Raw genomic sequence first — 62,915 nt, 5'->3', positions numbered from 1 at the left:
TAGTTGGCTTTCGTCCTCTCAATTTCGTAAGCAACACCTCCGCCACGAGAATGCAGTGAGTAGGACTGTCATAGGAGTGGTTGTATTTCGAGAGGGAAAGTGGACCCTCTCCACCCTCGGCCATACCAGGGCACTTAGGGTATTTTGATTCAAATGAGTTGGGCTAGTTGAATTATTACTATTATTGTGCTGAGAATTCTATATTGTACCAAAATATAATATTGAATAAAGCCATTAATAATAAAAAAAACATTAATTTGTTTCGTCTTAGTTTACTTACTAGCCATCGATATCAGTGAAGTAACATAAATTAAAAATAAGATTATAGAGATTGCTGAATTTCAAAATTGACATCATAAATTAATCTCATTTAGACAACTATTGGAAATAAGAGAGCACTGGACAGCTGTTCTACAGAAGTAAATATCGAAAGATAGTTGTACACTATTTCAAACTGATCCTAATTGTACACACAAACTACTAAATCTCAGTTCAGTGGTTGAAAAATTAGGCACTTGTGTCGAAACTTAAATATCCTGAGTTCAAACTTTGGTGAATTTGTAGATGCACACATGTGAGGATTCCTATACTAAGACGAAATGATCTTTCAATGCTTCCTAGTTTTCAGTGATTGCCTAATTAAGGTCATTTCGGGATATAAAGAATAACACAAAACTTCCCATAAAACTTAAATAATACTAGTTTTCACATTAAGAACAAGTGAAGCTATCTTTAACGGGTATATTGTGAATTGATTAAAACTAGAAATATAAACCACTCGATTTGAAATCAGTGTCTAAAAGTTTTAATTAGATTTTCAGTTGAATGTTGTTAGTACACAAATGATAAATAACGAACTAGGATAGAACGGGTGTTTAGTTATTTTTAAGTTGAGTTCACTCGTTGATTTAGGCCAGACCACTTTTGAAAACCTGGACCTTCGGCCTTTCGCATGAATGCTTAACCTCTAGAGCACTGAGCCGGCCGGCATATAACGGTATTAATTTCTAATACAGTGCGTGTGCGCGTGAGACCGACGGTCCTGGGTTCAAGTCATGCGAATGGAATCATGGATGATCACTGCTGAGTAGTCCCATACTAAAACGAAATGGCTGTTCAGCGCTTCCAGGTTTCCTATATTGGTCTAGCTTAAATTGACTCTTGAATTCATTTTGAAAATACTATTATCTCCACAAATCTCCATACTGTTTATTTAATTAATAATTAAATTCATGAGTCAATTGAAGCTCGATCACCATGGAAAACCTGAAAGCACTGGACGGCCAACTCATTCTAGTATAGGACTCGTCAGCAGTGCGCATCCCCGACCCCGACCCGTATGGTTCGAACCCAGGACCTACTAGTGGAGTTCAACCGGGTCTGTTGTGAGATAGCAACTCACTTAAGACAATAGTGGACGGTGGAGCAATTTCGTGGATTGGTTGAAGTTAGATATTAACACCGATGGATGCCGGGCTAGTTCAGTGGTCTAGAGGTAAGGCGTTCACGCACGAGATCGATTAGTGCTGGGTTCCAATCCCACGGAGCGGGATCGTGCACACGCCCTGCTGAAGAGTCCCATACTAGGACGAATTGTCCGTCCAGTGCTTCCAGGTTTTCTATGTTGATCTAGATTCAATTGGCTTATGAACTCAATTAGTAAATTACTACAATCTCCACTAAACCCCTCTCTGTTTATTTATTGTTGATTTTCAATGAAAATTTAGTAATAAATAACTGATACTTGGAAAATTAAATTAAATTAAATTTTGATCTGATCTAGAAAATAATTAGATTTTAATTATCAGATCTAAATATTCATTTTCATTTATGATTACAATCATTTTATTAATGGAAATTGTTTCCTTTCTTTTTTCATATCACTGATTACATGAGATCTATTATCTAAATCCTTTTTCTTTTCAAAATTGACGCGTAAATTAAAACAGAACAATTAAAGGTCATGACCAATTCAAAAATTAATTATCATATTGACTAAGGATAAATATTCACTATCGATCTTGATTTGTTTTTGTTTCAACTTCCTGTTTATTTTCTCTATAAATTATGAACTATTCAGAACTCTTGATAAGCATGGAAGCGTAACGATTGATAAGAATATCTTGTTTGCTTGCTTGCTTCCTTCCCTCCTTCCTTCCGTCTTTTCTTCTTTCCTTCCTTGCTAGCATACTTACTTACTCGCCTGCTTGCTTGCTTACATACATACATACATACATACATACATACATACATACATACATACATACTTACTTACTTACTTACTTACTTACTTACTTACTTACGCCTGTTACCCCTCATGGAGGAGCATAGGCCATTCACCAGCATTTTCTATCAAACTCTGTCCTGGGCAACCCTTTACAGTTCTTTCCAGTTGCTATTCATCCTTTTCATTTCTGGTTCCAGTTCCCGACGCAGTATGTTCTTTGATCTTCCTCTTTTCTATTTCTCTTCAGGATTCGAAGTTGGGATTTGTCTCGTGATACAGTTCGATGATTTCTGTAATGTATATCCTGTCCATTTCCAACATCTTTTACTAATTTCTTCTTCAGTTTGAGGTGGATTTGTCGCAGAGTAGGTTGTTTCTGATAGTATCCAGTCAACGGACACTGATCATCTCTCTTAAACAAATGTTTATAAATACTTGTTTTTTTTATGATGGTTGTAATAGTTGTCCAATTTTCAGCTCCGTACAGCAGAACTGTCTTGACGTATTCATATTGAACATTCTGGTTTTGATTATATATATATATATATATATATACTGTCTAGCTAATTTAGAATAGATAAGTTGTGGTTGGCGATGGTATACAGGAAGTACCTTTCATTCTATTTATGATTCATCGTTTGAACCTATCTACATTTCGATGTTAATATTAAGGTTGAAAGTCAAATCCATCCCCGAAAACTTTAAACAACCTACAGGTTATCCACTGATCCATTGAATCTAAGCTGCCACTAATTTATTTAATGTTTATAATGTTTATACTACCATCTGTAACGAATTGAATTAACCTATTTTCTAATGCAAAGTTGAGTTTCACAATTGATTGATCAGTGGGTAGTGATTTGGTCGACAAAATTTGATTTACACGAAGAAGGACTTGACGGACATAACATTGCTTGTTAACTAGTGATCAATCAATTGTAAATACGTATTAGACCCATAGAAGGTCAGTCACTGCTCGGATGGCTCATTGGAAACGTCTTTGACTGTGAAACTGAACTCGTCGAATAGCGTCAGTTCCCTCAAGATTACAGGTACACCTTGTTGACGAGTGCTAAATAGCACGCAACCTAGTCTTACGGTTTCCAGTCAACTACCGCCAACTTACAAAGTTGAATCCTACAGTGGAAGGTATTGAATTTGAGAAACAATATGAAAATCAACATTAAAATGCAACTGTATCCAGATGAAGGGTTTTAAATTGAATGAAGTATGCATCCTTGATTCCATTGCCATTCACGGTCTTTCTATTCGAAATAATTTGTGATTACATTGAAGCAATCTGCTCAAAATGCACACGTGACTACCAAAGACTTATTAAATATCTGTCACGAATATCAACAGTGAAATAGTTCAATTCTCTACCATTAATGTCTAGCCCATGATGTATATATTTACTTTTATGAATTATGTTAAGTTTTAAGTTCATTTGAAAACAGTAAAAAGTCGTCAGTCGGAGAGATGTAACTCACATTTCACATATCCAGTTTACCATAAGTGATTTACTTTCATTGTGTTTAAACGAATGAATGCCTTGTGCCTATTTTATTCATCAATAAATCCAAAAAAAGGCTATTAACTCAATCTGACGTCAATGAACAATAATTCATATTATAACATCTAACTTGCCATACAAGTACTTTACATCATGTCAGATTTTTATTGTCTGACTCAATGTTTATTATAGGTGGACCACATATAACGTAATTTATGTAATTCTTCCAATATTAGCATTGATCAATGTTTGTACTTCAGTACAGAAATGTTATGGAGTAGGTAATTATTAATGACGTTATATTCTCTAAGTTAAATGGTTCTATTCTGAACAACAGCATCTACTTCAAATAAAAGTCAGTCTTTCAGTCAATTTATGAGTGTTACACTAATTCGTCTATGACTGGTTGGTTATCTGTGAATATTTTATTTGTTCGTGCATTCATGATGCAACTCCGCCTGGAGTCCCTCCAGGGGCTACTGCCGGTCCAAAGCCCGGATAAAGGAGGAGGGTTGGGCATGGAGTTAGCGACCCTATCCCGTAGGAAACTAACTAGCTAAAAAAACGCTAACCAGAAAAAATTATTCAAACCTTTTAAACTCTGCCTTGGGAGTCAGAAGGTCTTCATTTAGAAAAACTATGACGCCTCATTATGAAAGCCGAGTTCCTTCAGAAGTCACGAGGCCGATGCCACTTCTGACAACCAGAGCAACCATTTATTTAGGTATATGGAATACTCTTACAATGTGAGAGACCAGGAGAGTCTTCCGAATTGCTGCAGAAATGAGGAGATACAACCTAGAGGTCCTTGGGATCAGTGAAACACATTGGACGAAAATTGGACAACAACGACTAGCTTCAGGGGAGCTTCGGCTATACTCCGGCCATGAAGAAGAAAATGCCCAACACACACAAGGAGTTGCATTGATGCTGTCCAAACAAGCGCAAAATGAACTTATAGGATGGGAATCTCATGGACCAAGGATCATCAAAGCCTCATTCAAAACAAAGAAAGAGGGCATTTCAATGAAAATCATCCAATGTTATGCGCCTACCAACGACTACAATGAAGACGCTAAAGATCAATTCTACAATAGGCTGCAGTCTATCGTCGAGAAGTGCCCAACAAAGGACCTGACTATTCTGATGGGAGATTTCAATGCCAAGGTTGGAGTGGACAACACTGGATATGAAGATATCATGGGACGACACGGACTGGGAGAAAGAAACGAAAATGGTGAGAGATTTGCAAACCTATGTGCCTTCAATAAACTCGTCATAGGCGGCACCATATTCCCACATTAACGCATACACAAAACCACATGGACTTCACCGGATCACACTACGCAGAACCAAATCGACCATATCTGCATCAACAAAAAGTTCAGGAGGACGATGGAGGGCGTGAGAACCAAGAGAGGAACTGATATAGCATCAGATCATCACTTGCTGGTCGCCAAGATGAAACCGAAACTCAAGAAGCACTGGACAACGGGGCGGACAACATCACAAATGTTCAATACGGCCTTTCTTCAGGACACTGACAAACTCAACAAATTCAAGATAGTCCTCAGCAACAAGTTCCAGGCCTTTCATGATCTAATCAATGAAGAAGGAACTACTATGGGGAGCAACTGGAAGGGGATCAAAGAGGCAATCACTTCAACATGTCATGAGGTCCTGGGTCACAAGAAGCACCATCATAAGGAATGGATCACTGTTGATATACTGGATAAGATTCAAGAAAGGAGGAACAAGAAGGCAGCAACCAATACCAGTCGAACAAGAGCAGAAAAAGGCAAGGCACAAGCTGAATACACAGAACTAAGCAAACAAGTGAAGAGGAGCATCAGAACTGACAACCTAAATATGTGGAAGGTTTAGCAAGGACGGCGGAAAAGGCTGCAAGAGAAGGAAACATGAGACAACTGTATGACATAACAAAGAAACTCTCTAGAAATTGCCGCAAACCAGAACGACCAGTGAAAAGCAAGGAAGGCGAGGTAATCACCAACATTGAAAAACAACGAAACAGGTGTGTAGAGCACTTCAAAGAACTGTTGAATCGACCAGCCCCACTGAACCCACCCAACATCAAAGCAGCACCCACGGACCTCCCAATCGATGTTGGCCCACCAACAATTGAAGAAATCAGTATGGCCATCAGGCAAATCAAGAATGGCAAAACAGCAGGACCGGACAACATTCCAGCAGAGGTACTAAAAGCAGACGTATCGGCAACTCCACATACTCCACATTCTCTTCAATAAGATTTGGGATGAGGAACAAGTACCAACAGACTGGAAAGAAGGACTTCTGATCAAAATACCGAAGAAAGGCGATCTCAGCAAGTGTGATAACTACAGGGGCATCACTCTTCTCTCAATACCGGGAAAAGTCTTCAACAGGGTATTGTTAAACAGGATGAAGGACTGCGTAGACGCCCAACTTCGTGACCAACAGGCAGGATTCCGTAAGGATAGATCGTGTACAGACCAAATCGCAACTCTACGGATCATTGTGGAACAATCAATTGAATGGAATTCATCACTTCACATCAACTTCATTGACTACGAAAAAGCATTTGACAGCGTGGACAGAACAGCACTATAGAAGCTTCTTCGACACTACGGAGTGCCTCAGAAGATAGTCAGTATCATACAGAATTCCTATGATGGATTAGACTGCAAAACTGTACATGGAGGACAATTGACAGACTCGTCCGAAGTAAAGACCGGTGTCAGGCAAGGTTGCTTATTCTCACCTATTCTCTTTCTCCTGGTGATCGACTGGACCATGAAGACGTCAACATCTGAAGCGAAACGCGGGATACAGTGGACATCTAGGATGCAGATGGACGATCTAGACTTCGCAGATGATCTGACACTCCTATCGCAATCGCAACAACAAATGTAGGAGAAGACGACCAGTGTAGCAACAGCCTCAGCAGCAGTAGGTATCAATATACACAAAGGGAAAAGCAAGATTCTCCGATACAACACAGCATGCACCAATCCAGTCACAATTGACGGACATTTGGAAGATGTGAAAAGCTTTACATATTTGGGCAGCATCATCGATGAACAGGGTGGATCTGATGCAGATGTGAAGGCGCGGATCGGCAAAGCAAGAGCAGTATATTTAAAATGAAGAACATCTGGAACTCAAAGCAACTGTCAACCAACACCAAGGTCAAAATTTTCAATACAAATGTCAAGACAGTTTTACTGTATGGGGCAGAAACCTGGAGAACTACGAAAGCCATCATCCAGAAGATACAGGTGTTTATTAACAGTTGTCTACGCAAAATACTTCAGATCCGTCGGCCAGACACTATAAGCAACAACCAACTGTGGGAAAGAACAAACCAGATCCCAGCGGAGGAAGAAATTAGGAAGAAGCGCTGGAAGTGGATAGGACACACATTGAGGAAAGCACCCAATTGCGTCACGTGACAAGCCCTCAATTGGAATCCTGAAGTCCAAAGAACACATTACGCCGGGAAATGGAGATAGACATGAGAAAAATGAACAAGAATTGGATGGAACTAGAAAAGAAGGCCCAGGACAAAGTGGGTTGGAGAATGCTGGTCGGCGGCCTATACTCCATTAGGAGTAACAGGCGTAAGTAAGTAAGCATTCATGATGCACTATCTTTTTCAACTGACTCCTGGCTTAATAACTGATTAACCTGTTTTGTATAAGCCAATGGTGCACATGGGCTCCAGTATCCTAAAGGAACAAATGGTGTATGAACCAATCTTTGGTCACCGGCTACCATGGGATTGCATCTCCTTACGATGCTCCACTGCCTTGTGGGTTAGACCTTTAGGTCAAAGGCTCGGGGAGTGGCCCCCTAAGAAAACCACCTGCTTCGGTTTGGGCACCCGGGCAGTATCACAGCCCACACACAAACGATGAACTCTATGTCTTTGGCAACTACTTTTATCGCTCCGAAAAACAATCAGTCGATTCAAATAATTATCATTACTATTATTGTCATTATTAATACTATTATTATTACTATTATTGTCGTTATTATTATTATTATTTCCCACCTCCCTCTTTTATACTTATACAGCGGCTCGTCTTTGGTGGAAATCCGACTGTATCTAAACGTTCTCGAGTCACTGTCCGGTTGAAAATTGTATGTTACCATCGAATATGAGTACTGAAGCAGTTTTTCTGAAACCACGTGCGCCATTCAAACTGGCTGCCTTCAACGTTCACACACTTATGCAGGTTGGTCAACAGATAGGGCTGGCTATGTCTTTGGAAAGTCTTAATATTGATGTTTGCTGTCTATCCGAGACCCGTATTCAAGACTCTAGCGAAGTATTACAAATTCGCTCTACATCTGTCACTTCAAAAAGCTTGTTTTACGTGCGCTTATCCGGGGACCCTGTGGCATCTTCGTCTGGTCTTGCAGGCGTTGGTGTCGCACTAAGCGCTAGAGCTGAGGCAGCACTAGTCGATTGGATCTCTATCAACAGTCGGTTATGTGCTGTTAGATTAGAAAGTTCAATCAAAGTGAGAAGAAATCGGAGTGAGAAACGATGTCTTTTCGTCATCTCCACCTATGCCCCGACAGATTGCAGCCCGGATACAATCAAGGATGAGTTTTACCACCAGTTATCTGTTCTTCTCCAGAAAGTACGTTCGACAGATATTGTAGTACTAGCCGGAGACTTGAAAGTTCAGTTCGGGCGTCTAGGCACAGAAGAGAGTCGTTTAGGTGCCCGATGAGGACTCGTTGGTCGCAGGTCAGATAACCGGGACCGTCTACTGCAACTGTGCACAGACCACAATCTGTTTCTGGTTAACACTAACTTTCGGCACAGTCATCGCCGATGTGCCACCTGGCGTCCTCCCTCTGCATCCCAAACCTGGACTCAGATTGATCACATCGCGATCAGCTACCGCTAGCGTGGTTGTGTACAAGACTACCGCTCCTTTTGGAGTACCCTATCTGGACTCTGACCATACCTTGGTCTGCGCCAATCTTGCCTTACTTTCCAGTGGCCAACGAAGTGACCGCCACCAACGGATTGATGTTAGCAAGCTGGTTGCAACTTTTGTTGCTAGTAAGTATCGAACCGAGCTAGTTTCTAGGCTAGCTACCAATCCACCGAAAAGAATAGATGAGCATTGGTTGCAACTGCATGACGCCATGAAAATGGCGAGTACAGCCAGTTGTGGGTTCGCGAAACGTCCCGCTTATATGCACTGGGTTTCTTCAGGCTCCTTACAACTCATTGAAGCCAGTCGGTCTACTCCGCGTGACCGTGAGTTTGAACACAAACGAAGGATGTTACGTAAGGAAATTGGGCAAAGCTTGCGTAAGGACCGAGAAGCCTGGTGGTCGGAGCGTGCTAATGAGTTGGAAGCAGCAACTGCATCTGGTAATTACCGGAAGCTCTTCCAACTCATCCAAGCCACTGGCAGCAAGAAGTCCGGTGTGAGCGAAACAATCTGCGAGGATGATGGGATGCCAATCACTAACATCCCTCAACGTCTTGGACGATGGGCAGAATTTTTCGAAGGGCAGTTCAACTGGGCTGCTGCTCCGGCAACATCGGTCAGACTGTCCTGCCCCCCATGGCCGGTGACGACTGATCCACCAAATGAGGCGGAAGTCCGCAAGGAACTCCAACTCTTGAAGCGTTACAAATCACCTGGCCCAGATGACTTACCTCCGGCTCGTTCTAAAGATGGTGGTGACTTTCTGACTAAGGAATTGACGACGTTGTTTACAAAGGTTTGGGAACTAGAGAGTGTAGGAACATCATGGAATGAGTCGATAGTTGTTTCTATCTTTAAAAAGGGTCCACGTCGTTCCTGTAACAACTATCGGGGGACAAGTCTACTTCCGATTGCGTCCAAGCTATTGGCTTTCGTCATACTTCGTAGGTTGTTCAAAACCCGAGAAAGATTGACTCGCGAGGAGCAGGTTGGGTTTAGTTCTGGTCGAGGATGTATTGATCATATCTTCACCCTCCGCCAAATGTTAGAACACCGCCATACTTATCAAAGGCTAACAATCGTAGTGTTTCTTGACACCAGGGCTGCCTTCGATTCGTTGGATAGGACTGTTCTCTGGGATTGTCTATTGAAGAAGGGTGTGTCTGAGAAGTTTATTAACATCCTAAAAGCCTTATATACAAACACCTCAGGCAGAGTGAGGGCATACAACCACCTCTCTCCATTGTTCCATTCGAGTAGTGTAGTTAGGCAGGGTTTCCCAATCTCACCATTCCTCTTCAACTTTGCCACCGATGACATTCTGGAAACAGCTCTGATGGATGTAAGTAATGGTGGTGTGGATCTGTTGCCCGGAGAAAGACTTCTCGACCTTGAGTATGCGGATGACATTGTCCTACTGTGCGATAATGCCCAAGGCATGCAATCCGCACTTAATCAGTTGGCAATCAGTGTCCGTAGGTATGGTATGTGCTTTGCACCTTCGAAGTGCAAAGTACTTCTACAAGACTGGCAGGATTCTAATCCTGTACTCACCCTGGATGGTGAGCAGATAGAAGTAGTCGAGAAGTTCGTGTATCTAGGTAGCTGCATAAGTGCTGGTGGGGGTGTGAGTGATGAGATCAATGCACGTGTAGTGAAAGCCAGAGCGGCTTATGCCAATCTGGGCCATCTATGGCGCCTTCGTTATGTTAGTCTGGCCGTAAAAGGCCGGATCTACAACGCGTCGGTGAGAGCAGTTTTGCTCTATGCTTGTGAAACCTGGCCTCTCCGAGTTGAGGACGTTAGACGACTCTCTGTGTTCGATCATCGTTGTCTCTGAAGGATTGCTGACATTCAGTGGCAACACCATGTCAGTAAACCAGAGGTTCGGCATCGTGTGTTCGGGCACAGAGATGATAATGCAATCGATGTCACCATCTTGAAACACCGACTTCGGTGGCTTGGACATGTTCTCCGAATGTCGTTCCAGAGGATTCCACGTCGTGCATTATTTGCCGACCCTGGGACTGGTTGGAAGAAGCGGTCAGTGCATGACGTGGTGTCGTGGCATGAAAGAAAGCTGCAAAGGACTGGCTTCTGTTGGTCCTTCACGACTCCCTGGTTGGGGTCCGAGAGATGCTGCTACACAGTGGCTAGAGACGTTATCAGATATGGCTCAGAATAGAAGCCAGTGGCGATCCTGCTGTAACCTTCTTTTACTTTCTTCATAAAATGTGGTTCTGTCTCCCTTACCTGAAAGATTTCTTCCGATTGTACCTTTGCGTTCCCTGATTACTAGCACATTACCTTACACCAATCTCTTCGTTATTGTTCTCTCTTTTTTTGTTGCGCTCCTTAGCTTTTTTTTCTTTGTATTCCTCTCGAATTTTCATTGTTTTATGTGGCGCATATATATTGGCGCTCTCTTGTACCAATATTCATGTGTCCAAATAAATAAATAAAAATTTGTATAAGCTGATAGATTGGATCAGTGTCGTTATGTATGTTGATTGTTAATTGATCTAAACCCCATATTTCTAGAAATTCTTAGAGTTCCTATGATCTGAAATCTTAACGTTCCGCCAAACGTATTCAAACTTATGATTATTTGTATATATACATATCACCCCATTATTAATCTATGTTCATATATGCGTAGGTGAACGGTATCAATTTTTCTAGTGTTAGAATACTTGTAGTTGTACCATTATCATCAAACTGACCAAACAATATAACTTAATCATTTGTGAAAGAGGACTGGTAGCTTACACCGCTTTAATTGCATGATTTTAATTATTACCCCTAAATATTGAAGGATAAAGTGTTTGAATAATTAAATTTTAAGCGTAAAAATTGTAAGGAATAAAATTATCACAACTTACTTTCAAATATAAAGATAGGAGTTGTTGGCTTGAATTCTTGTAGTCTAAAAGAGTTGTGTGAGGATTGTTTGGAAATGGTGGTAAAAGATGAATTATTTTATCAGCCCCACGGTTAACATGAACCAAAAACAATGGAACATAACTGCACATAGACTTTATTCTATTCTTACTGAAGTCCAAAGAGAGATTTTTACTAGCTTATTGTCTAACGTCAGAAGATGCAGTCCCATGGTAGCCGGTGTTCAACGATTGATTCATACGCCATTTATTCCCTCAAGATCCTGGAGACCATGTACACTATTGGTGTGGAATCAGGGTTTTCCGACTCCCTTAGGTGGATCCTCCATATCCACTAACTTGGTTACAGAGCCGGACATTCGCTCTTCGTCCTCTCAATTTCGTAAAAGACACCCCTGCCGCGAGAATGCAGTGAGTAGTAGTTTCTTGGCAGTGACTGTATGCGCGTGGCGATGTGAGAGCATTTCTCGAGGGAGAACGGACTCTCTCCACCCTCAGTCATACCAGGGCATTTAGGGGCTATTTTGCACGAGAAAATTATCTTATGGCTCATTGGCTAACATTCACTTTAAAATAAATGATAATCCTGGATTTTAGGATACATTGCTCTAGTGTATTGTAGTTAAGATTCAAATACATGATTGTCTACCATTTACCATGTTGTCCTTTACAGTTGCATAGTACAACGTGTCATTATATGAATTTCGATAGTAAGGTCCCTCAAAAACTTTATTTTACTAAATGATAATGTAATTTGTTCACTGGACCCTAATATCATATGTTCACTATCCTTTAATCGACTTCAATTTGGATAAATCAATTGAATAGAAATCACAGAACAATTAAGGCTTAATACAAAGCTATTCACCACTGTTTAATAAGGGTGAATTTCATCTTCTTTATGTTGTAAATTTAATTTTTCAACATTTTATCAAATGTATAAACAAACTATATTGTAGTGAACGAGAAATCAGGCAGGTAGAACTAATTTATCATAAGCAGAGATGGATGGTGGTTAGCAGTGGAATCCAGAACGCGCGTTTCGTCATATTTGGAACTCGACTGCTAGATATACCTACATGTGAGTTGATGTTCACTCCGGTACTCGAACCCTGTACCGTTCGCCTCAAACGCCATCACGTTATCCATTTAGCGATTGGGTCCAGATAGCCACTAGCTTATGTAATGGGGCGAAGTTTTAATTCCTTTTTTATTGTTTGCTTGAATCTGCTCATTGACGTTTAGGAATGCAGTTGGTCAGTCTCTTATTAGCATATGTGCATCCTGTGCGGATTGCCTCGACATTGCCATAAATCATAAGCGTTATAAGCAGAGACGCACAGCTGTTACATTAACATTATGAGAACAAAACTAGGATTCTATTTGATTAAAAATTTTATGAATGCACACTGCTGAGGAGTCTCATACTAGGATGAAACGGTCGTGCAGCACTTACAGGTTTCCAGTGATAGTGTCGCTTAGATCGACTCATGATTTCAACTGTGAAAATACTACAATTTCCATAAATCCCCGTACTGATAAAAGTTTTATATCAAATTATTTTTCATTCAGTCAATCAGATATATTCACACATTTTGAATTCCGTCATCCTAAAAAAATATTAACAGAATTCGATCAACATTAAAAAGATTAGACAAAGATGTAGTTGGTCACTACTCATTGATCGATCAGTTGCAAAAATCTCACTCCTACAGAATGTCAGTCACAAATAGATTAGCATGTTTGTAACATCTTAAACTGTGAAGCTGGATGATTTAATTTTGACTCTCGCAGGAAGCATAAGTTCCTTAAAGATTACAGGTACTCCATGTTGACCAGTACCAATTATCATTAAACCTAGTCCCAGAATTTACTACCAACTACCTCCAACCGCCTAACATACAGACATAAAAGAAGATTGTGGAATAGTCATGACGTTTATCATTGCTAATAAAAAATGAATCCATACGTTTTTTTTTTAAATAGACATTTAAATGTTTGTCTGTAAACCATGGTGAGATTATAATTTGTGAACGGTCTTTCAGTGACACTTGAGCGACCTTGCGAAACCTCAACCACTTACAAGAGTTGAAATAAGGTTACAAATTGGTGTACAATGTTACAGTTAAAATTTAAGGCTACGAATTATGGTCAGAATATTCATCGTGAATTGACATTAGTGATAATACCGAGATGTTATTTGGTCATGTGAACGAATGAATTTTCTTCTACAAAAAAAAAACAAGAGTCGCTATCTTATATCTCATTAGTTTATTCACAAATTATGGTCCTATCTTCAATATTTATTCGAAAATTATACTCAATGAATCACTTTATGAATAATCGCTACATTTTCGTAAAGAAGTAATGGAATGATAAAGTTGACATGAAAAACATGATACATTTGTGAAATACATGAATAATATAAACGTCCGTAGAATCGATATCAAAATGCCAGTAAACAATACCTTTTCTCCTGATATCACTGATAATCAAGAAATAATGGACGGTTGTTTAGTCTTAATATGGAACTCTTCAACTATACATATCCAAGAACCCATCAGAGATTGAGCTTACGATCTAAATTTGATTCGTTGATGAACATTTAACAATCTCTACAAATTCTCTTTCCAAGAGTTCTAGTGAGAAACTGTGACTAGTAAAATCCGATCACCTTAGTGTAACGAAAATTATGCTGCTAAGTCTTGATCTTTGTGGTAGAGTAATGTAAACATTTTTCTTTGTGACAGAATGAAGAACTGCCTCATTTGACTTTTATACTAATCAATAAAACTGAATGTATATTATTACTGTTTCCATCATTCGTCTGATATTTTTAGTTGCATATAGAGCTTAGTCAATGTGAATTTTGGTAAATACAAACATCAATAAGAAACACATATAGTGTAATGAAGAAAAGTTTAGAAAACAAAAGTAAAACTCTATTCCGTTGTGCTATCTATTAACTAATAGCTCAGAGAACAAAACTCCATCAAAATCATCCACCTGAAATATAAATCATCTCCTCCATCTCAAAAACTAATAGTTTTATTTAATCTAAATTATAGGTTAGTTTGATAAGATTTCCATAGTGTTAAGTCCAACCAAACTCTAAATGACATCAAAATATTTATCATACACAACAATAGAATGTCTCCTGTACAAAAAGTGCTATGGTGATAAACTTGGTAATCCGTATTAGTTTATCTATAGCCGAAGAAAGAGTAAAGCATGTATACGGAATTAAACAGCTCTTAAAATGACCTTAAAGCGTTCTTTCTAACTTCACTTTCATTTTCCAGTAATATATCAAAGATACTAAAAAGAAAAGATCAGGTTATATCATTTTTTGTTATTGTTAGTTTTTTTTTCAAAGGATAACCTCAATGACATTTGCCTAATTCATATATCTGCAATAACACTTGTTATTACCAGGTTGATTGTTATCACTTCTAGTTCTTTTCATTATATACCCAACATCATTGAATGTTACTAGAAAACCATGTCATTTATTTTCAAATCTAATTTCTGTGTGGAATATAAAGTTATCCTGAAAGTATCGTCCTCACTTTCTACACTAATGTTGAAGTGTTATTGTACGACAGACTCTCATCCTATTTAAGTTCATATTCATTATATTATATTAGATAGAAGAACTCTCAATGGTTTAAGAAATAGAATTTACTATGGGACAACTGGAAACCCTAATACCTTAACTATTCCTTTTAATATCTAACGGATACACATGTTTAATAAGAAGAGTTCTCTATACAAGAGTAGGATTTGTTTACTTTCACTGATAATAATAAAAATTTTAACACATGACCGATATTTTGTAAACAATTCAGTGTATCTATCATATGATGAATTAAGTGAATAATTTAAACAAAAGTTGATTATGAGTTCATTGTTGCCATGACTACTTTCAAATAAGATATTTATATACATGTACATATTACAAATATTGATGAATCCACCTTTATTTCTTTGATATCAATATTTGTAATAAACATAAGTGTTGAATATCAGTGATACAAAGAAATGCAAAAGAAGTATAAATACATAAACAAATAAACAAACTGTCCGATAAATATACGAGAGAGAATTATAAGTAGTTTCTTATATGTTTCCCCTTCTCCTTTCTATTCTATCATTCTCTATGAATAATTATATATTGTTAGTTGTATGTTCTTTTTAAAAAAAAGAAAAAAAGTGTCATTCTTTATTTGTTCCTTTTTGTGATACTAAAAAGGATTTTCAAAATGTAAACAGAAAGTTATACGGATTCAGAGAAATATTTGTTTAGAGGGAGAATCGGTTACTGTCTTATTACAGATTGAAATCATGAGTCAGTTGAAGCTAGACCACCATGGAAAACCTGAAAGCACTGAACGGCCGTTTCGTCCAAGTATGGGACTCCTCAGCAGTGCGCATCCACTACCCCGCACCCCGCGGGATTCGAGTAATCCCATACTTGGACGAAACGGCCGTCCAGTGCTTCCAGGTTTTCCATGGTGGTCTAGCTTCAATCGACTCACGATTTCAATCTGTGAAATTTCTAAAAATCTCCACAAACTCCTTCTGATTAGTTTGTTGAGTTAGTTATACAGCGGCCAAACTAAAAAACAGCATTAATCCATAAGGTCACTAACTTCTGACATAAGCCATATTGGTAGATACAGATTACTTGATTGAGGTGGCGTGATTATCCTAACCAATGGTTGGAGACTCTTGGTGACATGGTTCAGAATTGATCACAATGGTGTAGGTGTATACACTCTCTGTCTTCCCTTAAAATGTGAGATTAAAATTGGTTTATATATATTTTTTTCTACCAAATAATTCTTTCTTCCTGTACTATATCCTTATACGCAATCCTTCTTTTATACATTACAACCATTGAAGTGACTACTTCTATGAATTTGGTGTTTATCTTGTGCCAATGAGGTGTGGCAACTTGGACGGATGCATATATGTGCCTGGTCCTACGTTGTGGCTGACTGACTGACTGATCAGTTATATTGTAGGATGATTGTTGTCGAAACGTACATGTCGCCGAACCTAGCATTAATGAATAACGGAATTTCAATAATTTAAATACGAGAATGAATTTTTGAATACATAAATTTTCCACAAACTTTGATCGGAACAGACAATCTGAGAGATGGAGCGAAGGAAGCGAAGAGGATAGAGAGAAGCGAAACGAAATGATATCCAGAGTAGAAAGCATGTGAGCTAACTCGATTTAATCAAGAATGAATCGATATTTATAGTCAGACAAAAATAAATTACAGACAAGTGATGAGTAGGATAAGAAATATAAACACATACGCATCCATAAAAACAGACAGGGTTGATAAGCGAATAAGTGACAGAGTGAAAATGTCGCTTGGGTAGAATGAATAGATTGATCTATCCAGAAAAACTAGAGTAGCCTAATATGGGCTCGATAAAGCAACCGACACTACAATGAACAACTAGTGTCCTCAAATTTCAGAAATTTTCGGTTTAAGAGTATTACTACTCATAATCTTCAGTCGCGATGCCTCCTTCCGTAAGTTTGTCCAACCAGTTAGTTATTAATAACTTAGAGCCTGGTAAAGATGTGTATTAGTTTTCAAGTTGCCATACAATAGAGACAAAACGAAATTTTTAAAAATGTTTATTAGAAGAGATTGCAATAGTATAGTAACAATCAAATTGAGAAAGAAAAAAACATTTGGAATATGGTTCTAAAAAACAGACTAGAAGGTATTTATGAAAGAATACTGAAATTCGAAGTCAGTCAAGAGACTGTTTAATGGCTCTATAAACATTAATGATGATGAAATACAATTCTCCAATTAACTTCGTGTAGTATACGAAGAATAATCCCTATTGTGTAACAGTGGTGATATAGGCCAAATATCAAGTATTCTGGAAAAGTTTCCTTAATCCATTTATATACAAATAGACTGAATAGATTAAGCTTGGTGATCATATTCATTCATATAGAGAACCCGAGATAAATAAATATTCAAATAAGAAAGATTGGTTCAGCGAAGAGTTCTCTTTTCGGCGAATTCATTTTCAAAGCTGTATAGTCTTAGATATATTTAATTAACACGGTCACCGTGAGGTAGAATAAGCAAAGATATTTTAGAATATTTTAACCAGGGAAACTAATAGTTTTATTGATAATGGCTTAAATGTTTATTACAAAGATAGAGAAATTATCATTGAGAAAAGATGGCTCAGTATGATAAGATAAAATATTGAAATTGAGATGAAATGTAATCAAAATCCAAAATAAACCAATTGGAAGTAGAAGGTTTATGGAGAAGATGAAAGGGGAAGCAGATAGCTGTAAAAAAAGAAAAGTATGAAGAAGAAGAAGTCATGAGACCATGGTAGAATAACATGTAAGTGGAACGGTCAGGATTGATTATTTATAAATATATACAATGTAAACAATAACGTTACAATTAGACATGCAAAGGTCACATAAGGCCATATAATAGTTCGTAATTGTCAATCATAATAACTCACGATACGATTGTAAATTTTACTGTTTATATGGAAAAAAGGTATTTGGACAAGATAAAAAGTACATAGAATTGGGCCGTTTTACATGATTCTGAGAAATGTCACTCAAATTTTCCAAACACTGATTGTCTCTATCGTTTATACTTCAACCAATTAGTCTCTACCAGATTAGGGCCACTATTAACTTACATCCAACCTGCCCCTACACCAGGAAACATCGAATGTCCAGGTAAGAGTTCATTAGGCGAACGTAATACGCTTCTTAACCGTCTCATTAGGTGAAGCTTCACTAACTCACCAATAGATTTTGGACCTTTACCAAGTATTTTATGTCTAATATGAACGTCGTTCACTAGATCTTTCCACGATGAGTGCAAACACCTATGGATGAAAACCTGCATCCCATGAGTGTCGTTTACTTTCAATGTCCATGTCTCACTCCATGTAATAGAGTGTATTACAAGAGAAAAAAAGTTAGATTTGCTAAAATGTAAGACTTTATTCATTTCCATCCTGTGTATTTTATATATAAAGATATATACTATCGCTAAATATATTGAAATATAATTTCGTGATTTAAACATGTAAACTATCTCTGTTCAATATACTTTTTTACTTGTAAGTAGTATATCACGTAATATAAAAGTTTTGTTAAAACTTGGAAATGATTAAAATGGACGTTAACCATTTATTATTAATGGTTTTATGAAATATCATATTATTTAACACAATATGGAATTCATAGTACACAATCGGTTGAAGAAATCGATCTGAAAATAATATGTTGGAATGATTTTTAAAGAAACTGGAACCAAAAATTTAAACTTGGATCTCCATTACATCGATTTTGCTCCAATAGGTTGGTCCCTTTCATCTACTTAAAAAGAGCTACATATTTTATTTCTCGCATCGTAAGATTCTTGAATTACAAATAGAATGATTAACTCATTCTATGTTTAATTAAGTGTAATAACAGGGCGAGCCGATTCGAAATTGATGAAACGGTTTTATTTCTGTTTGTGAGAATCTTGAAATGAGTGACATTAATCCTATTTCACTATGAAAAGGCTTAAAGTGGTCAGAATTTTGAAGTTGCTAAGAAAAATACGTTTAATTATCAACGAGTAAAAATGCGCGTGAAAATTGACAAATGTTTACTGCTTTTTATGATGATTATACATAAATCAATGAGATTTTGTCATGGTGTTCACAGTGAAGCCTCAGACAAATCACATCATGTGTAATTCAGTCAGTCAGTAACAACGTGGAACTTCGTACGTAGGTACATCAGTTCGAGTTGCCATACCACATTAGCACAGAGATGCAGTTATCGATCCAAATTCCGTAGTGGTAGAGGTAGTAAGAGTATAAGCAGTAATCGGAAACATTAAAGTTTGAAGATGTTAATCAAGGAGTATAATCCAGTGAAATAAATTTGGAAAGAAAATAAAGGACATGAGGAATTCAGAAGATTAGAATTTGGGAGAACACAGAGTGGATGTACCTGCGCACACCATTGCAAACGACTGTCAGCCATGTCGTTCAGGGTTTCTAACCATCGGTGGCTATCATCTCGCGGTCTCCAATCAGGTAGTCTACACTTACCAACATGGCTCATTCCACTTGTCAGTGACTTCATAGGCTTGTGCCATGTTTTGGTCTGGCCGCCCCTAGCTTTCTTCCAACCTAGTTCTACACTAGAAAACATCGCACGTCGAGGCAGTCGGTGGTTCGGCATACGTAACACGTGTCCCAGCCATCTCGTGATGAAGTTTCACCACTTCATCAATTGGTTTGCCATCCTTACCTAGTACCTGTTTCCTAACAACTGAGTTACTTACTCAGTGGTCCCAGGATATACGAACAATGTTTCGAAGACATCTATGGTCCAATACTAGTAACTTACGAAGATCCTCTGCTCTTACCGGCCATCTTTCACTGCAATAAAGTAGGACGGAACGAACTGCTGCGCAGTAAACCCATCCTTTGGTTGTTAGACGGATATCTCACCTACGCCATAATTGACGCAGGTTGACAAAAGCTAGTCGAGCCTTCTGTATCCATGCTGAGATTTCGTCACACGCCAGACCATATGGGCTGGTGAGACTTAAACTATGAAGTCAAAATTACTTTATATCTTCCTTTTTACCAACTAATTCTTTCTCCCTGTATCACATATTTATGTGCAATCTTTATTTACATATATTACTAACAATAAAGTAACTGCTTCTATAAATTCGATGTTCATCTTATTGCGTTAATGAGGTATGGCAACTTAGACTGATGCATATATGTACCTCGTCTTACGTTGTAGATGACTGACTAACTGACTGTTATCTCTGTGAAAGGATCCAGAAAGAAGCCTAATTGTAGCCAGGTAAATATGTTTCCGTAGCTACATTTCTACTATATTAAAACCCGAATGTTGATTCAGAAAAATCAATAAAATTCGCAAAACCAGACTGATAGTTTAGGTTGATATATTAAGACGAAAATTGAAGAAATGATAAAGCTTAGAGCTAATTTATAGTTCACTATTATATATATATAATATATAATTACTAAGTAACTGGATTACAATACTTATATATCGCGTTTATCTTAAGCTTTCGTTTAATCCAATAACCATCATTATACTGTCGTATTTTACTGTGAATCGGTTACTCGCAACTTGCTCCATTCACCAGCTATTTTCGTCTCAATTTTGTATATTTGTGATTTTTCGTTTTATGACACGATGTAATCCGATATGAGCTTACATAAACCCAGGTGTGTTTATAACATAATAATGATAGGAGCTGACTAGTAACCTCTATTTGAAATCTATGCAAAGATTAGGAACAGCTTGAATACAGCGGACCAGTGGGAGCTTATCCGGCATCGGCTAAAGTTTAACGGTGCTTACCGTACGTATAATTGGTCTAGTCTAGGACGCTGGACTATAAGAGAAATACCAGACGAGACATACAGCAAAATTGGAAATTGAATCCTGGTCGAGTCTAATAGCATGTGATCCCGATCAGTGATCAGAAACTACAACATAGGCCTTGTTACTTGTCTAGTATGGTAACCCTGAATTGGATAAACTCTTAAATAGCTTTAAAAGATACAAGATTATATATTATCAACATTGTTCAAGGCTTGTCCTATAGTATAGTTCAAAATTAACCGATAATTGAAAAAAAAAACAATTCTCTTATCAACAACCCACAGAAAGCTTCCATTTCTCGGTGTAAATTTTGAGAATTTAATTAATTATTTCCACATCACTTTTTACGTTGGAAAAAGTCATAAGGGAACCAAATTACTGAGTTATATGATTATTCATTCTTAACAATTCCAAATCTCTACTTAAGGATATACATTGAATGTGTGTTAATTACATTACCTGGTGAAGTCATTCAACCTGATCACCTATATTGTCCCCTGAGCATAGGACTCTGTTTATAAAGAAAAATTAATGGTTCCGCTGAAAAACGAGTAAAGAAATGAGAGCGTCTACATGCAAAAAACTTGTATATTTTCAAATGATAATAATGATGATGACGGCGATAATGTTTTGGATCACTCATGAATAATTGTGTTTTGAGGGACAGTTCACACTTGCGCTGATCCTAATAATGATGACAATCATTGCATGATGTTAGTGAAATATATTCACTGATAAAGTTATTATGTAAAAATAAAAAATTGATTTCGAATTGTATTTAGGACAAGCATATTTCATGCATATGAATATCAAACGGCATGAAAACCCTAAAAGATCAACCAAATATATAAAACTCTCAAGTTCAGCATTACACCGACCTTAAAAAATATAAAACGTAACTCAGTTATAAACTAGATGTAAGAAACACAAGCAAGTAGATAGATATACACTTACTATTATGCAAACGGTCAAGGTTAAAGGGGAATAATTGAAAAAGACAAATATATGTCTATGAAATAACTCAAAATGATTAAGTTGATTTGTCTGTAGATATTCTAGTCATCACAAGTTAGTTTATTAATCTTTTTCGCATTTAAAAATACAATTGAAAGAAATTTTAGTTTTCAATTCTAATCCACTATCTTTCAACACTGGGAGCACTAATTTTCCAAGTATAGTCTCATGTTACATATGCAGTAAAAGTTTGACTTACTAAAGGTGGTTAGTTGGACCCTGGATAGCCCGGTGGTAGCAGTTCTGAATATGAGGCTGGGTGACACAGGATCGAATCCTCCAAGGAGCATCAGTACCCTCAGGACTACAGGTTAACCTAGGTGACGAGTGTCGTATAGCACGAAACCTAAGCTCATAGTTTCTTATCGACTACCCCCAACCACTACCTTAAATCTCAATATAGTGCTCGCGATGTCGAGTCACTGAGACTAGTAGTCACATTGCAACATGATCAGTAGAATTTGATAAGAACTCAAGAAGGACTTGACAAACATGACATTGGTTGCCATTCAGATACCAACTACTTGTAAGTACATAAATGTTTTAGGGGAAGACAGTCACATATTGGATAGCTCAGTGATAACATCAGTGACTTTGAAGTTGGAAAATGAGGGATCGTATCTATCAGAGAGCATTAGTTCCCCCAGGAATACTGGTGCACTTTGTTGACGAGTAACAATTAGTTTCGGATCCCAGCTCAGTAGTCTTGGGGCTTAACGTTCGCGCGAGAGACCGAAGGACGTGGGTTCGACTCCCGTGTGAATGTGCACTCCTGATGAGTCCCGTGCTCAGTCAGTCAGCTACAACGTAGAACCAGGCACATATATGCATCCGTCCAAGTTGCCACACCTCATTAGCACAAGATGAACACCAAATTCATAGAAGTAGTCACTTCAATGGTTGTATTGTATAAAAGAAGGATTGCGTATAAGGATATAGTACAGGAAGAAAGAATTATTTGGTAGAAAGAAAAATATGAAGCAATTTTAATCTCATAGTTTAAGGAAAGACAGAGTGTATACACCTACAACATTGTGATCAATTCTGAACCATGTCACCAAGAGTCTCCAACCATTGGTTACGATAATCACGCCACCTCAATCAAGTAATCTGTATCTACCAATATGGCTTATGTCAGAAGTTAGTGACCTCATGGATTATTGCTACGTTTTGGTTTGACCGCCTCTAAATTTCTTAGAACCATCCCCAACGCTAGTCAACATTGCGCGTCGTGGTAATCAGTGTTCAGACATACGTTGATGAAGATTTACAACCTCATCGACTGATTTACCATCATTCCCTAATACCATACACCTAACCTCACTACTACTTACACGGTGATCCCAGCAAATGCGAGTAATATTTCTGAGACATCTGTGGTCAAATATTTGTAGCGTACGAATATCTTCTACTCTTAAAGGCCACGTCCCGCAGTCGTAAATTAGAGCAGAACGAACTGCCGCGCAGTATACTCGTCCCTTAATTGATAGACGGATATCTCGCCTTCGCTATAAGTAACGTAAGTTGGCAAAAGCCAAACGAGCTTTCTAAATCCGTACAAAGGCTTCATCAGACACCAACGCATTAGGACGAGTCCCATACTGGAACGAAATGGCCGTTCAGTGCTTCCAGGTTTTCGATTATGGTTTAACATTGATCGGTTCATGATTTCAAGGAAATTCAACAATCTCCACAACATTATACTTACAATTAACATTAAACGTAACACCACGGTATCTTATTGACTGACTGTAATCATGTAACAATCAATAGAGTTATACTTCATCAAGAAGCATCGAATAATTTAACTCACTTAAAAAATGTCAACTACTGACTTTACCCCTAATAGATTAACGAAACTTTCTACCACTATACATCAGATTGTTAATGGGATCAATTTTTTGTACTACTTAAATGTTCGGAATTAGAAAGGAATAAGCAATTAGTCCGCTTGATAAATTGTAGTAGCATAATCTTCGTCTTCTTATTATACAGTAGTGAAGGAGCACACAGGTGAGGACAACCGAATTGTATTCAGCACAAAATTACAGAGTTACTTGGTAAAATAGAAAAAACCATATAGTAAATCGTTAATTTGCAAAATATCAATCCATCATATCAACTTGGACTGTTCTTATTGCAAACACCAACCCATTGTCTCACATTTCATTGTGCATGCGTTTCCTAACAAAGTGCATTGTGTTGTCGCTCTCCCTTTCTTGATCTTCCACCATCTTCTGCTGCCATACATTGCGTTTCTAACTCGCATGATATACTACTTACATCGATATAAGTAGCACGCACCACAATACTATCCAAATAATGTTATGTTCAAGGTCGAATCGAACCAGATAGGGTTAAAGTAACTGAACAATCTAATGTTTCATAAAAATGCATGTTCACTTTATCAGACTTAAATAAAAAATAAACGCTCGAAATATATTTTATGATAAAATACATTAGTAAAGTAAACCTTCCTTTTTTCCATTAGAATTTGTTGTAAACACACTAAAACTGACTGATCTGTAACTGGATAGTCCTTGATCAAGAATGATCTCAGTACTGCAGAGAGTTAGTGGTTACCCAATTATCTCATTGGTATCATTTATGACTGTAATACTGAACGATACAGGCTCAAATCTAACATGAAGTATCAATCCCCTGAAAGACTACAGATATCTCCTGTTGACGAAAGCAACTAGAATTAAACTTAAATTCAGAGCTTCCTCGCGATTACCGTCGAACACTGACAACAAAATATTATAACTGTGGCAGTGGACAGAGATATAAAAGCTGAGGAATTTTCAACATAATAATAATCAGTGAATAAGCAGTTAATTTCATGTTTGCCTAGTCTATAGACTAGCGCTAAGTATACTTAGCGATGATTGAATTCTATCAATCAGGTTGTAACAGATCAGTCGTAACTTCAATAGCTCAGTGATAATATTCCAGATTGAAGGGATGCACGATTTGGGTTTGAATCACATAGAAATTATTTCCCTCAATATTGCACACATATCTCGTTGACGAGCGCTAACTAACAAGAAACCTAGTTCCACGGATTTCTCCCGACTATCAATAACCGCATAACATTTATCCTTCTAAAATCCGGTTATCGTATTTACAACTATCTAGTCAATATATTCAACACTATTAACTTACAACAGTAACAAATGAGCAACATGATATATTGCGTTTTTAGCTTAACTTTTTTTAAGATCGACCAACTCTAGCAACTTTACACATCAAAAGAATACTTTGATCTACAAAATATTAATCAATTATCCATTATCAAAGTTGTTTAGTTATCAGGTGAATAGAAAATCCAATGAAACAAACATTAAACACCGATATACAAAACGAACAAACATGGAAACATATAATTTATTCGGAATAATGATAATAACAAATAAATAGAATAAAAAGGTGAAACTCAGTCAAATTTTATAAAAATATAATCTTGAAGAAAGAGAGACAGAGAGTGAGAGAGGGAGAGGGGGGAGAAGAAAGACATGAAAAAAAGTGGGGAAAATGTTTTATAATCGAAACAATAAAGGTAATAATTAACATGATAATAACTAGTTACATAGTCAGATATGATAATGTAATAAATTGATATAATAGATACATTAATTAATCAGGACATATGTACAATGAAAAACAACCGCTTTTATTAAATAATAAACAAAGATGGATGTGGCCTAGAGATTTTTTCAGAGGATTAAGAGGAAATATAACAAAGATTCGTTCACTTTTTATCACCAATATTCAGTATATATGTATAATCAAGGTGTGTGCGTGTGTGTCCATAGAATGTATACGGACAAGGTATAAGGAAATTTAATTATACAAAGATGAACTAAATAGAAAATCACAGTTATAACTTAATAATAAAACGCCCGTGTTAATTGGAGCAAAGAGTACACTTTTGGTATCTGAAAACAAGAGGAGGGGTAATAATAAAATAATTGAAAAAGGGATTGAAAGAAGGAAACACAATATCAATATGGAATTCAACCGAAGTAAACACATCATAATGGTTTATTATCTATTGGTAAAGCAATACAAATTACTTATCACAAAATTGTATAGAAAATAATAATGATTTATTGCCGGAAAGAAAAAAAAGAGAAAGAAAGCATTGTGTAACTTACTATTTCCTTACTGTTCCCCTATCCACTGTGAAAAAATAGAAGTAAATATGAATGAATACATTTGGTGGCAGGGCATCAAAGCATCATTTCATTTTTATGAATTGAAAATGAATGATTGTGTGTGTATATATTCCATTTATTTTTGTTTTAATATCTTGGATAACCTAAAATTCGTTCAGCAACACCAAGGTAATACACAGTTTGTGCTATACCAAACAATGGTGCCATAACCATAACACGACAACCAGCCCCTTTAAATAGACCATGAACACCTTCATTACGTAATGTTTGTCTAGAAAATTTACAAAATAAATCATAAAAAATGCAGTTAACAGTGGTTATATATATAATGGATATAATGATAAAAATAACGTGATTGATTTGTCAAATCGTATATTTATGTTGTCTTTGAAGCACAGTTTGATGTGTGTGTGCGAGAGCCAGCAAAACATTAACCGGTTGCACAAACAAATTTATGTGAGGCAGGATTCAAACTATATATCCAGCAGCCAGGAAGTCAAATGGCATAATCACTCCATATATATATATATATATATATATATATATATATATATATATATATATATATATATATATATGTCAGCCGATGGAGTAGATTGGAAAAAGGCTAGGGACGCCACACCAAAACGTGGCATCGGGCTATGGAGTTATGTCGATAGATTTAGAGGAATGATTGAAGTCTATGAAGTTATCTTGATCAATGGACAAAGATGTTGAGTGACTAGAATCCGTCGTAATGGAGAAGATACAGTCACATTTTATCTATCTCTAGATCATGACGTTTTATATTATCTAATATCTTTTCATTCCGCGAAATTACTATTTCTTCTACAAACATATTAGCCATGTTAAATGCCTTCTACTACCAACTGAAACAATTGTAAATTCTGCTGATTTCGAATTAATTCAGATAATTTCATCTCGCTGTATTGATGTAGTGCAGCAACTTGAACTGATCCACATATGTTATGTCCTATGGCCCCTCGGATATCACGTGACAAAATCGCCAATCAGAATATCGACATCTATGACCTTATCCTTGTGCTGAATCAATGACACATCAAACAGCACCAGCAGCTCTGAATCATCTTTGAATCCTTATTGTTCCTCTGTACAGTAGCTTCTGTTAGGCAGACATATTTGAAAAATGAAGAATCTGGTATAAATCTGCACATTATTATTCAAGTAACCAAAATTTTACAGCACTATAATGAGACGCCTAATTCACAAGATGAAATCCAAAAAGTGAAAATAATAATAATAAAATGAATAGTGGTGTTGGGATAAAACGGATCAATTGAAATATGATTCCTAAAGGTGAAACCGTGTAAAATGGTATTGATCTGAACCGGTTTAAAAAAGATAACTACTTATGGTTGCATCTACGCCATGATAATTAATTTTGAGTCACGTTGTCTAAGGTGTTCAACCATTAAAAATATATACATATAATTATTTTAAAAATCCTAATCAAAAAATAAACTATTCCGAAAAATGTTTAGCATAACAACAGTCAGTGATTTCATGAAATGACTCCATATATATCTTCGTCTCATAATGTTGATTTGAAGCGTTGAATAAGACGGTTCAGTATCGATTGAAATACTACTGTATATGCATTCATCTGCTTGTATTACATTAGATTCTCAGTTTCATAATTACGTTGTACACGTTTTTTTATTCTACAAATCATATTGTCTATGTGTAACCTTTTGTAAAATCACTGACAGTATTCTTTTTTTTACAACTCTAGCATTTATTCCGATAATTTCACCCTAATATAATGATATATTATAGGAAGTGGAACGAATTCACAAAATTGTATCAGGTTCTATGAACCTAAATAGTAAATATAACAAATCAAGTCGATAATTAAATTTGAAAATAAAAACATAAAAATTTCGATAACTATAATATGGTAGGTTTAATTAATTAATTATTTATTTGAACACATAGAATTTGGTACAAGGAAGAACCAACTACATATGCGCCACACAAATCTCATTTGATATGTGTGAGGGCTGTGATACTTCCCGGGTGCCCAAACCGAAACAGGTGATTTTCTTAGGAGGCCATACCCCGGGCCTTCGACCTAAAGGTCTAACCCACAAGGCAGTGGAGCATCGTAAGGAGATGCAGTTCCATGGTAGCCGGTGACCAACGATTGGTTCATACACCATTTGTTCCTTTAGGATACTGGAGCCCATGTGCACTATTGGTTTGGAATCAGGGTTTCCCAACTACCCTAGGTGGACTCTCCGTATCCACCAACCAGGTTAAAGCGCCAGACATTCGCTTTCCGTCCTCTCCATTTCGTAAACAACACTCCCGCCACGAGAAGGCAGTGAGTAGGACTTCCCTGGCAGAGGTTATATACGCGTGGCCATGTGAGAGCATTCAATGAGGGATAGCGGACTCTCCCCTCTCTTGGCCGTACCAGGGTATTCGGGGGCGAAGTAATCGAAAAACTTTTGGATATAAGGCTAACAATAGCACTAATAAATTAGACTTCAAGATAGTTTTTTTCAATTTCCCTTCACGAACTCGGATCCATTGACATTCAGGTGAACCCAATATCCACGAAAATATTAATTATTAGAAATTTTGTTGACAACAAATATAAGTACGAAAAAATGATTGTTTTCAATTTGTAATTTTCTTAGCGATGTTGAATAATTTAATACTACTGAGCTACCGTTCCAGTGGTTAGGTTGTTCAACTTTTAGCTACTAACTTGAAGATTTAAATCTCGCTCTACCTACTTAGGCTTGGACAACTGGGTAGCATTAACAACCCGTAGAATTTGAATGTGGCTTGAAGCCACTTATACAAATCTGTATTCGGTAAATCACTTGAATAAATTGAATATGTTATATCCAAACGAAGAACAAATGAGTGTTGACTGCCTGAAATCATTCACTTTTCGTCCTCTCCATTTCGTAAACAACACTCCCGCCGCGAGAAGGTAGTGAGTAGGACTTCCTTGGAAGTGGTTGTATGCACGTGGCGATGTGAGAGCATTTGGAGAGAGAGAGAGACGACTCTCCCCACCCTCGGTCGTACCAGAACATTTGGGGGCATACTAGGATGAGACTGTTATCTAGCACCTACTAGTTTTCAATGGCCATCTAACTAAGATCAGTTCGTGATGTAAACTATGAGAGCAATTATTTTCTTCTACCAAGAGATCTAAAAATGTTCAAGCTATTTAATCAATAATTCCAATAATAAGAACTTACACAAAACAATCTGTTATTCCTTTGAATACTTTCTCTCCTTCAATATGTTTAATTGTTTGTAGTCGAGTCTTAACAACTAGAAGAAAAATCGTAAAATAATAATGACATTTTATTTGTCGAAGTATATTAATTTCAATTTGGTATAATTTAGCTATGATAAAGAATGGGATCTCACAAACTGTTAAACAGACATCATTCACTCTGATTGATCTGGTTGAAAATTTCATCGGCCAGATAAATTTGAGCCTTTTAAAAGAATCAACTAAACATTCAATAAATATTTGAAATATTTATAAATCAGTGTATGTGTAATAATTCACAAGTGATTGAAACTTACCGTCGAACGGGGTCACAGTGAATGCAGCTATTGTTCCTGATAAAAATCCTGATAGAAATGACCAATAGAAAACAGCCTCTACACTATTTGGAGATCTTCTTGGACCCTAATAGAATAAATTAAATGAGATCAAAACAAAGCTGGGAACAACACTAAATATAATTGACAATGCGGAAATGGTAAATCGTGAGTTCAATTTACTAAAATAATGATAAAGTAAATTTTATTAATTCAACAACGAGTAATTTAAGAAAACATTAGCTTGGAATCCTCAAGACAGTAGGAAAAGAGACAGATTGTTACAGTGCACGAGAGTGAGTGGCACGATATAAGTGTGTACATGTAACTCACTGACCAGATATGGCTTTTTATCTATTTCACTTCAAACCATAAGTGAGAGCTAATGATCATATCTGATAAGTTAAACCAAAAAAGATACAGTGGGATTCAAACCCATGACCTACTCATTGCTCTGTGCTTACATCGAAATCATGTTGAAACACGCCGACTGATTCATTTCCAATCAATCATAGACAACAGACGAATTGAAAAGATCCTAAATCCTTACGTGAATCTTATATAAACTATATTGAAATATGAATTGTTCTCTCTCGATTCTTGTTTTGATTTGGGACGATTAGAGTGTTGTGATCAGGAAATATTTAAAATTGATTGGACCACCACTGAGTAGTGACCAAGGAAATATTTCTCTATTCCTTAGTGTTGGTCGAACTCTAACGATAAAATTACAATGTGACCACTAGTCTAAGTGACTCAACATAGCATGTACGATGTTGAGATGTTAGGTAGCTGAAGATAGGTAGCCCAAGACCGTATAGCCCAGCAGCTCTATACAGAGTTTCGTACAGATTACTTCCAACCAGCTAGTATCAGAAGCTGAATTATGCAGCTGTGTCATTTACCAACTAAAGATTAACTCACACAGCAGTGTGCTACAGTTTTTAAGTGACGGATAATGATACTAACTGGTTGTCTGAAATGAAGTAGGTGGAGAAGAGTTTGAATAGGAGACCAAATGATTAAAAGTGATTGTGGTAAGTATGGATATTTATATGAGGAAGTTGATGGTCTCCGATTTAAAATCAGATCGTATAGATGAGTTATTAGACTCTAAGATATAAAAGCCAATTCAAATAAACTTCCACTATACTTTATGGATTAGAATATTTGATCAAAGTTTTAATAAATTAGCTTGTGTTCTTATTTGTTTATTTAATGCGCACAAAACCCAAAACAATTAGGCATCAAAAATCTATGCACCACACGAATAAGGAGTTGAAAACATTGTGCTAAAATAATTATAAGCGAATAGTACAATTACAAAAAAAGTAAACAAGAGCAATATATAATATGAAAACCTTTTTCAGTTGAGTGAGCTCCACGTACTTTTATGAAAAATGTACAAAACTACAGGCGCATAGCCACTGGTTTTTGTTCTGAGTAATGTCTGAGTTGCACCGGAGTCATGATGGATCGATGGATGCCAGTCCTATACAACATTTGTATACCAAGGTACCAAGTCATTTTTGACCCCACCCCGTCACAGCGTTGACAATCAATACACGCTGTGGAAGTCATTAGGATGACATTCGTAAGATATTTTCAGGCCATCGGGATCGATGTTTTAAGACAATGACACCAATTAAATTACTGTGCTCGAACAAACATAGCCAAACCACAGCATTACTAACAAAGTGTTATCACTGGATGTCAGCGGTGATTCGGAGATAATGATGATCGAATACGGCAAACCACAGAACATCCTCAGCTCAGAGCGGTCAGGTTTTACAAGCACAGAACAGAATAGCTCTCACTGATACGTTGCAAATCCGGCTTTTTATAGAGAAACTAATATTACAGGGTGCCAAGGATGGACCAGATTGGTATGAGCCCATCGGGCTTTCACTGTGCGTTTGGGGGACGAACGTTCATTTTAGTATGAACTTTTAATTAGTTTGTCCCACAAAATATAGTAAACCGAAAAAGTCAAACCAACAAAATAATTCGAGAAAATTTACCATTATATACTTACTAAAGCGTTAAAATTTGCAAATAATGGAAAATATATCATAGAAAATGAAACATCACGTAAAAATGTAGCACCCATTCCACGATATAAACCAAATATTCCTTTTTCACGAACCAATTTAATGGCCAATTGAGTAGCAGTCTGTCGTGTCGCTACTACTGTACCACTGCTATTAGTTACAGGAACTAAAGATTAAAAAATTGTAAACATTGACAATATTTTATCACAGAAGAAAAAATGGATGATACTTATGAAACCATGGAATACACATTATTGTGGTTAGCTTTAAAATAAGCCTGAATCACTACAGAATAACAATAACCTTGGCCAGACAACCATTGAAAAATAGAAAGTGCCGGATAATTTTTTTGTCTGAGTATGAGAGTCCTCAGTAGTGAACCTCCATGACTCCACCACGAACCGAACCCAGAAGCTCCAGGTCTTACATCAAGTGCCTGACCTTCAGATGACTGAGCCAGAATTCAGTGGTTTAAATTACAGACAGATAGACATTATCAACTTTGAGCCTCGCACAAATGTTCGTTGACCCGAATTCACATGCCACACTATCACAACGAGATAAAAGTGGCAAAAGAGATCAAAATAACGTTGCAGCAATTATAAAAAGAAAGACTAGACCTTCAGAATATGGTTTGAAAAGACACCGCTCAAAGGTATGCATTAAGAGACACTGGAATTCAAGATCAAGAGGAAGATGAAGAATGAATACATCTGCACCAGTGTGAGTGATTCTGAGCTATGCCACTCAAAGACTTTAACCCTTGTTTACAATATATGTACAGACTCCAATCAGATAGTTTACATCTAGTAACATGATTCAGACTAATAGTCAATGATCTCATAAACTGATGTCGTATTTTAGTTTGGCCGCCCTTAGCTTTCTTCCAACCAACTTCTGTAATAGCAAGAGTTCCTCATCGAGTTAGGCGGTGTTTAGTCATACGTAATATATGTCTTAACCACCTCAATCGATGAAGCTTCACCTCATTAACCGATTTCGGACCCTTTCAAAGTACTTTACGTCTAACCTTAACACTACTCACTAAATCGTTCCATCATAAACGAGCGATGCTTCGAAGATACTTATAATCAAAAATCTTTAGACCACTCATGTCTTCTATTTTCAGAGACCATGTTGCATGGCCACAAAGTAATACAGAAAGGTTGGGCGATGGTCAACATACTTAACTTCAATAAAATTAAAATAACAGCTTAATACAGAAAACCTCGGAATAACTTAATGCATTCAGGATGTAAGCTACTCATATAATCCTGTTTAATGATTTGAAGAAAACTATATGCAAATGACATAGAATACGAATACCTCAACTCACTTATCAGGCACCGATTCGTGTGTATGGAGCTTCGAGTCACACTAAGTGTGAGCTACTGATACTATCCCGCTGATCAAACCAAGGTACGAGCAAGGGAGTTAGAACCTATAACTTAGTGCCTGAAAGTCAAGAGTCTTAACCAATGACCCAGCGCTCCACTATCGGACGTGAATGTAGAGATAATCAGCAGAGTAGAATCACACTGGTTTTACGACTTTATCCAGTTAAGATGAAAATTAAAGACAGTGCGTCACCTTTGCCATCATACAATCTTATCTCTACGAGGACTTTCATCACAAAACCCAATCATATTAAAGTAGTAAGCAACGATACATGAGACAATTAACACAGATTAATCGATAAACCTTAAACAATAGGGATGATACTGAAGCCTACAAACGTATTTAATGAATACATCATACTGCTCGATAGTGACTGCCATAATTTCTTATCCAGAATACAGTTAAGTGAGCCAGTTTGATATTTATTTTAGTTTTTTATTTACTTGATGTTCGACCAGCATCTTGTAATTGAATTTTCAATAATTCCATTGGTGTAGTGATAATAATTTGACAAGTTCCTGCACCAGCTCCAGCAAACATTTCACGAATTGGAGTTAAAGGTTTGCTAGAAATAAACAAACAAAAACATTGTTTAAACAGTGTCCAGTCCTCTACTTGATTAACGCAGAATACGGTATACAACTAACGGCACTCGAACGTATAGAACCCCACAGTCGTAAAATCAGAAGAAAGCAAAAATGAATGTTGGGTAAGAATCAAAAATCTACGGAAAAACATATGTATTTATAGTTATCGGCGTTGGCTATAACATCATTATAATTCCGTCAATCGGCAAGGAGGTACGTTATGCTACCGTCCAATAGCAGCATGCCACGTTAATATTCTGAAAAGCTCCATCAGGTTCTGATTGGGTGGGAACTCTTCGGCCCCATTAAGGCCTCTGGAGGCTCCACCGTGCTTCTCGAAAGCAACCCCAACACAAAGAAACATGAGCGTAGGACACGAGCGTAAAATTAACTTCTCTTAACAAAACATATACCAAGGAGATTTTCAATGTTAATTATGTATGCAGAAAATTTAGTAAGTGAAAGAAATCTAATTTGTTTATATATATGTAGGATGTTATGACCCATTAACCCATTCCTAATCTATTAGTTACAGGATCCCACACTCACAACCACTTTTGGCTTGATCTTTTATAACTGTTATTTTTCATGATATGATACGGTATGATACGGTCTGGTCTGCTTGTATATAAACTACGTATGTCTGAAATCTACGATTCATGTAGTGGAGGCTGATATTTGTGTTCTGAACTGAACGGACCAATAGAGTTTCAGAGTTGACTCAAGGCTGCTAGTGCTGTTTGATGCGTTATTGGTTCAGCACAGGGACAAGGTCATAGATGTCGATATTCCGATTAGCGATTTTGTTACGTGATATTTGACTAGCCACAGGACATAACAATAACAATAAGAATTAGTGGCTAAATATTAAACTTAACCAACCATCGAACCATAGCTCCACATATCAAAGTAACTATTCAATACAAACCCGAAAAGAGTAATAATTCATTTACGTTACGAGACCAACAAATATTAATTTAAGATGATTGTATTAAATCATCAGTTCAAATAAATCTTTCCTGAATATGCACTGAATTTAGTTCAAGTTATTGAACTCTAGGCATAACATCAATAAAATATTCAGAATGCAATACCCATACTATAAATATCAACTAATTTTTTTGTAACTAATTTACCAGATAAAAATTTATGTACTTGAAGCTTTGAACCACAACTTTCATGTGAGGGTAAAGGAGTGGGATCTGTAACTTAATACTAATTCATTTGAAAGGGTTCGAATATTCCCGTTGTTGATTGGTTAGTCTCTTTTGACATATGTGTGTCCTGAGAAAACTGCATCGATACTGCCACAAGTATTTTAAGCAATGTTTGATAATGGCTAAATGGAATCCGGGAAACGAGTTTCGTACTGTTTTGGACTCATCAGGTGGGTGTACTTACTACAAGATTCCAGTATTGATGTCCACATAGGGACAAGGACCCGACACCATTCGCTTTACATGCCTGATAAGTTATACGATTAGCTACTCAACCCAGACAGCAAGTGGATAACGAGCAGGAAGGTTGAAGCGAGAAACACTGAGTTTAAATACCTATGTGAACATCAACAGCAAGATTCTGTAGCAAGTACATCCAACAGACAAGTCTCGAACAGGATGAAACAAGCTTCTTAGATTCCACTACAAAGCGCTAATATACATTGCTTGAAAACGTTGTAAATTAATAGTTGCAAGCCAAACGCTCTAATTGCTAAGTATTCAAATAAAGACAATTTAATAATCAACTAAGTTAACAGATTTTCGAAAACAAAAAAATATAATAGAAATAATTAAAAAAACTTACCCCTCAGGTTTTAAATGATAACGAAAAAAATCATTGCCGACTAATTTAATCGCTTTTTCTGGTGTAATTAAAAGAAGATTGACACTACTTCCTAAAACATCGGAGAGGAAAAAACGCTAACATAAGAGTTCTCAAGTTTTGACATGGCAAAGATTAATGTTGAACCTGGTGAAAAGTGTATTAAATTCAAAGTTAATTATATCATTATTTACATTTAACTTTTTTTCTGGACACTGTTAGATTTAAGTTAATTGATTCATAAAGTTGAAAAATCACAAATTTACTGTATAAATGAAGTGATAGTTTATTGGTTGGAAGTATTCACTTTTCAACGACTGGGTCGTTGGTTTGGACCTCCATTCATCTAATTTAGTTTGGGCAGCTAGTCAGCATAATTAACCGTAATCAATATAAACAGTGTGGTTTAAAGTTGAATACATAAATGTTTACTTTGTAAGTGAGCTACATTACTACAGGTGCAATACTACATGTTATTTATCATTAAAACATTTAGTTATTGTTAAACAAAAATTATCCCCATAAAACTGTTACTCAAATGGATAGTAAGATTATCTCAGGTACTGTTAGAGGTATGATGGCGATCGTCCCTTATCGACTCTTCACGCCGTGGAAGGACACTTTTGTTATGGAGATGTCTGAAAAGAAAACTGGATTAAGAGTGGCCCTAAGAACCCAACAACATGAACAGAGGGTCAAAAGGACAATTGCTTCAGTCCGGTTACAAACGGCTTTTTATGATCGGCTTAAGATATGCCAGCCTCTTATCTAAGACTTTACCACCGACAATGGATATACATGAGTAAGGTGAGGTATGGTACTTTTGGGACTGATCTTTGCCAAACTCTTCCTGCCTGTTTTGTAAGGGTCAGCATGGCTGGAAATGCTAGTTTTTGGGAGACGACATTGTCGCTACCACACCCCAGCACAGTCAGTAGTACGAGTTCTATCTTAGGCCATGAATTTGAGGACCTCTAGCTGACGTCCTTGTTATCAGTTCATAGAGCTCAATAAAGTCAAAACGATATGCGAACCCAACCATAACACCAAGATAGAGACAACGGTCGGGCACCTAAGCTAGTGCATCTTGAGTTTTCATTCTCTTAACTCCTCTCTACACATGGAAACACTTCGGACATGCTTACAATGACAATAGTAATGATAATGAAGAAAATATGATGTAACTGATGTGTGTTCGAGGAAAATAATTGTTGCTTGTTTGCTTAGCCAGACTTGTAGATAGTCTTACAGGTGTTAAATGAGTTATACATTTTCCTACCCTTATTATTGTTTTTGTTATCGGTTTCTTCAAAGTGGAGATATACTCACGTTCTAGTCAGGTTAGTCATGTGTTCTTGATCTGAGTTGTGAAGTCTTTTAGAATAGTCACTAGAATGGTATCTAGTGTAGATATTCGTCTAAGGTAGACGGGAAAACCGAGCGTTGTAGCAACAATAATTGTATCCTACAGATTTGCTCAACAAGCCTTATGAACACTTATATTTATTGAGTAATACTTAGTTTTTGTTATATCCGAAAGAAGAATGAGTGATAACAGCCAGGAATTATATATATATATATATATATATATATATATATATATATATATATATATATATATATGTTCGTGTTCCGTTTATCGTAAGCTCTTATCTGACCTATAGATTAATTATCCCTAACTTATTCCCGATTTATCAGTTATAGTCCCCCACACTCACAACCACTTTTGGCTTGATCTTTTATAACTGTTATTTTTCATGATATGATACGGTATGATACGGTCTGGTCTGCTTGTATATAAACTACGTATGTCTGAAATCTACGATTCATGTAGTGGAGGCTGATATTTGTGTTCTGAACTGAACGGACCAATCGAGTCTCAGAGTTGACTCAAGGCTGCTAGTGCTGTTTGACGCGTTACTGATTCAGCACAAGGACAAGGTCATAGATGTCGATATTCCGATTGGCGATTTTGTTACGTGCTGTCAGTGAGCAGCCATAAGTCATGGCATTTTTATATTTATAACAAGTGTAACTCAACAACTATTTGAGAATTCACGTTTGAAACCGTAGGCTATGTTAATTACATGACGATGACAACAGCAACTGGTTGTACGAATCAAAATAATAGAGTGAGCATCTTAAAATATGGCTGAGTGAACGATAAATATCCAGACCTGAGTTTTTAGTGGATTTAGATGAACCTTCTTTATGTTAAACTAATGACTCAAAGTAAAACAAAGAATGCTAAACTGTAGCAAGTATTAAAAGTGTTATTTGTACATGAAGAATAAATGTTCAGAAAGCTTTAAACGGTACCACTGTATGTAAACCAAATATACCACAACCATTCTATTGAAATTAAACTAGACCAATAGTCGGATTTGTACTAGTAATTTGATGGGTAGTATTTGAGTCCTAATATCATTGAACTGTGATATAAAAGTAAACAAGACAATTAAAAGATTAACTCGTTAGCTATCAAAAAGATAAAATTGCCACTATCAGCAAGATAATAATTCAGTAATGTAATACATCGATTAACTAAACAGTGTACATTCAGATTTTATAATTTAATAGAATTACTCTAACTGCTGAAAGCTTATCTTTATACAGATTACTTGAACCGTATAAAATTAATGTATATCACTCAAGTCGAACAATTACCAAAACAGCTATTGACAATAAAAGTATAAATACTTTGATAAAATAAAAAACCATTAATCATATAGTACTAACCTCTGTACATGCCAAAAAATCCTTCTGCACGATATGTTTTTGCAGCACAGTCCAAACTTTTTAAGGATATGGAAAGACAAAATAACAAAGATTTATCGACAACGGTCTATTTTATTTTTCAGTAAGATTTTTCTTGAGTTAGAATCATTTACGTCTAGTTTCCAGTCAATTAGTCATTATCAACGTAGAAACTAGTTAAAAAATATACGCAGGTTTAGCTTACTGTACTATAATAACACGACGAGATGAAAACAACAAGATTAATTGCAAAATCGGTCAAAACGATGCAGTATATTGATAATCGAAATTAAACATTGAGAATATGGTTTGAAAAGACGAAATGCAAAGGCATTCACGAAGAAATACTAGAACTCAAAAGTGAATACATCTGCGTCATTGTGACTGATTTCCAGCAATGACACCCAATATTTCTAACCGCTGATTACGATTATCATACGAACCCTAACCAGATGTCTGAAACTGCCGACACTCAGTGACTGCACAAACTGATATCAGGTCATGGTTCGGCCGCTTCTAACGTCTTCCCAACTTACTTTTACATCAGTGAACATCGTGTCAAGGTGGAAGATATTTAAGCACATTTAACACGTCCTAATCAATTCATTCGATAAAGATTTAATAACTCATCAATTGATTTGTCACGTTTCCCACGACCGACTGTCCAACCTCAATATTATTCACTTAATTGACAGATAATTGACTTAACGACCATACACCTTGGTACTATGTGACACATACCTTTAATTAAATCAATCTAACTTACTTGAGACCTGAGTATGAGCCACACTTTAAGTAAGAAGATTAATAACGTTACCCATTTGCCCAAGGAGGGACCGGGTTCAAACCTGGGACTTAGTACACAAGAGTATAACTCCTAATCATTAGCCCATTGCTCCACCGTAACTCTCTCCCCCAAATGCCCTGGTACGGCCGAGAGTGGAGAAAGTCCGCTCTCCCTCTCGAAACGCTCTCACACGGCCACGCGTATACAGCCTCTGCCAGGAAAGTCCTACTCATTGCCTTCTCGTGGCTGAGGTGTTGTTTACGAAAATGAGAGGACGAAAAGCGAATGTCCGGCGCTTTAACCGGATCCCGAACCAATGGTGCACATGGGCTCCAGTATCCTAAAGGAACAAATGGCGTATGAACCAATCGTTGGTCACCGGCTACCATGGGACTGCATCTCCTTACGATGCTCCACTGCCTTGTGGGTTAGACCTTTAGGTCAAAGGCCCCCTAAGATAACCACCTGCTTCGGTCTGGGCACCCGGGCAGTATCACAGCCCACACACAAATATGATGAACTGCCTATAATTATGGAAACTACTTGACTTGCTTCAACTAACAATCAAATGATTCAAATGATTATTATTGCTATTATTATTATTATTATTATTATTATTATTATTATTATTATTATTATTTACCACATTATTCACCCTCTTTTATACTTATACAGCGGCTCGTCTTTGGTGGAAATTCGACTGTATCTAAACGTTCTCGAGTCACTGTCCGGTTGAAAATTGTATGTTACCACCGAATACGAGGACTGAAGCAGTTTTTCTGAAACCACGTGCACCATTCAAACTGGCTGCCTTCAACGTTCGCACATTTATGCAGGTCGGACAACAGATAGGGCTGGCTATGTCTTTGGAAAGTCTTAATATTGATGTTTGCTGTCTATCCGAGACCCGTATTCAAGACTCTGGTGAAGTACTACAAATTCGCTCAACCGTCGCTTCGAAAAGCTTGTTTTACGTGCGCTTATCCGGGGACCCTGTGGCATCTTCGTCTGGTCTTGCAGGCGTTGGTGTCGCACTAAGCGCTAGAGCTGAGGCAGCATTAATCGATTGGATCCCCATTAACAGTCGGTTATGTGCTGTTAGATTAGAGAGTTCCATCAAAGTGAGAAATCGGAGTGAGAAACGATGTCTTTTCGTCATCTCCACCTATGCCCCGACAGATTGCAGCCCGGATACAATCAAGGATGAGTTTTACCACCAGTTATCTGTTCTTCTCCAGAAAGTACGTTCGACAGATATTGTAGTACTAGCCGGAGACTTGAATGCTCAGGTCGGGCGTCTAGGCACAGAAGAGAGTCGTTTAGGTGCCCGATGAGGACTCGTTGGTCGCAGGTCAGATAACCGGGACCGTCTACTGCAACTGTGCACAGACCACAATCTGTTTCTGGTTAACACTAACTTTCGGCACAGTCATCGCCGATGTGCCACCTGGCGTCCTCCCTCTGCATCCCAAACCTGGACTCAGATTGATCACATCGCGATCAGCTACCGCTAGCGTGGTTGTGTACAAGACTACCGCTCCTTTTGGAGTACCCTATCTGGACTCTGACCATACCTTGGTCTGCGCCAATCTTGCCTTACTTTCCAGTGGCCAACGAAGTGACCGCCACCAACGGATTGATGTTAGCAAGCTGGTTGCAACTTTTGTTGCTAGTAAGTATCGAACCGAGCTAGTTTCTAGGCTAGCTACCAATCCACCGAAAAGAATAGATGAGCATTGGTTGCAACTGCATGACGCCATGAAAATGGCGAGTACAGCCAGTTGTGGGTTCGCGAAACGTCCCGCTTATATGCACTGGGTTTCTTCAGGCTCCTTACAACTCATTGAAGCCAGTCGGTCTACTCCGCGTGACCGTGAGTTTGAACACAAACGAAGGATGTTACGTAAGGAAATTGGGCAAAGCTTGCGTAAGGACCGAGAAGCCTGGTGGTCGGAGCGTGCTAATGAGTTGGAAGCAGCAACTGCATCTGGTAATTACCGGAAGCTCTTCCAACTCATCCAAGCCACTGGCAGCAAGAAGTCCGGTGTGAGCGAAACAATCTGCGAGGATGATGGGATGCCAATCACTAACATCCATCGACGTCTTGGACGATGGGCAGAATTTTTCGAAGGGCAGTTCAACTGGGCTGCTGCTCCGGCAACATCGGTCAGACTGTCCTGCCCCCCATGGCCGATGACGACTGATCCACCAAATGAGGCGGAAGTCCGCAAGGAACTCCAACTCTTGAAGCGTTACAAATCACCTGGCCCAGATGACTTACCTCCGACTCGTTCTAAAGATGGTGGTGACTTTCTGACTAAGGAATTGACGACGTTGTTTACAAAGTTTTGGGAACTAGAGAGTGTACCAACGTCATGGAATGAGTCGATAGTTGTTTCTATCTTTAAAAGGGGTTCACCTCGTTCCTGTAACAACTATCGGGGGACAAGTCTACTTCCGATTGCGTCCAAGCTATTGGCTTTCGTCATACTTCGTAGGTTGTTCAAAACCCGAGAAAGATCGACTCGCGAGGAGCAGGTTGGGTTTCGTTCTGGTCGAGGATGTATTGATCATATCTTCACCCTCCGCCAAATGTTAGAACACCGCCATACTTATCAAAGGCTAACAATCGTAGTGTTTCTTGACACCAGGGCTGCCTTCGATTCGTTGGATAGGTCTGTTCTCTGGGATTGTCTATTGAAGGGTGTGCCTGAGAAGTTTATTAACATCCTAAAAGCCTTATATACAAACACCTCAGGCAGAGTGAGGGCACACAACCACCTCTCTTCATTGTTCCATTCGAGCAGTGGGGTTAGGCAGGGTTTCCCAATCTCACCATTCCTCTTCAACTTTGCCACCGATGACATTCTGGAAACAGCTCTGATGGATGTAAGTAATGGTGGTGTGGATCTGTTGCCTGGAGAAAGACTTCTCGACCTTGAGTATGCGGATGACATTGTCCTACTGTGCGATAATGCCCAAGGCATGCAATCCGCACTTAATCAGTTGGCAATCAGTGTCCGTAGGTATGGTATGTGCTTTGCACCTTCGAAGTGCAAAGTACTTCTACAAGACTGGCAGGATTCTAATCCTGTACTCACCCTGGATGGTGAGCAGATAGAAGTAGTCGAGAAGTTCGTGTATCTAGGTAGCTGCATAAGTGCTGGTGGGGTTGTGAGTGATGAGATCAATGCACGTATAGTGAAAGCCAGAGCGGCTTATGCCAATCTGGGCCATCTTTGGCGCCTTCGTTATGTTAGTCTGGCTGTAAAAGGTCGCACCTACAACGCGTCGGTGAGAGCAGTTTTACTCTATGCTTGTGAAACCTGGCCTCTCTGAGTTGAGGACGTTAGAAGACTCTCTGTGTTCTATCATCGCTGTCTCTGAAGGATTGCTGACATCCAGTGGCAACACCATGTCAGTAAACCAGAGGTTCGGCATCGTGTGTTCGGGCACAGAGATGATAATGCAATCGATGTCACCATCTTGAAACACCGACTTCGGTGGCTTGGACATGTTCTACGAATTTCGTCCCAGAGAATTCCACGTCGTGCATTATTTGCCGACTTTGGGACTGGTTGGAAGAAGCGGAGAGGTGGTCAGTGCATGACATGGTGTCGTGGCATGAAAGAAAGCTGCAAAGGACTGGCTTCTGTTGGTCCTTCACGACTCCCTGGTTGGGGTCCGAGAGATGCTGCTACACAGTGGCTAGAGACGTTATCAGATATGGCTCAGAATAGAAGACAGTGGCGATCCTACTGTAACCTTCTTTTACTTTCTTCATAAAAAGTGGTTGTGTCTTCCCTAACTGAAAGATTTCTTTTGATTGTACCTTTCCGTTCCCTCACTATTACTACACTACCTTACACCAATCTCTCCGTTATTTCTCTTTTTTACGCTCCTTACCTCTTTTTTTCTCTTCGAATCCTCATTGTTTTGTGTGGCGCATATATATTGGCGCTTGTAGTAACTCTCTCCTACTGGCTTTCAGCCCCTTTCAATATTTTAAAGGCTTCACGAGAAACACTCATATCATTATTTACCGAACCAGTTCTTTATTAAGATAATGATGACTTACACTTAAGTGTCTGGCAAACTGGAAAACATACTATCAGTTACGGGTAATGTAGATCTGTTGCATCTGCTCAAGTTGCCATACCATATTGCCATACCACTCTAGGCCGTACCAGGGCATTTGGGGGCACAGCTAGATGAAACTGTCAATGCTAACCTAATTACACAAAGATATGGATTTATTTATTCAGAATATACACATATAACTATAAGTTTGTTTGAGGTAACCGAAACTACTGAGTTGAAGGCTTTCACTCAAAACTATGTAGTGTGTTTAATGGAACGTTATAATCAAAGAATGTCTACAGTACAGTTTACTGAGGATATTATCTATAGAAAGCCACACTGAAAACCAGTAAAAGTATGTAGCTTCAATTCGGCGGGAAGGCTAAGTTTAATCTAACAACTGTCCTTACGAAGCGATTATATGTTTACAATGAACAGTATGGTAAACTCTGAATGACAAGAATTACTCAACAAAAACTGTGCTATATAATAAAAGTTACTTTTCACCATTTAGTTGACACCACTAGTCAATTTGGCTTTTAAATTGAATAACTAGATTATTTAAGCCTACTAATTAAACGCTCATCACCTACAAATGCTCTATCTTTGGTGCAGAAAAAAGTAGGTAGTAAGACGTACGTACTTTTCCAACATGTTCATCCAGATAGATTAACGGTCGGGAGACTTCGAATTAGTAGATAGAAGACCGATAGATAGCCGAGATGTAATCATACAGTGTAGCCGAGAGATCTAACCGACTACCTATTCGGAAAATAAATATCGGCCTGTGATAGTGGATGACTCGCAATGGTTAAATAACAACCAGGATTCACTAGACAACTCGATTAACCAGATATGGAACTAGGAAAACACGATGCAACTGAAACCAGCTTTTTTAGATATTTAGTCTATTCAATAGTTTCTCAGGTCCAAATATTCGGAAAAGTACTAAAGACATGAGAGTATTGGCGATAAACTTAGGGATGTGAAAGCTTTCTCTACTTGTTTGAAAACCTTAAGTTTAGATGCCGATTTAGGAAAAGGCTCACTCCAAATGGTTTTGTGGTCTATTTATTAGGGTTCTTGAACTTTCTGCACCTTACTATATTTCGTGGAAGGCAGCATTATATACTAAGTTTTGTGCACCTGTTCTTCAAACATTTAGGAATATTTCTCTCAAAGGGAAATAAATAACCGGGTGATGGACCAGTTTTAGACGTGACTCACACATTTTTGTATAACTTCTTGCCATCTTGTTGGTTTTGCATTCTCGTCTTAACCAGATCAATTGGAAAAACGCAGGTTACACCAACGATCCCAGCGATACCGCCGTTTACAACTTTTGGAACAAACCTAGCAAATATAAAAACTTCATACACAACTAACGAAAAATGGGAATCCATAGACTCCTTGTTAAGAGCCATTTTCCTCGCGAAAGGGAGATTTCAAATCTTCGCCAGGCCCCGTCGCTTAATTCCTATTGGTTGCTTCTGAAGGTCATGGACTAGACCAAATAACCCAAACAACCTACCACTTGACAATCCTTCATATTTACCAGCCTATAGTCAGATTTCCTTTCAAGTCGGAACTTATATATAAGGAAAGAAACAGAAACGAAAAGCCTTTAGAATGTCAACATTCGGCATTGTCCAACATCTATGTAAATGACGAGGAATCAAGTGCTTTGTTTAGTAAAAGATACAATTACTGCAATGTGGACTAGTGCAAACAGTCATCGAGATGAACATTACGCAGTATTTAGAAGGAAAACGTAACGTATTCTGGTGATTACTTTAAAATATCTGTGTAATGACATGTTTTATGATCCCATAAGTATTTAGGGTTTGACAACGTCTTTACATGTAGCACCTTTATATTCAAAGTGTACCAACCCAGTCAAATCAGAAGTCAGAAATGAAGTGGTTCTATGGTATATTTGGAAGGCTATCGATATCAATCTAAAGTGGCTGACGGTTGTAAGAGATGCTGTAAGCTCTGTCAACTCATCTGAGTCATTAGCAGCAAGACATCTGGTGTGAGTGGAACAATCTGTGAAGTTGATGGAATGCTAATCAGTAAAATCTATCGATGTCTTGGACAGTGGGAAAAAATTGGCAAGGAGCGGTTCAATTGGTCTGTTGCCCGACGACATCGATCAAACTTTCCTATCCTTCAAGACGACTGATCCACCTGAAGGAGAAGTCCACGAGGAATTCCGACTCCTGGAGCGTCACGAATCATCAGGATCAGATGACTTACCTCCGACCCCTTTTAAAGATGGTAGTGACCTACTGATAGAGGAACTGACCGAGATGTTTAAAAAGTGCTGGGAATTAGTGTTTGAGCATCGTGAAATTAGTCTATAGTTTTTCCTATCCTTAAAAGGAGTTTACGTCGTTTCTGCAACAACTATCAGGGGATAAGTCCTCCTCCGATCGCGTCCAAAATAGACTCATGAGGAGCAATATGATATTCGTTTTGGTTGGGGATGTATTGAACATATCTTAACCATCGTTTTCATGTGTTAAAATACCACCATATCTGTTGCAGAACAACAATCTTTTGTTACTTGACATCATGGCCATATCCGACTAGTTGGACAGGACTACTCTCTGCGATTGTCTATTGATGAAGGATGTGCCTGAGAAGTTTACTAACATCTTTAAGGTCATACATACAAAACTCCTGGGCAAACTGAGGGTATACAAATACTTCTCTTCATTCTTTTATTCAAACAGTGGGGTTGGGTAAAGTTGACTAATCTCAACGTTCATTTTCAACTTCGCTATCGCTAACACCCTGGAAACAGTCATGAAGGATGCTGCGTAAACGCCGATGAGGGTGTGACTGATTAGATCGATTCACCTATAGTGAATACCAGGGCGGCTGATAACAACCTGGATGATCTTTGGCACCGTTATGTCAGTGTGACTGTGAGTGGTTGGATCTATGACGCGTCGGTAAGATCAGTTTTATTCTGTCAGAGAGACCTGACGACCCTCTGTGTTTGATCATCATCGTCTTCAAAGGATTGCTGGCATCTAGTGACAACACCATATTAGTAATGCACAGTTATGGCGACGACAATTCAATTGGTGTCACCGTCTTGAAACACCGATTTCTGTGGCTTGGATATATCCTACAAACGTTGTCTGAGGAATTTCCATATTGTGCCTTGTTCGCCAACGCTGTGACTGGTTGGAAAAAGCGGAGAGGTTGTCACTGTATGACATGGTGTCGTGGTGCGATATAAATCTGTGCAGAACTGTCTTCTGTTGGTCCTTCATGATACTTTGGTTGGAGTCATGGAGTGGTGCAACGGAGAGGCTAGAGACGTTATTACGCATATCTCAGAATATGAACCAGTAGCGATCCTGCTGTAACCTCTTGAACTGAACGAATTCTTTCTGGTTGAAATTTCCTTAATTCAACTTTTTTTGCATTACTACTATTATCACCATTTTATTCCACTCTCATATCATAATTTCTATTTATCTTTGTTCACTTTTTATGATACACACTTTCCTTTTCGTATATCATCACAATCTCCTTTTTAGTATGTGGCGTATATTTGATGCCCGCGTTTGTGTTGAAATATATGAATAAATTAGTTGAGTTACATTGTAGGTATTTGTTGGCTCTTACATTAATGACCATGGTGGATGGACCATTAGATATAAATTTTCCGTTTGACTCCACGAATTGTAGTTAGGCAAACCCCGCTTCGTGGTTTTGTGGACGAAAGTCAGTGAGTGATGTGGTGAAAAAAATTCTACACATATTTAAAAATATGGGCCAACAGGTGAGCAACGTTGTATGGCCAGTCTTACGAAGCGTGATTTAGCGTTTATAGTCAGGCGGATAGAAGACAACTGGACAGGTAACGAGTAGAGTGGTCGACAAGTAGAAATTTGAACGCATACGTAAACGTAAAAAAACCTCAAGCTTATGAGTAGATTGTCGACAAAGGCATACATGCATTTACAGATGAAATGACACAGACGTTTTAGAAGAACTGCACTGGTTGAAACTACTTTATTTGTTTTCATTTTGGTTTGCGGGAAACAATAAACGACCAAAGACTATACTGTGTAATCATTCATTTTCATAAAATAGGTGAGTCCAACCAGTCCTTTCTTCTTCACGATTCACAACTCAACCCCCTCTTTTCTTTCCTAAATATAGCAACAGGAGGGTGTTAAATTAATAAGACAATCATACTGTCCATAAACATATTAAATGTCAGTGATCGCTTTTTATCTAAGTGGACAAACTAATATCCAGCATCTACTGCGGACAATGGTGAATATTATACTTTACAAACATATTCAGAGCCTGGTGGCGTGGTTTAGGACAAAACATATGATGAAAGCAGACAAATTTACTTGATGCTCAATGTCGTGTAGTTTGATATATTAGTTTAGATGGATCAGCTAACTTAACCTTAAATATCTTGGCCGTATTTAAGCGTACCCACACTGAAAGTGCATTGCTTCTGTAGAAATAAGTCTAAAGATTAAGAAATTTGGTTTGGAGATGCAGAAGAACTGAAAGAAAATAAACTAACAAGAACTTAAGAAACGGTAGCTTGTGGGAACAATAGACACAGGCATGAACTCTTGGTATCCTGTACTTGGCCGTTCTTTGCTGCTTACCATCACCTCAGTTTCTTCTCCCTCAGTCCTATTCCGTTAGCCAAAACCGCTCCGTATTTAGGAAATTCGTTTTGTTTTTAAACAGTGGTCTTTTTAAATTCATTGATTTTTGATCATTTCGCTTCATATTGGTGCGTGATAATAGCAATTTGTAACAAATTTTTCGATGTGGATAATTTGGAACAATTTCGCAATTATGATTTTCAAATATTACAGGAACTATGGTCCGTGAAGGAACAGTAACCGCGACCGCTTCTATGTGAATCACTTGTAAGCCCATTAAAAGACGTTTACTAACATCTAACATATTGCCGATATCCATATAGATATCTACGGCACCTTGTTCACTGAGAGTATTACTCTGAAATTATTATTGTGTTCATTACGCAACCATCAAATCTAAGTAATCATACAGAGTCAGACAGGATCCATATTTCAACCAAGGCCAAACACGTTACTATGACGGAATGAGGCATGGAATTATTGTGCTTATTGGTCGTTACTAGGTGCTGTTCCTCTTGCTCTTTTACTATCCCCAAATTAATTACTGGTTGTATGATCAGTTGCCCTAATTTCATTTGTTGATTGTCAATTCATTATCTACTTCTCTTTCACTATCCTCTGCGCTTCTACTGGTTTTATTCCGGCTTATATTATTAACCAGACTAGGATACGACGTTACAATCACTAGTTTTAGAGACTCCATTAACGCGTCCCAAATTTACCACCTTCCTTAAATCACTGAAACTATTTCAGCTGAAATAAGTATAATCCAAATAAGTGTCATCAAGTTTCTCGATTGGTCCCCCAGCATCAAGTCATCAGCGCAAAAATTACAATAATTTCTACCAGTTTATCAAAAAAATAATGGAAATAGTCCTGACCTTCACTATCAACCATCTAGATAAAATTAATTCAGTGACGCAAATCAACACGGACGACTTGATGATGTGAGGATGTATAAAAGATGAAAATGATTTACTGGAGCCTCAAAAATAACTATAGAGTAGTGGACACTAGGCAATTTACTGTACATTAACTAACCGATATGCTGTATAATGAACATCCGGGCGCAGAGCACTGACGTCATTTATAAACATGTGCTCTTGATAGTCTTTATAGAGCTCAGCTTAGAAATGGCAATCACAAAAAGTGTTTACACCAGCCCAAACTACATCTAAAAAACAGCCAAAGTAAATGCAACTCTTTACTTCACACATAGACAGCTCTACACGAAAATACAAAGATAATTTTTAAAAGTGCTTATGAATTGCTTGTAGAATTATGGTCTAGTTCGTTATTAGTATTACTCTAATAATAGACCTCATCCTAAAACTGTAGATTTATCATGATGTAGCTGCCTAATCTATAAAATATTATATAAGAGTTACATCAGTCTACACTGACTAATCGTATAATCATCAATATATGATGAACAACACATTTAGGCTGGAGATAGAACAATATATTTATTATGAATAAAAGAGATAAGTTACGCAGGAACGACTACGCCTGAAAGGCTGAGTCATGCCATCCGATGAGTTGAATTACGAATGAATGTTCCCGTGTACACCTTTAGTGACCTTCTCTTAGTGTTACATGTTGGAAGTCTATTTTCCTAGTTATCTCATGTTTAGCTTTGAGGATTGTGGTTAGGATCCAATGCCATTACATACTCACGGCATTACCTCGGAGACCATTAGTTTTTGTACCCACTCGGTGACGGAAAGAAAACGCTGAAAATCCCACCACAGCTTTTTTGTTGTACGGTATTGTCATTTATTTGTTTCTTCTCCCTGTCGTGTATTTTAACCTTTGTTAAGATCTCGCTTAACCACACCTTTTGTTCTTTAGTCTTCCTCGTCTGAGCCTTTATTATGTAATTTTGATTAAAGACTTATCTTTCGTTACCTAATTTTCTGTTGTATGTTGCCGGACTATTGACAGTAAGTTCGTATTTGACTAAGCTCAATATCATGACATGGTTCACTGTATGGCTGTTAACCTTTCGACTGTCCACTTGGGAGGATTGCTGGAATCCCTGCAGATAGATATTTGATCCCATCTTATTGGAAATATTTTTATTGATTCTCAGGTATTGAAACCTTTGGTATTACCTATTTCCTTTGTTGTTTATCGCGCTACTTTGCGATAGAGAAACATTTGACTGTATAGCACAGGCTGTACCGCTTGAGACATTTTGAATTTTTTTGATGTGATTTGTACTATTTCCTAAATTAGAACCGTTTAAATTCAGCACAGAGTTTGTGTGCTGATATAATTTAATACGAGTATCTCAAAAACGCTTTCTAAGCTATACAGAAGAACGTAGTCTGGCTTATTCGAATATATTTTGGTTCGTCAGTACTGCGTTCAAACCAAATACTGACAGTTCGGTCGATACACACTCTTGCAGTGACTCACATTTATCACGAGAACACGACTGGTTTAATAAAAAACAATTATCATTATAACCAACTGTACCAGTGTTTGTTTTAACGTGCTTTTGTTTGACTGTGCTAATGACGGCTATTTTGTGCTCCCATTCTTATACTTACAATTTGATTGTAACTTCGCGCGAATTCGGTTACGTTCTGTAACCAAGCTTGTATCCTGGCACGATCTCGGTATCCTCTCGATGCCACGAGATCACCAGCAAATATAACTCGACTCGGTCCATTAATTGCCTTCTGGTATTTGGCTTCTCGGAGATTTTATGGGTCTATTTGGTTACGTTCAACCTACGCCTTCTGATTTATTTGGCACGTGTTTCTTGGTAGCGGTGTTCATCTCAACTCGACGCCACGCTACAATTGGTGACCCGTATTCTGGAAGACGCCTCAACTTCTGGTCAAATCTTCCAAAGAAGCCGATTCGGTGGGTCTATGATTTATCTATCCACGTCTGTCGTATATTTTCATATTTTTTAATAGATAATATACTCGACATGACGGATAACGATAAGATTAGTATTAATATAATAGACTCACATGTATGTGTACCGAATCCTTGTTACTTTTTATTCGCGTGATGATGAATTCCACGCTTTATTCGAGAAATTTTTCCCTATTAACTATTCTCCTCGCTGACCCGGCTGCTTGGTACGGAATGCATTCGCATACTCATTAACGTCTACCTCCCAGCATCAAATGGTTAAGTTGAACGGTTTCACTGCCAACTTAAAAGTGCTCTACGAGCACACGAGAACGACAACTGGTACGAAACCTTATCGCTCGTCCCCTTAGGTATTCGAACGAGCTTGAAGGCAGATATACAATGTTCCGCCGCTGAACTGGTATACGGCACGACATTGCGTCTGTCCGTAGAATTCTTCACACCACGGAGCAAACCTGATTTCGGTAAATCAGACTACGTCCATCGACTGTCTGCATTTATGCGAACTCTGTCTCCGGTGTCGACTCGAATACAACACTGACAGGTCGCTCTCCCTCGAGAGTTATCTACCTGTCCACATGTTTTCATACGAGTAGATTCGGTACGCAAACCTTGGCAACAACCTTACGAAGGCCCTTTTCACGTGATCGCTCGTCACGAAAAGACCTTCAAGGTTGATCGACATGGCCGCGTCGAGATCGTCAGCGTTGATCGTCTCAAACCAGCACACGTCGATGACAATGCCCTATCTGGTAACCTGAGATTCAATGCTAGACCTATCAAACCTAGCGGGATCCTTAAATCTTCTTCAGGTCCCACGCTAGATTCATCTGAGACCTCATTCTCACGTCCCGGTCAACAGCACGCGTCATCTGCACCGTCTACGGATGAGACGACAGTCTCACGTCCAGATCAGCAGACCACGCCGCCTCTGACCTCGGATGAGATTGCAGGCTCACGCGACACGAACGAGACTACCGTCTCACGTTCCGGTCGCCGAGTACGGTTGCCCGTACGCTTCCGCGACTAGCCGCACAGTTAACAACCGATACGGTGTAGGATTACTCCTATACTACACGCATGCTACACTCTTCTCTTTTTTATTTTCTTTTTGTTTCCTGAGCCCACGCCTTCGACCATCTCCGTTTGGTTCCGTCGACTTCAGTCAACTTTGGCGAAAGCTGGACTGGCCACCCATGCTCTTGTCAACGCACTCAGTCGATATTTTGGTTTCGAATGCTTGGCATACGCTTGGTCTCGAACATGGTCGTTATGGTCGCTTCTGGTCTTTTGGCTCAACGTGGTTTCGTCCTACGTCTTCAGCGTTTCTGGTCCGGACCCCTACGAACGCCATCTTCAGATTCTGGATACAAACCACTCTGGTGTAGCATGCCAACTCAAGCAATACACACAGCACATCGCTCCTGGTACCGTTCTCCGAAAACGACCTTCGTTGGCAACTCGACGATCAACGATCGCTTTCCTGTTCGCCAATTCTTCCGTCCTACAATCGCTCGTCAGCCGATCAGTCCCACGATTTAAACCGCTATTTATCGAAAGTGTAAACCCTTTCTAGCGGGGGCTTCTGTAGTGAGTCACATTTATCACGAGAACACGACTGGTTTAATAAAAACAATTATCATTATAACCAACTGTACCAGTGTTTGTTTTAACGTGCTTTTGTTTGACTGTGCTAATGACGGCTATTTTGTGCTCCCATTCTTATACTTACAATTTGATTGTAACTTCGCGCGAATTCGGTTACGTTCTGTAACCAAGCTTGTATCCTGGCACGATCTCGGTATCCTCTCGATGCCACGAGATCACCAGCAAATATAACTCGACTCGGTCCATTAATTGCCTTCTGGTATTTGGCTTCTCGGAGATTTTATGGGTCTATTTGGTTACGTTCAACCTACGCCTTCTGATTTATTTGGCACGTGTTTCTTGGTAGCGGTGTTCATCTCAACTCGACGCCACGCTACAATTGGTGACCCGTATTCTGGAAGACGCCTCAACTTCTGGTCAAATCTTCCAAAGAAGCCGATTCGGTGGGTCTATGATTTATCTATCCACGTCTGTCGTATATTTTCATATTTTTTAATAGATAATATACTCGACATGACGGATAACGATAAGATTAGTATTAATATAATAGACTCACATGTATGTGTACCGAATCCTTGTTACTTTTTATTCGCGTGATGATGAATTCCACGCTTTATTCGAGAAATTTTTCCCTATTAACTATTCTCCTCGCTGACCCGGCTGCTTGGTACGGAATGCATTCGCATACTCATTAACGTCTACCTCCCAGCATCAAATGGTTAAGTTGAACGGTTTCACTGCCAACTTAAAAGTGCTCTACGAGCACACGAGAACGACAACTGGTACGAAACCTTATCGCTCGTCCCCTTAGGTATTCGAACGAGCTTGAAGGCAGATATACAATGTTCCGCCGCTGAACTGGTATACGGCACGACATTGCGTCTGCCCGTAGAATTCTTCACACCACGGAGCAAACCTGATTTCGGTAAATCAGACTACGTCCATCGACTGTCTGCATTTATGCGAACTCTGTCTCCGGTGTCGACTCGAATACAACACTGACAGGTCGCTCTCCCTCGAGAGTTATCTACCTGTCCACATGTTTTCATACGAGTAGATTCGGTACGCAAACCTTGGCAACAACCTTACGAAGGCCCTTTTCACGTGATCGCTCGTCACGAAAAGACCTTCAAGGTTGATCGACATGGCCGCGTCGAGATCGTCAGCGTTGATCGTCTCAAACCAGCACACGTCGATGACAATGCCCTATCTGGTAACCTGAGATTCAATGCTAGACCTATCAAACCTAGCGGGATCCTTAAATCTTCTTCAGGTCCCACGCTAGATTCATCTGAGACCTCATTCTCACGTCCCGGTCAACAGCACGCGTCATCTGCACCGTCTACGGATGAGACGACAGTCTCACGTCCAGATCAGCAGACCACGCCGCCTCTGACCTCGGATGAGATTGCAGGCTCACGCGACACGAACGAGACTACCGTCTCACGTTCCGGTCGCCGAGTACGGTTGCCCGTACGCTTCCGCGACTAGCCGCACAGTTAACAACCGATACGGTGTAGGATTACTCCTATACTACACGCATGCTACACTCTTCTCTTTTTTATTTTCTTTTTGTTTCCTGAGCCCACGCCTTCGACCATCTCCGTTTGGTTCCGTCGACTTCAGTCAACTTTGGCGAAAGCTGGACTGGCCACCCATGCTCTTGTCAACGCACTCAGTCGATATTTTGGTTTCGAATGCTTGGCATACGCTTGGTCTCGAACATGGTCGTTATGGTCGCTTCTGGTCTTTTGGCTCAACGTGGTTTCGTCCTACGTCTTCAGCGTTTCTGGTCCGGACCCCTACGAACGCCATCTTCAGATTCTGGATACAAACCACTCTGGTGTAGCATGCCAACTCAAGCAATACACACAGCACATCGCTCCTGGTACCGTTCTCCGAAAACGACCTTCGTTGGCAACTCGACGATCAACGATCGCTTTCCTGTTCGCCAATTCTTCCGTCCTACAATCGCTCGTCAGCCGATCAGTCCCACGATTTAAACCGCTATTTATCGAAAGTGTAAACCCTTTCTAGCGGGGGCTTCTGTAGTGAGTCACATTTATCACGAGAACACGACTGGTTTAATAAAAACAATTATCATTATAACCAACTGTACCAGTGTTTGTTTTAACGTGCTTTTGTTTGACTGTGCTAATGACGGCTATTTTGTGCTCCCATTCTTATACTTACAATTTGATTGTAACTTCGCGCGAATTCGGTTACGTTCTGTAACCAAGCTTGTATCCTGGCACGATCTCGGTATCCTCTCGATGCCACGAGATCACCAGCAAATATAACTCGACTCGGTCCATTAATTGCCTTCTGGTATTTGGCTTCTCGGAGATTTTATGGGTCTATTTGGTTACGTTCAACCTACGCCTTCTGATTTATTTGGCACGTGTTTCTTGGTAGCGGTGTTCATCTCAACTCGACGCCACGCTACAATTGGTGACCCGTATTCTGGAAGACGCCTCAACTTCTGGTCAAATCTTCCAAAGAAGCCGATTCGGTGGGTCTATGATTTATCTATCCACGTCTGTCGTATATTTTCATATTTTTAATAGATAATATACTCGACATGACGGATAACGATAAGATTAGTATTAATATAATAGACTCACATGTATGTGTACCGAATCCTTGTTACTTTTTATTCGCGTGATGATGAATTCCACGCTTTATTCGAGAAATTTTCCCTATTAACTATTCTCCTCGCTGACCCGGCTGCTTGGTACGGAATGCATTCGCATACTCATTAACGTCTACCTCCCAGCATCAAATGGTTAAGTTGAACGGTTTCACTGCCAACTTAAAAGTGCTCTACGAGCACACGAGAACGACAACTGGTACGAAACCTTATCGCTCGTCCCCTTAGGTATTCGAACGAGCTTGAAGGCAGATATACAATGTTCCGCCGCTGAACTGGTATACGGCACGACATTGCGTCTGCCCGTAGAATTCTTCACACCACGGAGCAAACCTGATTTCGGTAAATCAGACTACGTCCATCGACTGTCTGCATTTATGCGAACTCTGTCTCCGGTGTCGACTCGAATACAACACTGACAGGTCGCTCTCCCTCGAGAGTTATCTACCTGTCCACATGTTTTCATACGAGTAGATTCGGTACGCAAACCTTGGCAACAACCTTACGAAGGCCCTTTTCACGTGATCGCTCGTCACGAAAAGACCTTCAAGGTTGATCGACATGGCCGCGTCGAGATCGTCAGCGTTGATCGTCTCAAACCAGCACACGTCGATGACAATGCCCTATCTGGTAACCTGAGATTCAATGCTAGACCTATCAAACCTAGCGGGATCCTTAAATCTTCTTCAGGTCCCACGCTAGATTCATCTGAGACCTCATTCTCACGTCCCGGTCAACAGCACGCGTCATCTGCACCGTCTACGGATGAGACGACAGTCTCACGTCCAGATCAGCAGACCACGCCGCCTCTGACCTCGGATGAGATTGCAGGCTCACGCGACACGAACGAGACTACCGTCTCACGTTCCGGTCGCCGAGTACGGTTGCCCGTACGCTTCCGCGACTAGCCGCACAGTTAACAACCGATACGGTGTAGGATTACTCCTATACTACACGCATGCTACACTCTTCTCTTTTTTATTTTCTTTTTGTTTCCTGAGCCCACGCCTTCGACCATCTCCGTTTGGTTCCGTCGACTTCAGTCAACTTTGGCGAAAGCTGGACTGGCCACCCATGCTCTTGTCAACGCACTCAGTCGATATTTTGGTTTCGAATGCTTGGCATACGCTTGGTCTCGAACATGGTCGTTATGGTCGCTTCTGGTCTTTTGGCTCAACGTGGTTTCGTCCTACGTCTTCAGCGTTTCTGGTCCGGACCCCTACGAACGCCATCTTCAGATTCTGGATACAAACCACTCTGGTGTAGCATGCCAACTCAAGCAATACACACAGCACATCGCTCCTGGTACCGTTCTCCGAAAACGACCTTCGTTGGCAACTCGACGATCAACGATCGCTTTCCTGTTCGCCAATTCTTCCGTCCTACAATCGCTCGTCAGCCGATCAGTCCCACGATTTAAACCGCTATTTATCGAAAGTGTAAACCCTTTCTAGCGGGGGCTTCTGTAGTGAGTCACATTTATCACGAGAACACGACTGGTTTAATAAAAACAATTATCATTATAACCAACTGTACCAGTGTTTGTTTTAACGTGCTTTTGTTTGACTGTGCTAATGACGGCTATTTTGTGCTCCCATTCTTATACTTACAATTTGATTGTAACTTCGCGCGAATTCGGTTACGTTCTGTAACCAAGCTTGTATCCTGGCACGATCTCGGTATCCTCTCGATGCCACGAGATCACCAGCAAATATAACTCGACTCGGTCCATTAATTGCCTTCTGGTATTTGGCTTCTCGGAGATTTTATGGGTCTATTTGGTTACGTTCAACCTACGCCTTCTGATTTATTTGGCACGTGTTTCTTGGTAGCGGTGTTCATCTCAACTCGACGCCACGCTACAATTGGTGACCCGTATTCTGGAAGACGCCTCAACTTCTGGTCAAATCTTCCAAAGAAGCCGATTCGGTGGGTCTATGATTTATCTATCCACGTCTGTCGTATATTTTCATATTTTTTAATAGATAATATACTCGACATGACGGATAACGATAAGATTAGTATTAATATAATAGACTCACATGTATGTGTACCGAATCCTTGTTACTTTTTATTCGCGTGATGATGAATTCCACGCTTTATTCGAGAAATTTTTCCCTATTAACTATTCTCCTCGCTGACCCGGCTGCTTGGTACGGAATGCATTCGCATACTCATTAACGTCTACCTCCCAGCATCAAATGGTTAAGTTGAACGGTTTCACTGCCAACTTAAAAGTGCTCTACGAGCACACGAGAACGACAACTGGTACGAAACCTTATCGCTCGTCCCCTTAGGTATTCGAACGAGCTTGAAGGCAGATATACAATGTTCCGCCGCTGAACTGGTATACGGCACGACATTGCGTCTGCCCGTAGAATTCTTCACACCACGGAGCAAACCTGATTTCGGTAAATCAGACTACGTCCATCGACTGTCTGCATTTATGCGAACTCTGTCTCCGGTGTCGACTCGAATACAACACTGACAGGTCGCTCTCCCTCGAGAGTTATCTACCTGTCCACATGTTTTCATACGAGTAGATTCGGTACGCAAACCTTGGCAACAACCTTACGAAGGCCCTTTTCACGTGATCGCTCGTCACGAAAAGACCTTCAAGGTTGATCGACATGGCCGCGTCGAGATCGTCAGCGTTGATCGTCTCAAACCAGCACACGTCGATGACAATGCCCTATCTGGTAACCTGAGATTCAATGCTAGACCTATCAAACCTAGCGGGATCCTTAAATCTTCTTCAGGTCCCACGCTAGATTCATCTGAGACCTCATTCTCACGTCCCGGTCAACAGCACGCGTCATCTGCACCGTCTACGGATGAGACGACAGTCTCACGTCCAGATCAGCAGACCACGCCGCCTCTGACCTCGGATGAGATTGCAGGCTCACGCGACACGAACGAGACTACCGTCTCACGTTCCGGTCGCCGAGTACGGTTGCCCGTACGCTTCCGCGACTAGCCGCACAGTTAACAACCGATACGGTGTAGGATTACTCCTATACTACACGCATGCTACACTCTTCTCTTTTTTATTTTCTTTTTGTTTCCTGAGCCCACGCCTTCGACCATCTCCGTTTGGTTCCGTCGACTTCAGTCAACTTTGGCGAAAGCTGGACTGGCCACCCATGCTCTTGTCAACGCACTCAGTCGATATTTTGGTTTCGAATGCTTGGCATACGCTTGGTCTCGAACATGGTCGTTATGGTCGCTTCTGGTCTTTTGGCTCAACGTGGTTTCGTCCTACGTCTTCAGCGTTTCTGGTCCGGACCCCTACGAACGCCATCTTCAGATTCTGGATACAAACCACTCTGGTGTAGCATGCCAACTCAAGCAATACACACAGCACATCGCTCCTGGTACCGTTCTCCGAAAACGACCTTCGTTGGCAACTCGACGATCAACGATCGCTTTCCTGTTCGCCAATTCTTCCGTCCTACAATCGCTCGTCAGCCGATCAGTCCCACGATTTAAACCGCTATTTATCGAAAGTGTAAACCCTTTCTAGCGGGGGCTTCTGTAGTGAGTCACATTTATCACGAGAACACGACTGGTTTAATAAAAACAATTATCATTATAACCAACTGTACCAGTGTTTGTTTTAACGTGCTTTTGTTTGACTGTGCTAATGACGGCTATTTTGTGCTCCCATTCTTATACTTACAATTTGATTGTAACTTCGCGCGAATTCGGTTACGTTCTGTAACCAAGCTTGTATCCTGGCACGATCTCGGTATCCTCTCGATGCCACGAGATCACCAGCAAATATAACTCGACTCGGTCCATTAATTGCCTTCTGGTATTTGGCTTCTCGGAGATTTTATGGGTCTATTTGGTTACGTTCAACCTACGCCTTCTGATTTATTTGGCACGTGTTTCTTGGTAGCGGTGTTCATCTCAACTCGACGCCACGCTACAATTGGTGACCCGTATTCTGGAAGACGCCTCAACTTCTGGTCAAATCTTCCAAAGAAGCCGATTCGGTGGGTCTATGATTTATCTATCCACGTCTGTCGTATATTTTCATATTTTTTAATAGATAATATACTCGACATGACGGATAACGATAAGATTAGTATTAATATAATAGACTCACATGTATGTGTACCGAATCCTTGTTACTTTTTATTCGCGTGATGATGAATTCCACGCTTTATTCGAGAAATTTTTCCCTATTAACTATTCTCCTCGCTGACCCGGCTGCTTGGTACGGAATGCATTCGCATACTCATTAACGTCTACCTCCCAGCATCAAATGGTTAAGTTGAACGGTTTCACTGCCAACTTAAAAGTGCTCTACGAGCACACGAGAACGACAACTGGTACGAAACCTTATCGCTCGTCCCCTTAGGTATTCGAACGAGCTTGAAGGCAGATATACAATGTTCCGCCGCTGAACTGGTATACGGCACGACATTGCGTCTGCCCGTAGAATTCTTCACACCACGGAGCAAACCTGATTTCGGTAAATCAGACTACGTCCATCGACTGTCTGCATTTATGCGAACTCTGTCTCCGGTGTCGACTCGAATACAACACTGACAGGTCGCTCTCCCTCGAGAGTTATCTACCTGTCCACATGTTTTCATACGAGTAGATTCGGTACGCAAACCTTGGCAACAACCTTACGAAGGCCCTTTTCACGTGATCGCTCGTCACGAAAAGACCTTCAAGGTTGATCGACATGGCCGCGTCGAGATCGTCAGCGTTGATCGTCTCAAACCAGCACACGTCGATGACAATGCCCTATCTGGTAACCTGAGATTCAATGCTAGACCTATCAAACCTAGCGGGATCCTTAAATCTTCTTCAGGTCCCACGCTAGATTCATCTGAGACCTCATTCTCACGTCCCGGTCAACAGCACGCGTCATCTGCACCGTCTACGGATGAGACGACAGTCTCACGTCCAGATCAGCAGACCACGCCGCCTCTGACCTCGGATGAGATTGCAGGCTCACGCGACACGAACGAGACTACCGTCTCACGTTCCGGTCGCCGAGTACGGTTGCCCGTACGCTTCCGCGACTAGCCGCACAGTTAACAACCGATACGGTGTAGGATTACTCCTATACTACACGCATGCTACACTCTTCTCTTTTTTATTTTCTTTTTGTTTCCTGAGCCCACGCCTTCGACCATCTCCGTTTGGTTCCGTCGACTTCAGTCAACTTTGGCGAAAGCTGGACTGGCCACCCATGCTCTTGTCAACGCACTCAGTCGATATTTTGGTTTCGAATGCTTGGCATACGCTTGGTCTCGAACATGGTCGTTATGGTCGCTTCTGGTCTTTTGGCTCAACGTGGTTTCGTCCTACGTCTTCAGCGTTTCTGGTCCGGACCCCTACGAACGCCATCTTCAGATTCTGGATACAAACCACTCTGGTGTAGCATGCCAACTCAAGCAATACACACAGCACATCGCTCCTGGTACCGTTCTCCGAAAACGACCTTCGTTGGCAACTCGACGATCAACGATCGCTTTCCTGTTCGCCAATTCTTCCGTCCTACAATCGCTCGTCAGCCGATCAGTCCCACGATTTAAACCGCTATTTATCGAAAGTGTAAACCCTTTCTAGCGGGGGCTTCTGTAGTGAGTCACATTTATCACGAGAACACGACTGGTTTAATAAAAACAATTATCATTATAACCAACTGTACCAGTGTTTGTTTTAACGTGCTTTTGTTTGACTGTGCTAATGACGGCTATTTTGTGCTCCCATTCTTATACTTACAATTTGATTGTAACTTCGCGCGAATTCGGTTACGTTCTGTAACCAAGCTTGTATCCTGGCACGATCTCGGTATCCTCTCGATGCCACGAGATCACCAGCAAATATAACTCGACTCGGTCCATTAATTGCCTCCTGGTATTTGGCTTCTCGGAGATTTTATGGGTCTATTTGGTTACGTTCAACCTACGCCTTCTGATTTATTTGGCACGTGTTTCTTGGTAGCGGTGTTCATCTCAACTCGACGCCACGCTACAATTGGTGACCCGTATTCTGGAAGACGCCTCAACTTCTGGTCAAATCTTCCAAAGAAGCCGATTCGGTGGGTCTATGATTTATCTATCCACGTCTGTCGTATATTTTCATATTTTTTAATAGATAATATACTCGACATGACGGATAACGATAAGATTAGTATTAATATAATAGACTCACATGTATGTGTACCGAATCCTTGTTACTTTTTATTCGCGTGATGATGAATTCCACGCTTTATTCGAGAAATTTTCCCTATTAACTATTCTCCTCGCTGACCCGGCTGCTTGGTACGGAATGCATTCGCATACTCATTAACGTCTACCTCCCAGCATCAAATGGTTAAGTTGAACGGTTTCACTGCCAACTTAAAAGTGCTCTACGAGCACACGAGAACGACAACTGGTACGAAACCTTATCGCTCGTCCCCTTAGGTATTCGAACGAGCTTGAAGGCAGATATACAATGTTCCGCCGCTGAACTGGTATACGGCACGACATTGCGTCTGCCCGTAGAATTCTTCACACCACGGAGCAAACCTGATTTCGGTAAATCAGACTACGTCCATCGACTGTCTGCATTTATGCGAACTCTGTCTCCGGTGTCGACTCGAATACAACACTGACAGGTCGCTCTCCCTCGAGAGTTATCTACCTGTCCACATGTTTTCATACGAGTAGATTCGGTACGCAAACCTTGGCAACAACCTTACGAAGGCCCTTTTCACGTGATCGCTCGTCACGAAAAGACCTTCAAGGTTGATCGACATGGCCGCGTCGAGATCGTCAGCGTTGATCGTCTCAAACCAGCACACGTCGATGACAATGCCCTATCTGGTAACCTGAGATTCAATGCTAGACCTATCAAACCTAGCGGGATCCTTAAATCTTCTTCAGGTCCCACGCTAGATTCATCTGAGACCTCATTCTCACGTCCCGGTCAACAGCACGCGTCATCTGCACCGTCTACGGATGAGACGACAGTCTCACGTCCAGATCAGCAGACCACGCCGCCTCTGACCTCGGATGAGATTGCAGGCTCACGCGACACGAACGAGACTACCGTCTCACGTTCCGGTCGCCGAGTACGGTTGCCCGTACGCTTCCGCGACTAGCCGCACAGTTAACAACCGATACGGTGTAGGATTACTCCTATACTACACGCATGCTACACTCTTCTCTTTTTATTTTCTTTTTGTTTCCTGAGCCCACGCCTTCGACCATCTCCGTTTGGTTCCGTCGACTTCAGTCAACTTTGGCGAAAGCTGGACTGGCCACCCATGCTCTTGTCAACGCACTCAGTCGATATTTTGGTTTCGAATGCTTGGCATACGCTTGGTCTCGAACATGGTCGTTATGGTCGCTTCTGGTCTTTTGGCTCAACGTGGTTTCGTCCTACGTCTTCAGCGTTTCTGGTCCGGACCCCTACGAACGCCATCTTCAGATTCTGGATACAAACCACTCTGGTGTAGCATGCCAACTCAAGCAATACACACAGCACATCGCTCCTGGTACCGTTCTCCGAAAACGACCTTCGTTGGCAACTCGACGATCAACGATCGCTTTCCTGTTCGCCAATTCTTCCGTCCTACAATCGCTCGTCAGCCGATCAGTCCCACGATTTAAACCGCTATTTATCGAAAGTGTAAACCCTTTCTAGCGGGGGCTTCTGTAGTGAGTCACATTTATCACGAGAACACGACTGGTTTAATAAAAACAATTATCATTATAACCAACTGTACCAGTGTTTGTTTTAACGTGCTTTTGTTTGACTGTGCTAATGACG

The 62,915-nt window shown here is 39.5% G+C and overlaps 1 protein-coding gene across 1 annotated transcript; it reads right to left on the bottom strand.

Moving 5' to 3' along the window:
* Window positions 1-24,082: 24,082 nt before the first annotated feature.
* Window positions 24,083-44,799, bottom strand: MS3_00009165 (uncharacterized protein). The gene is made up of 9 exons (XM_051217497.1): window positions 44,709-44,799; window positions 44,550-44,675; window positions 38,438-38,493; window positions 35,681-35,771; window positions 33,734-33,855; window positions 31,877-32,058; window positions 29,824-29,929; window positions 29,487-29,562; window positions 24,083-26,518 (listed from the first exon to the last, which is right to left on the bottom strand). Exons 1-9 carry the CDS (start codon window positions 44,744-44,746, stop codon window positions 26,374-26,376), a joined length of 942 nt encoding a protein of 313 aa, XP_051064911.1. The 5' UTR covers window positions 44,747-44,799; the 3' UTR covers window positions 24,083-26,373.
* Between the last annotated feature and the right edge of the window lie 18,116 nt (window positions 44,800-62,915).

Source organism: Schistosoma haematobium, chromosome 5 (assembly GCF_000699445.3).
Source record: "Schistosoma haematobium chromosome 5, whole genome shotgun sequence".
Lineage (NCBI taxonomy): Eukaryota > Metazoa > Platyhelminthes > Trematoda > Strigeidida > Schistosomatidae > Schistosoma > Schistosoma haematobium.
Note: the sequence above shows the minus strand (reverse complement) of the source record. Positions and strands in the feature narration are given on the sequence as shown.

What these genes read in the sequence shown, in the direction of transcription:
- MS3_00009165 (XM_051217497.1), bottom strand. Translation starts at nt 44,746, where the DNA reads ATGGCTCTTAACAAGGAGTCTATGGATTCCCATTTTTC. An exon ending in AAGAAGTTATACAAAAATGT is followed by an intron (nt 38,494 to 44,549) that starts GTGAGTCACGTC and finishes ATCCTTAAAAAG; the next exon opens with TTTGGACTGTGCTGCAAAAA. An exon ending in GGAATAACAGATTGTTTTGT is followed by an intron (nt 26,519 to 29,486) that starts GTAAGTTCTTAT and finishes TAAATTTTCTAG; the next exon opens with ACAAACATTACGTAATGAAG.